Below are 72,089 nucleotides of genomic sequence, written 5' to 3' on the forward strand. Positions count from 1 at the left end.
CTTAGCAAAACTTTTGACCTGTGTCCAGCCAGGATAATCATCATCAGTTATATTAATCTTCGTACAATTATGCACAGATGATTGATACATATCATGTAATACAAATTGCTCAATTTATATATAAAACTGTTTATAACTACATTTAGCTCTTTTCTGTGGACTTTTTTTATGTCCTATCCTATTATATAAAGTAGTAAGCGTTTTTTGTCTGTCCTGAAGGATCTCGCTAACCACTGAACTGATATTGTTCTACTTTACAGTGAAGCTTCTTATAGGTCCTGGGAAGGTTTTAAACTATTTTTGGGATAACCCCTCCCCCCAAAAAATATTTTTTTTATTCTTTTGAAACTCAAATTTAATATGGGATAAGGTCAACTTTTCCCCCTCCTAACTTAAGTGCCCCTAGAGGCTTCTAGTGGGCGTAGCTACTAGTTATATAAAATAGTTAGAATGTCTTGTCTGTGGACTAAGATTTTGGAACTGAATGAGTTATCAACTGTAGCAAAGCTTCACATAGGCCACATATCCCTTCCTCTTTGAATAAGGAGTTTCTAAATGCTAAGAGTGTACCCTCTGGTTCAATAAAAAAGTAGTAAGACTTTTTTTATAAAACTATCTTAGAAATGAATAATATTTTTGGATTGTGCTTTTAACTGATGCAACATATATATCTTAGAGAGATAATCAAAAACTTTGGAAAGGATAAACCTTCCTCAGCCACTAAAATCAATAAAAAACAAAATATACTAATAACATATATATATTTTGAAAAATCTTTTAAAGAGATGTATTTAAATACTTAAAGGTAAGTTTTTGACATTTCTTTTTGATGTGAAAAAAAGATGTTTTCCATAAATCAATAAGACAAAAAATGTTGTCCTGCATTTCAAAATTTTGATTCCCCCTTCACATGGTTTCAATCTTTCACAAACAAATATTTATATTTTGTAATTCACTGTAAAAAAGAGAATATGTTTTTTTCTTCTTCTTTTTACATCTAACATAAATAAATCAATAGTTATTAATTTAAGACTCTCTATAATAGTGGATCCAAACTTTCAAACCTTAGAGAGAACAAATGCTTTGATTGTAAGTAAATCTTTGTTAAAAAGTTTAAGCCCTGTATGATAATGTTTTGCACTTTATTTTGGCAAAGACATTCATTCTTCATTTATTAGCAATTTCATTTGGATCTCAAGTTCACATCTAGCAGATGCAACATAAGTTGCAGGTTTAAGTAGAAAATTTTATATTTAATTTAAATTCATTTTTTACAGTTTTATTCAATATGCCCGCTTTCCCCTTCCTGTATACTGATATCCATTTCCAGGTTTAAAAAGCTGATATTTTGATATTTTGTAATTGAAATATGTCGCATACACACTGTCTCTTTCAACAGTTTAGTTTCTATATATGAAAGTGAATTTAAAAAGATTTTAGGATTTTTAAGTTTGACCATAGTCACATAATTATCTTATTCCTGCACTCAACTGAATTAAAGCAATAAAATATATTAAATTCAGGGATCTTAAAAGATACGACAACTGACTAATAATTAGTGTAATGATGATATACAAAATTACTCCATTTTGTAGATAAATATTGTTGGTTGAAAAGTTTGGACACTTCTAATATATACCAACCAATCAAGATCTAATGAAAGTGCCTAAAGTTTTTCAGTCAACAATTGAGAGAGTACGTTTGTACAGTCCAATATCTCCCTTCTATATAAAATGTTAAATTGTTTTTAACTAATCTGAAACTTTTGAAAGGTTTCTAATAAAAACAAGGATGACAACATCCATAAAAGCGAAGCACTGAAACGGTAGGACAAACGGACATGAACACTTATATAGTGTCAGAACTGAATAATCAAAATATAAATGTATAAGAGTCGAAGCAAAACTGTAAGTAAATTTGTTGAAAACTGCTTTATACAGGATAATGTTCATGGACATACTTACATATTTAGGACTTGATTATAGAGTTGCTTCGCTTACAACATTATACTTTGTTGTCCCAGGAATCAATATACCAAAAATCAGATCAATCGGATGATTAAATCACATAAAAATTTGTTGGTAAAAAAGTAAAAAAATCAACATGTTTAAAATGGACGTACGGACATTTTGGTAATGATTATAGAGTTGCTACGCTTTCTAAATCGTACCTAACTACTACAGGAATCACCATGCAAAATCGATAGGACAATTCTAACATGCCTAAATTAACGAAAAAAGCTATCCGTTACGGACGTACGGACGGAAGGACGGACCAACCCTAATTATAGAAAAGCTTCGCTTTTAAAAACAGACAAACACTAAAACACAATGATCTTAACCCCTTGCACTATTGCAAATATTAAGTATTCTTAAATTGGCCTTTCTCGTCTTATTGCTTATAAGTTTGTTGTTGAAAGGTGTATATATTGTTTGTATAACCAGGAACATGGACATGGACAATTAAAACAAAACAAGTACATGGTCTACCTGGCCTTTGAGTTTGCTAATGCATTGCTACAAGATCTTCCCAATCCCTTACTCCATCCCCTGTCCTCCTACAGGATGAACTAACTGATCAATAAATGACAGGGTAAATAGCAAATTAAATTGACGAAAATTTTCAAATATATCTTAGTTATACAGTAAAAATAATGTCTTTGTAATGTCATCATAAGAATGTAGTAATCATATCATTTTATTGTACATATAACTATATATAATGTCAGCCAGGGCCATTTTTATTATCGCCGACAATTTTCAAATTAATAAATCCATTTAGCTGAAAGTTTAATATTTTTTTATATTATTTGTTACTGTACAACATTGATAGGTATTCTAGGCGTGCATTTTCCGCCTGTCTAATTTCATAACCATCACAATATGGTGCCATGGAGTTAGCAATAAATAAATGTATAATAAAAAGTATAATGCAATGATTATTATTAGTTTAGCTAATCGTTCTACTTTGTATACTAGAAACGGATTCGCCCCTAGTGGTTTTGCATTATAAGGGGTAGAGGATGGCAAAAAAATAACCTAAAACCATCTCAAAACCTAAATCTAAAATTGCCTAAAACCATCCCGGAACTTAACTGAAGCTTTCCTAAAATGGCGCACTCAATCGGTTTAGTATATATCGAGATCTTAAGCTAGAGACAAAAAAAACGTTACTTACTATAGGATGTGTAAACTTTCGACTTTTGGTGGCTTTAAGAAAATAACTTGATAAGAAACTCATTGTTTTTTTTTAATAGTTTCAAATCCGCCAATTAAAAATAAAATAAAAGTAAATTAAGTTTTTACTTTGAGTGACATACGAACATTCCCCTTAAAAGAGTAGCTACGCTATTAACATTTTCTAGTCGTGTATTATTTTAGTGCCATTTACCTGTCCCTCTATCCTTGAAGGTTTACTGTAAGGTATCATCTTACAAGAACCAGAAGAATATTAGGAAAGCAGAGGGTATATTGGTTAGTTGGTACAAGGTACCGCTTTTAAGGGAATGCAATATTTAAATATATATTGAAGACTTTTTATAAAAATATCTACTAAGAATTTAATGGATATTTTGAACATAAAAGATGTTACAGAACATAGTTGCAGTGGCGTGCACAGAGTTTAGCCACCCCCTTAAACCAGGTTGTATCTAACCCCAATAACTTTGATTGGGGGGTTAATACACGCCCCTACACCCCCCTTCTGAACGCCCCTGCATAAATGTGCATAAATGTACTCTTGTTTTTATGAGTGAAATTAGTAAATCTAAGTTAGATTATTAAAGGTAAAAATAAGTTAGCAAAAATTATAGACTCTACATGACATGTGATAGGAACTTGTATGTATTTTATCTATAACTACTGAATTCTAAATTAAGATAGAGTAAGCAGCTTCTTTCTACGCTCTTTCCTTTCTCAGAAGAGGTGTGAAAAAGGAAATAGCTTAAAACCACCCAAACATATTTATGTAGCTCACCTAAAACCCAATCAGTAAATTTCAAAAAATTAATCCAAAATCCAAAAATTGTAGGTTTTACCTAAAAACGGGATACCAAAATTGTTCATATTTTTTCTAGTTATTAATTTTTTAGCGAGCAGGGTATTAAAATATGAAAATATCTGACTAATATGATCCCAATTAAATATTTAAATAGAATAAAAAATCAATAGGATAAACCTCTTATTATAATTTACAATAATGGATAAAGAATATGTGGATATATTGACATGGGAAAAGTTGCCATCAATTTAGGTTGTTAATATTTACTCATTTATTGGTCAGCTGGTTCATCCATTAGGAGCAGAGTGGAGGTGGAAAGGGTGGATCGTTATTATAGCCAGCTGAAAGTATCATTTTATTAGAGTACATGAAAATCTGTTGCAACATCCAGGTAATTATATAACTTTTATTTACAATAGGGAAAATACATACAGGATTAGAATGAACTTTTAATCATATTTAGATTATGATTTCAGGTTTTTTCCTCTAATTAAAATTTACTTTGGATTAAAATTAACTTTTCATGGAAGCAAAGTGAAAATATTTTTTTCTTTTGAGTTAAAACATACAATGTTTTTTTTTATTATCAAAATGTCACCTATGCAATTAATATTACAGCAATAGATAGATAATCCTTTCCAGTATGGCTTCGAACCCGATTAATATCCGCTGGATTACAATCGGCTCTGAGACACACTGAAAAATCATGTTTAGCATCGTATTACAGTAATTTTTTTACTTTAACCTTATAATTTTTCATTTAATATCCACGGAAAGCTGTCTATGATACGATACAATAAATATCAATTCTAGGGCATTGTTTACTGTTGGACACAATTTTGACATCACCGTTAGAGATATTATATTATGTATATGTCAATATTTACCTTTTTTAAAGATATGTTGTATTGTCGTCGTATAACAAAAACCTTATCCTGGATAACCTCTAGACCTTCAAGTCTAATTAGGGTTTATCTTTAAACCAAATCCGGCTAATAAAATGTACAATATCCCTGCAAATCATATAACCTCTGTCTGGAAGTCCTTGTGGGTCAAGACTTTCCACCAACTCTAACTATTTATATCCCTAATCGGACATAGCAGCAATAGGAATTAATTTTACTTATGGGCTATGGGCCAAACCATTAGAATATTTTAAAAATATTTTGTCAAATTTTCTTTTATGATAAAACACATATGATAAAAAATTTAAAGGTAGAAATACGAACGTAAATCTTCAAATAACAGACATTACTGGTTTAGACTCATCAAAAAAAGCAAACTAGCGGCTACACCGCCTAATTCCTTTAGGAAGGCTCGAGGGGAGCATGATGGGATGTCGACCCTACACATAAAAAAATAGTTAAAAACCATCTCTGAACCATAAGACCTTCCCTGTAAAGGAAAAAATTGCTGTAAGGGATCGTCTTTTTCATTTTTTTTTTGGTAAACATATATATTTATTCAACTACCAATTCTCCTATATAATTCATATTGTCTGTAGGTTCCTTATATTCCAATAGATTTGGTTTTTCTCTTAATTTTTTTTGATAAGATATTCAAGGTTCCATTGGAATTCAGCCCACACGGGATTCAACCCACGGAATTCAGCCCAGCGGGATTCAACCCAACAGTATTCAGCCCACACGGGATTCAACCCACGGTATTCAGCCCACACGGGATTCAACCCACGGTATTCAGTCCATACGGGACTCAACCCACGGAATTCAGTCCATATGGGACTCAACCCACGGAATTCAGTCCATACGGGACTCAACCCACGGAATTCAGTCCATATGGGTCTCAACCCACGGAATTCAGTCCACACGGGATTCAACCCATTATATATGTAAAATTACCAGTTTGAAAAAAAATATTTTTTTTAAAAATTTGAGAACAAAATTTTTAGAAATTTTTTTTTAAAAAGTTTATATAATTTTTTTTTATTTTTAGAAATTATTTTATAAAATATGCTTTAAAAAAAAATTTGAGAAAAAAGAATTATTTTCTAAAAATTTGTTTAACAAATTTGAAAAAAAAAATTATTTGTTTTTAAAACTGAGAATTTCATATATATATTGGGTTGAATTTCGTGTGGACTGAATTCTCAGTTTTAAAAACAAATAATTTTTTTTTTCAAAGAAGTTGTATCAACTTTTTTTTTTATAGCTAGCCGGTTCTTTTAGTAAGTAGTAGATGTAAAATTTTTCATAGAATTCAAATATGCAATCGGTTTTTTTGTAGACCTCTTATTTTTTAAGTAATTTAAGTTTTAAAAAAAAATAATTAAGTCGGTTTTAAGGTACTAAAACGCAACAAAATAAAAGAAGAAAATGGTCAGTAAGAACAAAAATAGTAAGATCTTTAATTTGACACCTTACTTTTAAAATTCTGTTGAGTAATTATTGAAAAAATCTATTTTTTTAACCTCGGTATAATAAAAACTTTAGACCTAAATATTTTCTCAAACAGACATAAAAAACATGGGTTCATATATACCATTAGAATCAGAAAAATATTACGAATCCATTGTAAGCAAAATTGAAAAAAATTAAAAAATTAAAAAATTACAGAAATGGCCAATTATTTTTTTTGTTCAGACAACACTATTGTCTTCCCTTTTTTACCCCCTCTTTATCCCCTCTTTACCCCCTTCCCATTTTTATACTCAATTGAAGAATTAAGACGTTGCCTGTACAACATAATATGATATTTTCATATAATTCCTTTTATTGTAGTTTATATACTATATTGTAAACTTTTTTTTTCAATTTTGCTTACAATGGATTCGTAATATTTTTCTGATTCTAATGGTATATATGAACCCATATTTTTTTATTTGTGAAATAATAAAATTAAGTTCAAAGTTTTTATTCTCGTGGGTTTAAAAAAATCGATTTTTTCAATAATTACCTGACAGAATTGAAAAAGTAAGGTGTCAAATTAAAGATCTTACTATTTTTGTTCATAATGACCATTTTCTTTCTTTTTTTTGTTGCATTTTAGTACCTTAAAATCGACTTAATTTTTTTTTTTTTAAACTTAAATTACTTAAAAAATAAGAGGTCTACAAAAAAACCGATTGCATATCTGAATTCTATGAAAAATTTTACATCTACTACTTACTAAAAGAACCGGCTAGCTATAAAAAAAATAGTTGATACACCTTCTTTAAGAAACAAATTTTTAGAAAATAATTTTTTTTTCTCAAAATTTTTTATAAAGCATATTTTATAAAATAATTTCTACAGTAAAAAAAATTTACATAAACTTAAAACTTTTTTTTTTAATTTTCTAAAAATTTAGTTCTCAAATTTAAAAAAAAATATTTTTGCAAACTGGTAATTTTAGATATATAATGGGTTGAATCCCGTGTGGACTGAATTCCGTGGGTTGAGTCCCGTATGGACTGAATTCCGTGGGTTGAGTCCCGTATGGACTGAATTCCGTGGGTTGAGTCCCATGTGGGCTGAATTCCGGGTGGGCTGAATCCCGTGGGTTGAATCCCGTGTGGGCTGAATACCGTTGGGTTGAATCCCGCTGGGCTGAATTCCGTGGGTTGAATCCCGTGTGGACTGAATTCCAATGGAACCGATATTCAATTTATAACCTAAGTTAACTCTAATGAAATTCAACGAACGTAACTTTGGTCGCGCATCTGATAAAGTAGTCCAAAGACATTTAGAGTTTGCGGCAGGTCTTTGCAATTTTTGGCGGATTTTAAGGTGCTATAAAATGATCAAATCACAGTAAAATTAAGGTGTCAGCTAGTATAATAAACTATTGTAACAGAACTTAGAAGAAATGGCCCTAGAAACAATCCTAAGCAAATCTAGGGCGAGATCTTTTTTAAATTGGTTTTATGGTGTAACTTAAACCTGTGTAGTTCAACATACAGAAGCTTAAACACTAAAAAATAAACAAGGACAAGTAAATATTGTTTTGGGGAAAATTTGGCAAAATGCACAAAGAGAGAGAGAGAGAGAGAGAGAGAGAGAGAGAGAGAGAGAGAGAGAGAGAAAGTAAAAAGAGTATAATGAAAGTTAAAAGACATAAAAAGGATAATTTTTAGAAAGAACAAGGTTAGTGGTTAAAGAAAGTGGAAAATTCAATGAGAATCTTCAATTTATTGATTTTAAACGGAAAATGGTAGAAGGAAAAAAAACTAAAAACAATGAATTAATCAATTAAATGTTAACTGTATAAGATTTTCCATTTTTTTCAACTGAAATTTTAGAATATCATATAAATTTATCTTTCCTACTTGAAAATGTATCCAATTAAAATATAAAATTTATATTTGTTAGAACTGTTCTCTAAAACTAAAGTACAAATCAATTTACAATTCAATAAAAAGACATATAAGGAAAATGTATTGAATAAAATGTATTTTTTTTGAGTATTCAGGAAGCTACATACATTTATATTGTTAATATATATAAGTTATTTTTATCTTGTAAATTTATATTCAAGGCGAACATACAACAATTTTCAATATCAAAATAATTCATAGTATCGTATTACAATTTTCTACTTTTATAAGGAAAATAATCATAAAATTAATACCTGCAAACAAAACTGGTTTTATTTATATAAAAGCTGTCGGATCTACTGCAGTTCATGGTAAAATATTGCTGGTAACGAATATTTCCAAAAATCTAGAATTTTAAAGGCTGCTAGCTGCCAAACGGCTGAACGTAAAGATCATGTCCGCACACTATTTTAAGCGGCATAAGAAGTCCTACAAATAATCTGGAATATCCAAGATCCAATGATGAACAGGGAAAGCTTCACTGAAGAAAAAGCGAGTAAAATAGGTCTTTTTCGCGCATTTCTCTGCACTGCGAAATAATTATGCATCATTGATTCATGGCTATTTCAGATTATTTGTAAGCCTCCTTATGCCGCTTAAAATGGTGTGCGGGCATGATCTGTACGTTCAGCAGTTTGGCAGCTAGCAGCCTTTAAAATTCATAGATTTTTGGAAATATTCGTTACCAGCAATATTTTACCGTGAACTACAGTAGATCCAAGCTGTCTACTATACAATGTGATAAATAACTATACTAGAAACAAGAACCTGTAAACTAAATTCTTTGATAAATTTGTGTAAAATTTCATAATGTTCATAATTTTACTTCAATTGCTGATGAAATTGCCAGCCAAATTAACCCTTCCCCACTTAATCCGTGCGACTTTATTCCTGATACAGACAGTGTATTTAAGCTAAGAGAAATAAATATTCATGTTCTTTTTAATTTAGTGAAAAAAATGGAAAATAAAAAGAGCTCTGACATGTTTGGATTATCAAATTGTTTATTAAAACAAATTATAAATAGTATTGCCGTACCTCTTGTTCACATTATTAACCAATCTATTAAAACAGGTCAAATTCCTTCACAATTAAAAATTGCTAAAGTTTTGCCAATTTTTAAATATAGTAACAGCTCTAAAATGGATAAATGTAACCCTGGCAATTATCGTCCAATAAGTTTGCTACCTATTTTTTCAAAATTGTTAGAAAAAATTGTATCTGAACAACTCACAAGATATCTTGAATTTAATCAAATTATCTATGAACATCAATATGGATTTCAAGCAAAAAAATCTACACTACATCCTATGATTCACCTTTTGAATTATCTAGGACAAGCAAAAAATGAAAATTTAATTACTATAGGGGTATTCTGTGATCTTGCTAAATGTTTGATATTGAATATTTAAGGAAAAAAATATCTAGAAGTTTGTTTTTAATCAATAGAGTTAAGCATATATTATGTGAAAAATCCTTAGTAACACTATTCCACTCTTTTATAAATAGCCATTTATTGTATTGCTTGCCAGCATGGAGCTGTGGCTTAGAATCATCTATTAAGCCTTTAGTAGTTCTACAAAAAAAAGCTATTAGAATTATACACAAATCCGCTTATAACAGCCATACGCCACCTTTGTTTAGGAAAATTAATGTTTTGCCTATTAAGGAGCTATCTATTTATACAAAACTACTATTTTTTTATGATTTTATTCGCTGGAGGCTACCAAATTCTTTTGATGGTGTATGGATTAGAAATAATCTAAGAAATCAGAGACAACTAAGAAATTCTAGTGAGTTTTATATTCCAATAGCCAAATTTAAAAAAATTGAAAGGTTTCCATTATTTTCATTTCAAAGACTATGGAATAATTTTTGTCATGAAAAAGATCTTTTAAATGAGAATATTCCTAAAAAAACATTTGCATTAAATCTTAAAGATGAACTTTTTAAATCTATATGTAATATTGAAGAATGTAATGAATGTACTTAAAATATATTGATTTGCCTGGATTTATTAAAAACCTTACTTTATTAATTACAGAAATGGTTTTAAAATTTAAGAAAAATTAGCCTTAAAATTTGTTGTAACCCTTCTTTCCTTCTCTTTTTCCCCTGTCCATTTAATTTTACCTACATTTATTTTGACATTATTATTTCTTATTTTTCTTATTAACTTAATGCCAACCTAAAAAAGGCAATGCAAACATCTCGGATACGCATATTCCTACTTTTAGGGAAGCCTAATCAGTGCCACACATAACATCTAGTGTTAGTCATGCAATTTAAATTTATAAATATTATGAAAAATTGTAAAGTACACCTGGTACTAAGCAGTAGCTTGGTGTACTATTGTATGTACTGCTTCGTAAGACGGGGCGTAATCTGTCACTGAATAAATGTTTTTTATGTTTTTATGTTTTCGTGGTAATGGGTTTCACCTGTACAGTAACCAAAGCATTACCCCACTTAATAAGAATTTCTTGTTTGAACCATTTTATACAGTTTGAACACACTACCAGACAAAAATTGGTCAGTTCGTTTATTCAGTTGGAGAGGGGGGATAGGGTAAAGGGGGTGATTGGGGGGGGGGGGGGTATCGTTATTTTAGACAGCTGTACGAATCACTTTATCAGAGTACATGAAAATCTGGTGCAACATCTAAGTAATAAGTCAGACAAACTTCCACCTACTTAGCATAAAGAAGTGCGATCCTGACTAATATTTGTGTATACATATAGAATGTATCTTTTGGATGATCAAACAATAGAGAAGAAACAAGACCTAGGGCAGAGTTTATTAGGCAATTGAAGAAAGTGGATAAAAATTTATTTTGTACCTTATTCTTGCTGTGCTACTTATAGATACAATTGTCTTTTCTTTTATTATATATTTTACTAGCGGCTTCGCCCCTAGCCTCTAGGGGCTTTGCCACAAGAGGTATAATTACATCTTCTATTACTTACCCAGCAGAACGGATCGCAAATTTTCGCACCTACCCAGCAGAAAAAAATTTTTGCGATTAAATAACGAATTCGCAAAATTCGTAAAAAAAAAAAAAAAAATGGGGGAGGGATTTTTTGTTTTGGGAGGTTGGGGGTGTCCCAACCCCAAAAAAATAACCTAAAACCACCACAGGACCAGTAGTTATATCCCTGAAGAGTAGAATCCGATCGGTTCAGTGGTTACCGAGATCTTAAGCTTCAGACGGACGGACGGACGGACAGACAGACATCAAGCTACTTTGTATTATAGATTACTTGGATGTTACACCAGATTTTTATGTACTCCAATAAAGTGAACCTTGTAGCTAGCTAAAATATTAATACCCCCCATCCACCCCCTTTACTCCTTATATCCTACTGAATGAACAGACCATTAAATGGGATCCATATTAGCATTACAAATTTTTCAATTTCTTTGACTGGGAAAAAGTTAGAGGCAAAAGGGCATTTTTTTAGGTAAAAAATATAAATTCTAGACTCATTAAATGTACCAATAATGAAATAACATAATATACGTGGAAGGAAAAGGTTGTCGTAGATTTAGCTTGCTCGTTTATTGGTCAGTTAATTCATCCAGTAGGAGGGGGAGGGTATGGAGTAAAATTCATGGAGCGTGGAATCATTATTTTAGCCTGCTACAAGTTTTACTTTATTAGAGAACATAAAAATCTGGTGTAAGTACAATATTTCCATTGTACTAATGTAAGTACAATATTTTCATTGTACTAATGTACCCTGTTATAGTACTCTACTTGACTAAACAATGTACCAACATGATTATACTTTATCAGTACACAGTGTTTCATAAATCAATACACATAATATAACCCCATATCCTTATAATAAAGTAAAAGGATGTTTGTCTGTACCGAAGGACATTGCTAACCGCTGAACCGTTATGATTCTTCTTTACAGTGTCGCTTCTCATAGATCCGGGAAGGTTTATAACTATATTGGGGGAAGGTACCACCACCCTCCCGAGAGAAATCACCCAAAAAAATCCCCCCCCCCCAAAAAAAAAAAAATTTACTTCTTCTTTTTAAATCTAAAATTAAAAATTGGGTTATATAATTCAACTCTCCCCACCTCAAGTGCCCCTAGAGGCTTATAGGGGCGTAACAGCTAATACTATAAAATGCATGATAAATAGAACACTTAGTACATGTAGATAAACCAAACATCGGTAGCTACTTATCAAAGTAAGAAGAATACATAGTAGGTGCATATATTACAACATAATATATGCTAATAATATTTCAACTAAGGGAATAGATTGAACTTTTTAGTTTAAAAGATGGATATATTGAGAGAGATAGATAGAGAATTAGAAAGAAAGAATGAAAGCATGAGAAAAGAGAGATGGAAAAAAAGAAAGAGATATAAAGAAGTGCGATATATTATATAAATAATAGATCTATATTATAGAGGTTTATACAAATAACTACCTGCACCTCTTTTCCAAAAACCTTCTTTGTCTGCTAGCATGATGTTTTCACCTACTTAACTGTGTTAATATTCCCGACACTATTAGTTAATTTAATACCAAATTGAGAGTCGGCACAAGGACCTTGGGATGGGGACATACAGTTATTTAATCCCTATCTCCTTTAATGTTTTACTCTAATATACAGTTAAAGAAGAATAACGATTCAAAAATATTTTTGTATGAACACCATAAAGGTAAGAATAATAGAATATGTTTGAGCGGAAACCTTACTAGAGAATAAACAATTAGTTTACATACTGTCAGGGAAGAAGGGAGGGGAAACCTTACCAGAGAATAAACAATTAGTTTACATTTTGTCAGGGAAGAAGGGAGGGGAAACCTTACCAGAGAATAAACAATTAGTTTACATACTGTCAGGGAAGGAGGGAGGGGTAACCTTACCAGAAAATAAATAATTAGTTTACATATTGTCAGGGAAGAAGGGAGTGTAAACCTTACCAGAGAATAAACAATTAGTTTACATACTGTCAGGGAAGAAAGGAGGGGAAACCTTACCATAGAATAAACAATTAGTTTACATATTGTCAGGGAAGAAGGGAGGGGAAACCTTACCAGAGAATAAACAATTAGTTTACATACTGTCAGGGAAGGAGGGAGGGGTAACCTTACCAGAGAATAAACAATTAGTTTACATATTGTCAGGGAAGGAGGGAGAGGAAACCTTACCAGAGAATAAACAATTAGTTTACATACTGTCAGGGAAGAAGGGAGGGGAAACCTTACCAGAGATTAAACAGTTAGTTTACATACTGTCAGGGAAGGAGGGAGGGGAAACCTTACCAGAGATTAAACAATTAGTTTACATACTGTCAGGGAAGAAGGGAGTGTAAACCTTACCAGAGATTAAACAGTTAGTTTACATACTGTCAGGGAAGAAGGGAGGGGAAACCTTACCAGATAATAAACAATTAGTTTACATACTGTCAGGGAAGAAGGGAGGGGAAACCTTACCAGAGATTAAACAATTAGTTTACATACTGTCAGGGAAGAAGGGAGTGGAAACCTTACCAGAGAATAAACAATTAGTTTACATACTGTCAGGGAAGGAGGGAGGAGAAACCTTACCAGATAATAAACAATTAGTTTACATACTGTCAGGGAAGAAGGGAGGAGAAACCTTACCAGATAAAAAACTATTAGTTTACATACTGTCAGGGAAGAAGGGAGAAGAAACCTTACCAGAGAATAAACAATTAGTTTACATACTGTCAGGGAAGAAGGGAGGGGAAAACTTACCAGAGAATAAACAATTAGTTTACATACTGTCAGGGAAGAAGGGAGGGGAAAACTTACCAGAGAATAAACAATTAGTTTACATACTGTCAGGGAAGGAGGGAGGCGAAACCTTACCAGAGAATAAACAATTAGTTTACATACTGTCAGGGAAGGAGGGAGAGGAAACCTTACCAGAGAATAAACAATTAGTTTACATACTGTCAGGGTAGGAGGGAGGGGAAACATTACCAGAGAATAAACAATTAGTTTACATACTGTCAGGGTAGGAGGGAGGGGAAACCTTACCAGAGAATAAACAATTAGTTTAAATACTGACAGAGAAGGACAGGACAATTGCAACAAAATAAATACACTTAAATTATTTCTTTGAAGAATTTTTACAATATTTGCAAACTATTAAAGTAGGAAGGGGCAAAAATAGTCTGAATTCAAAATATTACTACTTTTTTATAGGATAGAGGAAAAATTCCTTTGTCTTTCATTGTACTATATCTTTTTTTTCAAGAAAAGGTCATTTTTACACAATTTTACTACAGTATGCAGGGTGCTACCAGATAATTTTTTAACTATAGTCGAATGAAATCAAAACAGTTTACCAGATATCATCATTAATTACAAAATTTTACAAGGTTTTTTTAAAAGCGAAGCTTTTCTATAATTAGGGTCGGTCCGTCCATCCGTACGTCCGTCCGTCCGTCCGTACGTCCGTCCGAGATAGATAGCTTTTATTCGTTAATTTAGGCATGTTAGAATTGTCCTATCGATTTCAAACTTTGCATGATGATTCCTGTAGTAATTGGGCACGATTTAGAAAGCGTAGCAACTCTATAATCATTACCAGAATGTCCGTACGTCCATTTTAAAAATGTTGATTTTTCTACTTTTTTAACAACAAATTTTTAAGTGTTCTAATTATCCGTTTGATCTGATTTTTGGTATATTGATTCCTGGGACAACAACGAACAATATTATAAGCGAAGCAACTCTATAATCAAGTCCAAAAATGTAAGTATGTCCATAAACATTATCCTGCTTCAAGCAGTTTTTTCAACAAATTTACTTACAATTTTGCGACACATTACAAACTGTCCCAATTTTGTATAACTTTTGCGGAACATGTTCTAGTTACGTCATATTTTTCTTTCCCGAAAAAGAGAAGGGGGGAAGAAAATCTCTTCAAAAGAGATGGGGAAAACCCCCTTTTCTCCCATCTCTTTTTTCTTCCCCCCTTCCCTTTTTTTTCTTTCCCTCTTCCCTTTTTCGGGAAAGAAAAATATGACGTAAATGGGGATGTCATGGCAGGGGGGTGTCCGCCCCACATCTACGCCCACCCCGTGGGATCAGCGCCTGCCGAACCAAAGCTCCAGAAGGAGCAGATGAATTACAGTTCAATGCCAGAGTTCTGCCATCATTTTAATACACTTGACAAGGAAGTATGCTAGCCGGAAGCTGCTTCTGCTATTGCTTTTCATCGCCGGAACCGAGCAGAACCCTGGACCATGGATCTGCCCCAAGTGTTCTAAAAACATCACCCGTGCTCACTACTCAGTTCAATGTTCCAAATGCACCTCCTGGTTTCACCTTAAATGCTCCCCCTTCAAATCCTTACGCGAGAGGAAGGCCCGCCAGCAATGGGAAGGCTCCTGTTGCACTCCCATCCAAACCCCCCCCCCCTCCTTCTCCTACCCCACCTCCTCAAACACAACAGCAACAACACACCAACAACGAACTTGAACTGAACCTATGCCAAATCAACATCAATGGCATCAAGAGCAAGAACACAGAACTGATGCACCTAATGACAACTGAAAACATTCATGTTGCCATGGTGCAAGAGACCAAATTGACAGATAAATCGAAAGATTTTTCAACACCTGGATACACTCTGGTAAGAGAAGATAGGAAGAGAGACAAGGGCGGAGGCCTAGCCTTCCTTGTCAAAGACACCATCCCCTTCCACACCAACAACATCCCCAACAACATCAAAACCCATCAAGATGTTGAACTCCAGAGTATATCCATAGTAGGGATCAAAGAAAACATCACTTTGAACAATGTTTATATCCCTCCAGTATCCAGCTGTCAAAATGGTCCCAATCTTCCACTCCAAGATATCCTCTCCTTTACTGCTGGCAACAAACACACCATCACAGGCGGCGACTTCAACGCCCACCATGCCAACTGGTTCTCCAAAGGAGAGGAGGATGCCAGAGGAAGAAAACTGGCTGACGAGATCTCTGACTCAGACCTAGGTATTCTGAATGAAGACCTAGACACGAGAGTCACCAGCCAGAATCAAAGCTCCCCTGACATCACATTGGCAACACCATCAATACTGCCATATACATCCTGGACAGTGAAATCCAGTCTAAATTCTGACCATCTACCATTAATAATCAAGCTAAAGGCAGACATAAACACCTCCAAGTCTGCCGACAAAGTTTACATTAACTTTGCCAAAGCTGATTGGACTGGTTTCACCTCTTTTGCTGAGAAAAAGTTTTCCAGACTCCCAACCCCCACCTCATCCATCAGGGGAGAGAAGGCATTCAGGAAAATCATGAATGCTGCGGCCAAAAAGTTCATTCCTAAAGGTCGTATTGTTAACGTTCACCACAACATCCCCTCAAGCACCGTCAATAAAATCAATGAACGAGACAGGCTCCGGGTGCAACAACCTGATAGTGAACGTTACCAACTTCTCAACAAGGAAATAAGAAATGAGATCAACGAACACCGAAAATCACAATGGCAAGAACATCTCGAAAAATGTGAAGCAGGATCTCAGAAGTACTGGAAAACAATAAAAGGCATCTGTCAACCTCAAAAAACGCCTACCAATACTGCCATCAAATTCAATGGTAGGATCATCTCAGCAAATGGGAAGATTGTAAACCTTCTCAATCGACAATACACACCATCAGCCCCCAAAAGACCATCAAAACAATTCCGTCAGACCATCAGACACATAAAACGGAAGAAGGCTGACAAGGTGTACAACTATACCCCCCAACAGGTCAAAGAGGCAATTAAAACCTCTAAGAACTCCAAGGCAAGTGGACCTGATGGTATTTCTCCCATCATGCTCAAACACCTTGGAGACAAGGGTATAGAATATCTTGCCACACTCATTAACATCGCCATCAACACATCCATCATTCCATCCATCTGGAAAGTAGGCAAGATCATCCCGCTTCTCAAACCGGGAAAGTCGATTGATGAAGGTAAATCCTATCGGCCGATCTCTCTCCTGTCTCCAGCTGCTAAAATTCTGGAAAAACTCATCCTCCCAGAAGTCTCAGCAGCTGTAGACCTGCAGGATCATCAACATGGCTTCAGAAAGCACAGATCAACAGTGAGCGCTCTTCAGGAAGTTAACCACCACATTGCAAGCAACCTCAACAGGAAGAAACCCTGTCATCGCACCATCCTTGTTGCCATTGACCTCTCCAAAGCATTTGACACTGTTGATCACGAGCTTCTTCTGAAAGATATCCTGCACCTCGAGTTGTCCGACACCCTCATCAAGTTTCTCTGCAGCTACCTCCGAGGCAGACAGCAATATACTGTCTTCCGCAACTGCAAGAGTAAATACAGGGTAGTCAGACAAGGAGTACCTCAGGGAGGAGTGCTGTCACCACTCCTTTTCAACCTCTACATGAGAACCCTACCAGCACCACCCGGTAACATCAAACTAATATCCTATGCTGATGACTGCCAGGTACTCAACTCGGGGCCGACTATTGACAAAATTTGTCATGAAATCAACCCCTACCTTGACCAACTAGTCAACTGGTTCAAGGAACGCAGTCTGGAAATCTCGCCAGAGAAATCCACGGCAACCATCTTCACAACCTTCAGCAATGAAGTAAGCACGACCCTACCCATCATCATCAAGGGCAAAGATGTGCCGACTGTCAAGCACCCTAAGATCCTTGGAGTCACCTTCGACCCGATGCTCAACTTCGGGCAGCACGCCATCGCCACCAAGAAGAACGTGACCCAGCGCAACAACGTGCTGAAGTGCTTGTCAGGGACTGACTGGGGTAAGTCAAAGGAGACGATTGTAAACACTTACAAGGCCATAGGAAGATCAGTTCTAAACTATGGGGCACCGGTTTGGACACCATCTCTGAGCGCAACGAATTGGAGCGAGTTGCAAAGAGCACAGAACAGCGCTCTGAGAGTAGCAACTGGTTGCATCAAACTGACTCAGGTCAGCCACCTTCACCAAGAAACTAACCTTCTCCCGGTGAAGGAACACAATGAAATGCTTACCAACCAGTACCTACTCTCCATGCACCGCCCAATTCATCCCAATCACCACCTGCTGCATAAACCATCCATGCCCAGGAACATGAGGAACACCATCATCAACCACCTCCCTCATGTGGAACCCTACCTCAGAGATGGTCCACCGGTCGAACAGAACTACAAGAAGAGACTAAAGAAGATCCATGACGATGCTCACAGAGACTGCAGAAATAATATTCAGGAAGAAAAAACACTTTCAAGACAGACGAGGAGCACACTACCCCAATTAAGATCAGGATACAGCACTTTTCTGCAGTCAACAATTTCAAGATTCGACACTTCAAAGAGCATACGATGCCCAGATTGTAACATAGCGGACCACACAACAGAGCATCTTTTTAACTGTACTTTCAAACCCACTATCTTATCACCAACTGACCTCTGGACGCAGCCCAAAAAGAGCGCAGAATTTCTTGGAATATTGTAACTAAATTTATCTGCTTCCTGACCTGGCTACAAACAACAACAACATGACGTAAATGGAACTTGTTCCACAAAAGTTATACAAAATTGGGACAGTTTGTAATGTGTCCAATTTTGCTTCGACTCTAATACTTTTAAATTCTGATTATTCAGTTCAGATACCATACAAGTGTTAGTGTCCGTTTGTCCTACCGTTTCAGTGCTTCGCTTTTATGGATGTTGTCATCCTTGTTAAAAAGATAAATTTTTCATTGTTTTTACTTTTTAAAAGCGAATTTTTCTATAATTAGGGTCGGTCCGTACGTCCGTCCGTACGTCCGTCCGTCTGTCCGAGATAGATAGCTTTTATTCGTTAATTTAGGCATGGTAGAATTGTCCTATCGATTTCAAACTTTGCATGATGATTCCTGTAGTAGTTAGGTACGATTTAGAAAGCGTAGCAACTCTATAATCATTACCAGAATGTCCGTACGTCCATTTTAATCATGTTGATTTTTCTAATTTTTTAACAGCTAATTTTTATGTGATCTAATTATCCGTTTGATCTGATTTTTGATATATTGATTCCTGGGACAACAAAGAACAATATTTTAAGCAAAGCAACTCTATAATCAAATCCTAAAAATGTAAGTATGTTCATAAACTCAATAAACATTATCCTGTATCAAGAAGTTTTTCAACAAATTTACTTACAATTTTGCTTCGTTTCTTATACTTTTATATTCTGATAATTCAGTTTAGACACTATACAAACCTCACTGCTACTAGAGGCCTCAAGGGGCGTAGCCGCTAGTATCTATATATTGTATTCCTTAATAATATTAGAATGATAAGTGTATGGTTATCTTACCACAAACAAGATTTGTTCTTGTCAAATAATCAAATAATACAATAGAAATAGACCAATTAGTTATAGATCATCACACAACAGACTAGAGTCTGTTATAAAATGTTTTATGTCGGTCCTAGTCCGGTTTTTAGGAATTTTATATTTGTTAGACAATAACTTAACAAAAACTGAACTTTGTAGTTAAAGATTATCCTTGCCGATCCTTATCATTTATCTTTCGGCTAAAATATTAATTTAAAAAAATGGGTATGTTCAATCTTAGTACCTCTAATGTTATGATAAAGTAAAGAGAAGGGTCACGGAAATGAAAGGATTTTGATTTTTGGTTTTATTAAGAGTATTGCAACATATTGTGTATTATGTCGAATCCCAAAATCTTCGCTATTGGTCTTTTCGAAGCTTAAACATTTTAAGCTATTGCTTCTCTGAAAATAACAACAAAATTGGCTCAAATAGTTCAAACACAGACACTTATAACTTAGATTATAAACTAGTGGCTTCGTCCCTAACCATTAAGGGGTAATAATTATAAGTTTTGTTTTAAGAATATAGCCTTATGCAATCTCATAACTTATATGATGATTCCTAAATGATGCTGAATTTATATGTAAGGTCTTATATTTGAGACTAAATTCTATATATATAGATTTTATATAGAATGATTATATATACTTTATAATATGATTTTATAATAAAAAGGAAAACAAGCAAATTGAATAATTTCATTTGAAACCACTTATATGATTTTTATTTTTGTTTCATCGATTTTTTAAAACAAAATATTTTCCTGTTCTTTAGTTCTAAATATTTCTTAATTGGTTTAAAAAAAAAACAATGATGACCAAATTCAATTTTAGCGAAACAATCAAAATTTAAAAGACTAATATCAGTATGTTTTATGTATGTAAATTATGCTGATACCCAAATTTTCATAAATGCACTCTCTAATTTGTTGGCTTAAAATTTTGGGTACTTTTATCAAATCCTAATTGGTTGTGTCAAACTTACAACATCAGCCCTTTTCACCAATAAATTAATTTACAGTAGGGGTAATTTTTTATCAACAGGGATGCACATCAATTAGCATCCATTGTCCTATCCTTTAAGATTCCTAGTGTTTAAAATTTGTATTCATTCATGTTTCAAGGCTTTATGTAGTTTAAGAGTTGCTACGCTACTAATATCATGATATCATAATATAGATATTTCAATTATTTTCTCTCTAAAATGTGAAGAGTACTTGATGATTACAGAGTTGCTACGCTACTAATATCATGATATCATAATATAGATATTTCAATTATTCTCTCTCTAAAATGTGAAGAGTACTTGATGATTACAGAGTTGCTATGCTACTAATATCATGATATCATAATATAGATATTTCAATTATTCTCTCTCTAAAATGTGAAGTGTACTTCATGATTAAAGAGTTGCTACGCTACTAATATCATGATATCATAATATAGATATTTCAATTATTCTCTCTCTAAAATGTGAAGAGTACTTGATGATTACAGAGTTGCTATGCTACTAATATCATGATATCAAAATATAAATATTTCAATTATTCTCTCTCTAAAATGTGAAGTGTACTTCATAATTACAGAGTTGCTATGCTACTAATATCATGATATCAAAATATAAATATTTCAATTATTCTCTCTCTAAAATGTGAAGAGTACTTCATGATTACAGAGTTGCTACGCTACTAATATCATGATATCATAATATAGATATTTCAATTATTCTCTCTCCAAAATGTGAAGAGTTCTTCATGATTACAGAGTTGCTATGCTACTAATATCATGATATCATAATATAGATATTTCAATTATTCTCTCTCTAACGTGTGAAGAGTGCTTCATGATTACAGAGTTGCTACGCTACTAATATCATGATATCATAATATAGATATTTCAATTATTCTCTCTCTAAAATGTGAAGTGTACTTCATAATTACAGAGTTGCTATGCTACTAATATCATGATATCAAAATATAAATATTTCAATTATTCTCTCTCTAAAATGTGAAGAGTACTTCATGATTACAGAGTTGCTACGCTACTAATATCATGATATCATAATATAGATATTTCAATTATCCTTTCTCTAAAATGTAAAGAGTACTTCATGATTACAGAGTTGCTACGCTACTAATATCATGATATCATAATATAGATATTTCAATTATTCTCTCTCTAAAATGTGAAGAGTACTTGATGATTACAGAGTTGCTACGCTACTAATATCATGATATCATAATATAGATATTTCAATTATTCTCTCTCTAAAATGTGAAGAGTACTTGATGATTACAGAGTTGCTACGCTACTAATATCATGATATCATAATATAGATATTTCAATTATTCTCTCTCTAAAATGTGAAGAGTACTTGATGATTACAGAGTTGCTATGCTACTAATATCATGATATCATAATATAGATATTTCAATTATTCTCTCTCTAAAATGTGAAGTGTACTTCATGATTAAAGAGTTGCTACGCTACTAATATCATGATATCATAATATAGATATTTCAATTATTCTCTCTCTAAAATGTGAAGAGTACTTGATGATTACAGAGTTGCTATGCTACTAATATCATGATATCAAAATATAAATATTTCAATTATTCTCTCTCTAAAATGTGAAGTGTACTTCATAATTACAGAGTTGCTATGCTACTAATATCATGATATCAAAATATAAATATTTCAATTATTCTCTCTCTAAAATGTGAAGAGTACTTCATGATTACAGAGTTGCTACGCTACTAATATCATGATATCATAATATAGATATTTCAATTATTCTCTCTCCAAAATGTGAAGAGTTCTTCATGATTACAGAGTTGCTATGCTACTAATATCATGATATCATAATATAGATATTTCAATTATTCTCTCTCTAACGTGTGAAGAGTGCTTCATGATTACAGAGTTGCTACGCTACTAATATCATGATATCATAATATAGATATTTCAATTATTCTCTCTCTAAAATGTGAAGTGTACTTCATAATTACAGAGTTGCTATGCTACTAATATCATGATATCAAAATATAAATATTTCAATTATTCTCTCTCTAAAATGTGAAGAGTACTTCATGATTACAGAGTTGCTACGCTACTAATATCATGATATCATAATATAGATATTTCAATTATCCTTTCTCTAAAATGTAAAGAGTACTTCATGATTACAGAGTTGCTACGCTACTAATATCATGATATCATAATATAGATATTTCAATTATTCTCTCTCTAACGTGTGAAGAGTACTTCATAATTACAGAGTTGCTACGCTACTATTATCATTATATCATAATATAGATATTTCAATTATTCTCTCTCTATAAAATGTGAAGATTGCTTTATGATTACAGAGTTGCTACGCTACTAATATCATGATATCATAATATTATTTCAATTATTCTCTCTCTAAAATGTGAAGGGCACTTCATGATTACAGAGTTGCTACGCTACAAATATCATGATATCATAATATAGATATTTCAATTATTCTCTCTCTAAAATGTGAAGAGTACTTCATGATTACAGAGTTGCTATGCTACTAATATCATGATATCATAATATAGATATTTCAATTATTCTCTCTCTAAAATGTGAAGGGCACTTCAACGGAGAATCATTTGAGAGACAAACAATAGACATTATCATAGTAGACTAATCTTTATCAGGGTCTCTAATATGACAAAATTTTTTATATTAAAAGGATTACTATAAAAACACTTTGCCCAATAAGAAGTTTCGCCTCAGAGGTTGTTTAACGGTTTCAAGAACCTTTGTTCGGACACAGATAATGACAAACCTACATCCTGTTATTTCATATAATGAAACTTTTTACCAGAGAATTTGCTTATTGGTGTTGAAACTATAATAATTATTTATCTCATCAACAGCTTACCGCGGATATTAAAATGAAAAACAATAAGATTACAACTAGTTTATATTTTTAATTTAATATTGGAGGAAAATTGTTTGTAACACGATGATGTACATGATTTCTCAGTATGGCTAGGAACCGGTTTTAATCCAGCGGTTTTAGTCGGTTTTGAAGCCATGAGGAAATGTTTCTTATATAGCTCAATTGCAATGAAATACCCATGGAAACTAATTCAAGGAAAATCAATTAAATATTGTTTTAAAATTTTTTTGCATTTTTTTTTCACTTTAGAGTGGCGCAGCTACTTTGCAACTAAATTATTCAAAGATACTTTTAGAATTTAGAAAAAAAAAAAAAAAATTCTTATCATTTTATAATGATAAAAACTCTCATAATTAGTGGTATATTCAAAAATAGGGCCAGAATTATAAATTTGAAATCAGAAATTGCTTATATAATTAAAACTCGACTAAAAAAAACCTATTTTACCTTAAAAATCTAAATACTAATAAAGTTATATATATATATCCTATAAGTTAATCTCAGAACCATAGAACATGCATACATAATCGTAACTGATAAACATCATAATTAAATCAAAATTGTTTATACAAAACGACAAATTTTAGTGTTAAAATCGTCTAATAGAATCCATACAATATAAATAAGGTATCACCTAAGAAGCGTTGTAGCTTTTTCGAAACTTTTGAAGCACAAACTATTGAAAGAATCATCATATAATTTTAAAAATTTACATGATTCGTCTGTAATCCTACTATAATAGTGGAAGAACGTCTGTATGTCTGTTTGTACCAAGATATCCATCTTCTAACAATTGTATCGACATTTTTTCTCTTTTATGTCTTGACAGCCGTTTCATTTGCAGTTTGCAAAAATTAAACCTCCCATTATTTTTGTTATTATAAGTGGTAATTTTACTTCCCAGCTGCTTTGGGCTTCGCTAGAAGCATTTAGGTGCAACCGCTTGTTTATCTTATCTAAAATACAAAGTAGGTTGATGTTTGTCTGTCCGTCCGTCTGAAGCTTAAGATCTCGGTAACCACGGAACCGATCGGATTCTACTCTTCAAGGAATATTCCTACTGGTCCTGTGGTGGTTTTAGGGTATTTTCTTGGGGGGTGGGACACCCCCAACCCCCCAAAAATAAAAAAAAATCACCCCCCCCATTTTTTTTTGCAGAACATTTCCTTGGTCCTTTTTTTTGCAGAACATTTCCTTGGTTTTATTTTGCTGAAGATTTTCCTGGTCCTTTTTACGAATTTCGCCTTAATTTTTTTATCACCTCTTGGGGCACAGCCCCTAGAGGCTAGGGGCGAAGCTACTAGTTATATGTATAATGTAGTAATTTTTTTGTCTAAAGCCTAAGATTTTAATAACTACTGAGCCGATTGAGTTCTCCCTATTAGGGAAGCTTTAACTAGGTCCCGAATTGGCTTTAGTCTATTTTATTTTTGTGTTTAAGCCTTGGGATGGTTTTAGGCTATTTTTTTTACTCTTTCCTACCCCAACCAACACAGAGCATCTAAATGCTAGTGCTGCTACCGCTAAATAGCAAAAATGTTCTAAATGTTAGCTGGAACGTTTTCTAACCTAAACTGATAAGTAATACAATAACCATTATACAAATTCATATTTTTATGTCAGGAAATAAAGTAGTTATACTCAGGGTGCCTGGGATAGGTTACTGGATTTTATTTAAGTTTCCTTAAATCGTCATAAAAAATATTTACCAATTATGTGATGAGTTAAATTTAATGTTTTAAAAATTTACTTAAAAATATTACTTTTTACTGACGGATTGTTTTAACCCTTAAGATCTAAAGGAATAAAACACTGGCCGATAAATTAATGTACATCCTCAATGAAGTTACACACAAAAATACCCCTTCTGTAGGTCACAACTAGTAGTTAAAACGTTTTAACACTCAGCTTAATTAACCAACCAAACAAGATTTAATAAAGTACCCGAAGTTGTTAAGCTAACGAGAAGAAAACGTTTGTTTTTAAAAAAATTTATTCGCCTTTTGGAAGAAATCATACAGAATAAATAATTAAAAGGAACATATCTTACATTTAAATGTTATTACAAAACTTTTAGGACTAGAGTAATAAACAGCCCAATGTCTCCTCTCTCCCTGAAAACTACGATCTCCTAAATTAATCAATAATCAGAAATAAATCTGAAAATGTGTATGTAAAGGGTTATGATAGCCAGGGTGGGGGGGGGGGTGTGGGAGGGAATTATTATAATAGATTAATATATAATGGGTTAACAATCCATGACTTGACCAACCCCATGCTTGTCTAATTGACCCCTTTCCCCTGCGGGGATCTTCTCCCTACCAAAAGAATTAAGGATAATGGGATACACTCTTTGGTAAAAATACTAATACTATTTTGATTAGGATGCTTTCCAAAACTTTGATTTTTGAATAATTAATTTCAGGGTCCTGAAATGGAAAACTCAATTGGTTCAGTGGTTGAAAATGTCATAATGCATACACAAAAGGCCTTACTACTTTACATGATGGGACTAAGCATTTAAGTGAAGGAAGGGGTGATAAGTAGACCCTCCACTTGCAATTTTAGTTTTAAAAAGAAAAAGTAAAAAAAATATTTCTATTTTGAGGGTGAAGGAACCCCCTCCTAAAATATTTCCCTAAGACCTATACAAAGAATCACTTTAAATGTGAACCTTATCGCTGCAGCCGTTGCGTGATTTTAAGACTGAGAGACAGACAGACATCCTGTTACTTTTATTTAAAAATAAGATGCAACCATAATAGAAAAATATACCTAACCCTTTTCCCCTATATACTGTGTAACTAAATAAGCGTAACTAGTGCAAAATAGAGATATTGGTTATGGGTCAAATTATTCTGCAACTACATATTGCTAAATAGGGTGTTTCTACATTAACCGACAATAAGTAGCTTTGTCTAGTTGAGTAAAAAAATAACGGGGAAAAGGGTTAAATAACTGTGGATCCTGTGCCGACTTTCAATTGGGTCTTAGAAAATTATCATGGAACAAATTTGAAGCTTTAATGGAGAACTTAATCGGTTAAGTAACATTCGTTTTTCCTAAGCTACAGACAAGAAAACCTTACTACTCTATTTAATACGAGTATTTTTATTGTAGAGATCAAAATTCTTTACATTAAATCTTCGTAACACTAACAGGACATATCAGAGAATAAAAGAAAATCACTATATTTTAAATGTAAATCTAGATTAATGAACTTTTTTTATTTCAAATTAAAGAAATATTTTTTACTTTCATATTTTATTGATATTTATTCAATCTAATACTTTAAAGTATAATTATATGACACATACAAATGACAAAAATTATAACAAATTTTAAAATAACATAATTTCTATAGAATTTAACTAGTTTTAAATGGTGTCTTTAAAAACATTTTTTAACAAAACAGATACAGATTTAATTGATATTTAACTAAATAATATTATCCATTTTTGGATACTTTTTTTACAAAAAAATAAATACCAAAAAAGCTAAAGTTGAGATTCTAAACTTTAATTAAATAAAAAGACACCCTGTTAAAAAAAACAAGAAAAATACATATTCAATAATTATAAAGATTATTAATTATCACAGCTTTTTGAAAAATTATTATTTTTATATCAAGATTATTTTAGTTCTGACTGAATTTTTCATTATTATTTTTGATAAAACAAACATACATAAAACATGAATTAATACCAAAATATGAACCTAGTAGAAGTGTCGGACTAATTATGACGAAAAAAAAATTAGCCAATGAGAGGCCACTATAAATTTTCCGTTGGTCAATAATGGCCTCTCATTGGCTAATTTTTTGTACGTCATAATCAGTCCGACACTATTACTAGATTCCCAAAATATTTCTAAGTTGTTATTAAATTTAAAAACAGTTTGTAAAAAGACTAATTTGCAATCATCATACCCAAGAAAAAATAAAATTACTCCGTCTGTAGATTAAAATTATTGGTTGAAAGGTTTAGACACAAATAGTTCAGTACTAACGACTGAAAATTGAATTAAAGGATTCAAAGTTTTTTAGCCAACAAATAGGATTACATGGATACCAGTGTCATTAAAGTCCAGTGTCCCCTCTCTCCTCGAAAAACTATTTTCTCCCAATTATGTCCTCTTAAATTTTAGCAAATCTTAATTTGCTTTAAGATTTTAAATGTTTATACATTAAAGACAATATTTCATAATAGCAAAATTGTAGTTGATACTATATTATCCTTAATAAATGGTATATTTCCTATAATATAAAGCTTCATTAGTGTCTTAAGGTGGTTTTAAGAGGAGAAAAAATGTCTTAGTTATAGAAAAAAAGATTCCTCTAGTATTTGAAATAAGAGAGTAAATTAGTTTAACTGGAAAATTGAAATGGAATCAAATTTTCCTACTACTTAAATTTAAGCAACACTTATATGTGTAATATCCTGCCCCCATATTCAAATTTTAAATGTTAGTTTGTGTGAGTGACAGGTTGGAATGATGGAGATGGATGGATTTCAGTCGACTGTGTCCATCAGTCCGTCCGGGTGTCCATCCAAAACAATTATATTTATTGCATCATATTATAGACAGCTTTCCGCGGATAATAAAATACAAAATTGTAAGATTAAAACCAGTTTTGTAAGCCACGATGGCCTTAAGGCAAGGGCTCTCAAAAATGGTATTAATTTTATGATTTTTATTTTATTATTTGTGGAAAATTGTCTGTAATACGATGTAATATGATTTTCAGTATGGCTGGGAACCGGTTCTAATACAACTTTTTAAAAAATTTGCTATAATGTAATATTGTCTGTATCGTATAAACACAACGCAAATATCAGGTCAAATATTTAGGCAAATTGTTGGACTAATTTAGATATAATATGTGCTCATTTTTTACCTATAGGCAAGTATTTTTTAATATCTAAAAATAAAACTATTATTTTTTGATGATTACTAGCTAAAAATACGAAATCTACTGTATATATAAATTTACAAAAATCACTAAAAACAGAAAATAAACAGTAATGTATATTTAATTTATTGTTTTTTGTTCCATTATCATTTTAAGTCTATAATCGAGAGTCTTTATTTTTATCTAATCCATTGATCATTTTCTCTATGTTTTTAATATCACTAGCGCTTTCAGCGCGCTCCCCGCTTTGCCGGGACGCACTTGTTGAGTGCGGCGAGGATGAATTGTGTCGCGGTGAGGATGAATTGGGTTGCGGCGAGGCCATCCCGCCTGATTCATTGTCTAAATCTGGTTCACTTTTCACTTGTGAGGGAGAGCATGATGAGAGGGGCGGAGAGACCGGGGGACTAGCTGGCCCACCACAACCCAAAGGACTAGAAGGACTTGCGCCAAGCAATCGGCCCCCGCCAACGCCGAATGGCAGAGAAGCGGCTAGGCTAGAAAATGGCGATGTAGCAGCTGAGCTGCTGATGGGCGGCGGCTGGGGTGAATATGGCGAGTAGCGGCTATGGCTGTTTGAATGATGCTGTTTAGAAAATAGAGGATGCGACGCATAACTGGCGGCTAGTAAACCAGCGGCTGCTGGATGCTGACCGCTAGCCGCCATGGCTAACTGTGCCTGTAACAACATCGGATTGATGGGCGGAGCAGCCAAGCCGCCGCCGCCGGCTCCAGCCGCCAGAATTTGTGTCAGGTACTGCTGGTACAGGCCGGAGTTGAACAAATTTGTATATGGGCTAAGGGTCAAACTCGGCGGGGTTCCAGAAAGCCCGCCGCGCCCGCCAGACAACGGCGAATTCGTCCTGGTATCATCATTTAAAGCTGTAGGAAATCGAAGGCTCGGTTTACTATCCTCATCTTTGCGCATCAAGGACGTGATATCAAAGCCCCTGAATGGCTTGGACTCGAGTTTGGTGGTCGGGGAGTTGGATGTCGGCTTGGAGTCGGTGTCCATTTCGGTGAGAAGGTGGTGGCTCCCCACCTCAGGGGTAGTTGTGGGGCTGTAACCGGTTGAGCCATCTAAAATAAAAAAAACATGATAATTTTTTAATTAGTTAGATAAATAGGAGTTATGGATTGAAAGAAAAATGAATGGATGGATAGAAAATTTGATAGATATAGTTTCTTATAAGTTTTTTTTAGATAGATATATATGGATTAAAGATATATAGTTGCTAAAAATAGTTATCCGATAGAGCAAAAAATGAATCTAAGAAATAGAAGATATTAAGAAAGAAAGTTAAAAGAAAGGAAGAATTGATAGAAAGATAAAAAAAAAGAAAATCCATGAAACCAGTTTTTAATGTGATTAATTCGCAAGACTAAATAAAAAAGCTTTCATGCAATCTTCTTGAAAAATTTAGGCATTAGAGTTTAGAAAGATTTTAAAGTGTAAGAAAAACAACTTTTCTTGAACATAATTCATTGGCATAAGGTTATATGGAAAATTGTTAGTTAAATAGAAGCTTAGAAACTCTTATAAGTTATATCTTTATAAATAACTTAATAAGTTGACTAATATGAAAGCAATGTTTTGCTCTACTAATAATTTGTCTAATATTAGAAAACCTGCTGAAATTTCAATATGATTTCAAGTATTGATAAATTTGTTGATATCATAGTGGTTTACTATTTTGTACTTCTTTTTATTTCTATACTATTGTATTAGGCAGTACGTTTTTTTTCTGTGTTTGAACCATCCCATCCAGTTTTAAATTTTTGGGAGACTTCGCATAGATCCCAAGATTGCTTTATACTATTTCATTTTTAAATATAATTCTTTAAAAGGTTTTAGGCTATTTTACAGCTTTTCAAGGCTCTTCTTTTCTGTGAATGTTATTTAAGGTGGTTGGTTAACCTCCACCTCCCTCCCCCCTTTGATGTACTTTAGAGGCCTCTAGGGGCGTAGCCGCTAGTGTTGTATATTTGATTCAAGTATCAGATGTGAATCCTTTAAGTATTGATAATTTCTGCACGACTAACCAGACACAACAACAAGACAAAAAAGTCCAGGGCTCGGCAGCTGCGCGTCAGCCGCGATTGAGCCTCAAATTTAAACCTATTTTGATACATTGAATTTTTAAAAATGAGGGATTGATATATTTTGGTCTATTTTAGACTTAGAGCTGATTGTAAAATTGTAAAAGGCAAATTTTCCTAGGGCTTACAGGCGGCTGACGCGCGTCTGCCGAGCCCTGCAAAAAAACTAAAGAAGTTGCGCAACAATAACTCTTAATATCTAAATTTTTCAAAAGGCTTAAATTTTCATTTCATGATTGAAGGGTTAGGTAAAGGTTTCAGAATGCCGTAAACAGGCGCCACAAATATCAAGAAGAGATATAATTCATTGAGAAGGTTTTTTCTTCAGAAATTAGATGTATACCTTTTAATTAATGGGTATTTTGTGTAAATGAATTAGAGTATATCTAACTTTTCTTTATTGACCTATTATTGCAGAAATTGTTGTAAAACAATGTAAAATAAATTATTTAGAACCTTTAATAATGTAATCCTTGAAGACTAGCGTGTAAGCTTCCCATTAAATCAAACAATTTTCCTCTAACACAAACTTACATATACACAAACACTAAAAAATTACACAGAAAAACACACACACATACAAACACTAAATTCCCAGAAACACACATAAAAAAGCTCAAATGCACTATACATGAAAAATGATATCTTTAAGTAGCGCAGCAATAACAGTGTAAACAAATCATTAAATAAAAGTAGCAGGGTGTTGTCTGTCTTTGTGTAGCTAATCATCTCGATAACCACTGAACCTATAGGGTTCTCCTTTACAGTGAGGCTTATTATAGGTCCAGGGAAGGTTTATAACTATTTAAGTGGAGGGTAACTCCACCCACCCAATATAATTTTGAAGGATGCTGTGAGTATTGGTGCAAAAAATATGACGTAACAAAAAAAATTAGCCAATGAGAGTCCACTATAAATTTTACAATTGGTCAATAACGGCCTCTCATTGGCTAATTTTTTTTTGTTACGTCATATTTTTTGCACCAATACTCACAGCATCATTTTGAAGCATACTTGTTTCAATTTCTTTTCTAATATCTCTCAATTACCGTCGGACGTACGAAAATAACTTTAGTTATTTAGTAGACGTGCTACTAAAATGAAACCTACAAGAAAATATTACTCATTTCTATTCCATTCTTTCAATTTTGTTTTTCATGGGGGTAGAAATTATCTATTTTAAAAAGCGCCATTCTTCTAGGCTGAAAGTGGAATGTCTATATTTTCTTAGATTCTCTGTTTAGACATTTCAGCAAATAGTAATTAGCTCCTTAATAGCAAATAGAGTATTAGCACTTTTATTGAAAATGCTACAAAGATAAACTTACAGAAATTAGAAGAAAACTTATTATAAAACTTTAGGGACTAGTGTGATAAACAGTTGTCCCCTCTCTCTGTGTGTCAGCTCCTTAATAAATTTTCTCGTATTCATTCGAATTCGGTGGATAGGAACCGGTTCTCATCCATACGAAAAAACTATGTCTAGCACCGAATTATATCCAGCTTTCTGCGAATATAAAAATGTAGAATCATAAGATTAAAACCAGTTTTTTTTAGCCGGTGCCTTCGGGGCTAAAAAAAAACTAGTTTTAATCTTATGATTGTACATTCTATATCCGCGGAAAGCCGTTTATAATACGATGCGAGAAATAACTATTAAAATCTTTGTTGTTTGGAATGAACAGTCCTATTTTGTGGAAGATAAACGGCTCTATTTAGCAGAGGTAAAATTATATTTAACAACTTCACAACTAGAACATTTCGTTAGACATGAAATACATAATAACACAGCATATTTCCAGCCAAAAAAGCCTCATGATGTGCTGCACTATTATTGTAAAAAGCTGCCCAAAGAAACCACGTAATAGGCTTTGTTCTAAGGAGAGATAACTAACAACCATTTTTAACAGAGATTAATTTAAATATTGTTAGGAAATAAAGTTTTTTTTGTTAGAAGCTTAAGATCTCAGGCTTCTCCTAATGGTTTTTACTTTTCAGGTAAGATTTATATATATCTTGGGATGGTTTTGTAATTTTCTTAACCTTCCTTGCCCTTCCCTTGACTACTACAAAATTTGATATAAACAACAGTAAAATGTAATACAGATAATGGTAAGAAATTGTTGTATAGTAAAGTCTCTTAGTTTGTAGAGAACATCAAAATCAAGAATAAAAAATATTATTTCCAATTTAATAAAGTAAGAAAATATTTAGTCTGTGGAATGGTTATTATGCTGTGTATTTTGTAGGGGCCAATTACACCCAAAAACTAGGCGAAAATTACGGCGAGCACACACACGGTAAAATGGTTGGTTGCGGGTGGTCCGCAGCTAGGGCTGATCCAATTTTCTTACATCAATGGATTTATTATTTCTGGATCTTATACCAGATTATCATGTATTAAGTATAACTTATAACTGGCTATTATAATGAACCTTCTACCATCCACCCCCTGGACCCCATCGCCTTCACTCTTACAGGATCGATGAACGAATAAATGATGTCCATGAAAGCAAGCTAAATTGACGACAATTTTTTTCCCTGTCATAATATCCACATATATTATGCATCCATTCTTACATTATTCAACTTATTTATACTTAAAGCTATGAAATAAGCTTTAAAAAATATGAAAAATTCAGTGATCTAAAGGTATAAGACAATGGCCAGTAAATTGATGAACATCCCTAATGATGATACACAAAATTACTCCTTCTGTAGATTACAATTATTGGTTGAAACGTTTGAACACTTCTCCTAATGATTCCCCCAATCAAAAATCACTAAAGTTCCCAAATTGAAAAAGGTTTCAACATTTACCAAATATGTCAAAATAATATCTACTTTATGACTGTTTTAAAAGGTACACCGACAAACGTCCTACCGCGACAAACGTCCTACTACGACAAACGTCCTACGCGACAAACGTCCTAAGCGACAAACGTCCTACTGCGACATCTCTTAAGTAAAACGTCCTAAAAATTTAAAGGTCGAATTTTGTAATGCACGGATGTATCGGGTTCGAAACCATACCATTTGATAGCCAACACAGACTTTGGGAAAACTGTCGGACAGATTTTTAAAATTTAGCCTATGGTTAAAGTTATTCAAAAAATAAATTTCAGTTAAAGATTATTTTCCTGTGTTTTATCGCCATTTTGAATTTTATATTGATAAGTATTCTTACAATTAGAGGATTTTGTCCTTAAATTTGAAAGATTTTTTTTATTTCATAATTTTTGAAAATTTTTAGGACGTTTTACTAAAGAGATGTCGCAGTAGGACGTTTGTCGCGGTAGGACGTTTGTCGCTTAGGACGTTTGTCGCGTAGGACGTTTGTCACATTAGGACGTTTGTCGCGGTAGGACGTTTGTCGGTGTACCTTTTAAAATGTTCATTTTTTATGTAAATTATCCTTAATTTTATTGGTACACCGACAAACGTCCTAATACGACAAACGTCCTAATGCGACAAACGTCCTACGCGACAAACGTCCTAAGCGACAAACGTCCTACCGCGACAAACGTCCTACTGCGACATCTCTTTAGTAAAACGTCCTAAAAATTTTCAAAAATTATGAAATAAAAAAAATCTTCCAAATTTAAGGACAAAATCCTCTAATTGTAAGAATACTTATCAATATAAAATTCAAAATGGCGATAATTAACACAGGAAAATAATCTTTAACTGAAATTTATTTTTTGAATAACTTTAACCATAGGCTAAATTTTAAAAATCTGTCCGACAGTTTTCCCAAAGTCTGTGTTGGCTATCAAATGGTATGGTTTCGAACCCGATACATCCTTGCATTACAAAATTCGACCTTTAAATTTTTAGGACGTTTTACTTAAGAGATGTCGCAGTTGGACGTTTGTCGCTTAGGACGTTTGTCGCGTAGGACGTTTGTCGTAGTAGGACGTTTGTCGCGGTAGGACGTTTGTCGGTGTACCATTTTATTTACTAAAAATTGCAAAAAAATCAGAACATAAAAATAAATTTAAGATGATTATCTTGAGTAAAATTATCTCAAAATGTATGCTTTTAATTAAAAATGAAATATAAGAACAAAATTTTTTTATTTTAATAGAATGTACGTGATTTTTATTTATTTATCTTTTTACTTACTGGTCAGAAATGTTTTTTAAGCTCCTGGAAAATGTTATACCTTTTATTTTAGCATTTTTATTTGTGTGAGGGAGGGGGTGGGGGTCTTATCGCCATTTTTTGTAGATTATTTATACAATGTTTTTTACTAAAAACGTCGTAATTTTAAATTTTCTAGCCATTTTAAAAAAATTTATAATCCTCTATTATAAATATCAAAATTATAAATCTGTTAATGCTTATCTATAATTCTTTCAAGAGTTATTTAAACCATTATAAGCTATAATTTTACAGTTTTTGATAAATATGAGTAAACTTTAAAAGTATTTTTACAATTTTAAATGGTATGGTATTTAAACTAATTAATATACTTCAATTTTAAAGTTTAAATCTACTTTTATTCTGTGAAAAAGATTATATATCTTTCTTATTATCTTTTTTCATTTTCTGTACTTTTATTAAAATGTTTTTTATATGAAATTTAAAAACTTTAAAGAAAAAAGTATTTTATTGGAAAGCAGGGATCTAAAGGGATAGGACAATGGCCGATAAATTGATGTATATCTACAATAATGTTTCACAAAGTTACCACTTTTGTAGATTAAAATCAGTGGTTGAAACGTTTGGACACTCAGCTTAATGTACCAACAAATCAAAAAAAACAAATAGCTCAATGTCCCCTCCCTCTCCCATTGGAAAGGGTAGGGAATAGCCCAAGACTTATATATTAAAATTAAAATAGCCTAAAACCACACTGAGATTGTGCAATCAATTCAGTGGTAAACCAAATATTTATCTAAAGACAAAAAAACCTTACTTTTTTAGATTAAAGAATGTTTTGAATAACTTACTTTCAAGATCAATATTCTCGTCACCGGCCTGACCAACATCTATCTCATCATCATTGTTGTTGTTATTGTGATTGTTGTGGCTGTTGGTAAACCTAGATAGATAGATAGATAGATAGATAGATAGATGGATATATAGAAGAGTGCAGATAGATGTATGGAATGTTAGGTTCATGAATAGATAAATAAATAGATTAATATTTAATTAATAGATAGATATTTGTAATGTTTGAATGATAAATATATAGATAGATGACCTATATAAACAGAGAGAAATAATAGATGATGAATTTGTAAATTCTAAAGGATAGATAGATAAATAAAAGATGTATAGCAAGAATTAAACTAAGATAGAAAGAATTTTAGGTACCTAGATCCATGACTGCTGGATTTATGATCCAGGTGACTTCTGGAGGATGGATAGGACTTCTGATAGGATTGCAGTGGTTCCCCGATATTTCCAAGGTGTTTCCTGAAAGAAAATATTTAGTTATTAAAGTAAAAAAAATATATTTTTGATTTTTAAGTCTTTTTATTCTACCATACAAAAGATTAATATAAATATTTAGATGGTTTGCTTTGAATATTCATTTTCTACGATGTAGTTTTCAATATTTTAAAATAAAATATTAGGCATCTTTAATATAACTTTTAAAGATGGTAAATTAAAAAAAAATCTTACATTGTGATTTACAAATATTATTAGATGTCAATGTTAATTTTCATGTATTAAACATTAATTTTAAAAGAACCTTTTTTATGATTATAGTCTAAATTAATCAATCTTGCTATGTATTTAATTTTATTACTCAAAATTTTAGTTTTATTTTGTATTTCTTTCCCTCTACTAAAAAAACTAATGAAAAATGCTGTTGAAAGACATTTCAGTTGGCTGACTCAAATTTGCACAATGTAATTTATTCCCCTCAAGCAAACTAGAATATGGCCGGTTCTAAAATCATCAACTTTCATAGTAGTTACACAACAATATTAGGCTGGTTATACCTGTATATATACTGTGATTGATATATATTTTAAAGTTTACAGAATCGTTCTGTGTCTGACTTTGGATACCTACAACCAACTTCCTGATACCAGAAAACACAGTGATATGGAATAAAACTAAAATTTCGTATGAAACTTCGATAAAATATCTTCAACGATTTAGCAATGTAAAATGATTATCATTAAACAAAATTATTTTATTTTTCATTTGTTAATCTTTATAGTTAATAATCTTTCATCAAACTACATTTTAAAAATAAAGCTTGAATGTCCTTGTCAAAGACATTTTTGTTTTATCATTAATCACTTATTCCTTGGTCTATTCTAATTATGAAAGGAATAAACTTTCAATTCAGTGAGTTTTGGTGTATGTGTGTGTGTTTCTGTGTAAGTGTGTGTGTGTGGGTCTAAAAGAGAATACAGAATGTAAGACAGTTTAAGTGTAATTTTGTGTCTGTGTGTCTGTGTGTTTTAGTGTAATTTTGTGTGTGTGTGTCTGTGTGTTTTAGTGTATATATATGTGTGTGTGTATGTTTTAGTGTAAGTTTTGAGTGTGTTTGACGGTGTAAAGTCAGCATCAAGTTTGCAGTTTCTTTGATGTGGAAGTTCGCCAGGGAATAAGGACACTGATAAACTAATGGATGTAGAAAATACGTGGATATTATAACAGGGGAAAAATTGACGTCAGTTTATGTTGTTAACATGGATACACTTATTGATCAGTTCTTACATCCATTAGGAGGACAGGGACGGGGTAAAGGAGGTGGATGGGGGATCGTTATTTTAGCAAACTACAAGCTTCTTTTTATTAGAGTACATGATAATCTGGTGTAACATCCAAGTAATTATAAATCCATTACACTGATAAATCTGCAGCATTTGATAAAAGTGGCCGTTGCTGACAAATTATCGAATGCTATTATTTAATCTATGTGATATTTAATTTGATGATATTCCTTTATAATGCTAGTGTAACCTATAATGTTAAAAATGACGAGTTTTGTCTTAATAATGGCAAAAAAGAAAAATGTTATAACTTCTACCTAAATAAAAAACCTGTGAATTTAGTCATGTTTAAAAACTTTTAATTATTGAACATCTACGTACATGTAAACTCGAATAAGGAAGAAAAAGTAAGAAAATAGTGAAAAAATTGCTGTAAAAAGGCACCTAAAACTTTGCCCAACTGCAATAAAAGAATGTAAAACGAGTAAAGTTGGTTTGAAAAATTGGGCTAAATTTGATAAACTTTTGTGTTTAACATTGTTTTATATATTCTGTTGATTTTAGTTAAAATTTGTTTCATTCGATTGAAAGCATGAATATAGTTATGGATAAGACAAATTATGATCAACAAAATTATTAATTACCTTGTATGTTAATGAAATATATTTGTACAAAAGTTTGAAACCAACCAATAAAAAGTACCCAAAGTTTTTGATTTAAAAAAAAGATAATGTGGTTATAAAACTTTGGGTACCAGTTAAAATACGAATGCGAGGATTATTATGTTCAACAGTAGCGCAGCAATAATAAGCTACCAACATTTAAATTTTTTTGTTATAATAAATAAAGCTTTGACAAGTCATATTTGATAAATAAGCTTAGTTAAAATGCCAGAAAACAATATTTTCTGTTTTTTTGTATTGCAAGTAATTTTCTTTATTTTGAATCACCGCCGCTTGTAAAAAAAACACTTTAAAGTTCTCAGTTGAATGATTGAAATAATTATATCTAGTGGTGTATATTTCAATATTTATTTCAACACCTGCTTTACCACAGGGATATAGGGGTAGGGCAATGGGAAATAAAAATAATATGCCCCCCCCCCCTCCCCTATACTTAAAACAATTAAATTCTTTTCAACGTTTAGTGGATCTGCATGTAAAAGGGTAATGGGGAAAATAGCCTTAACCCATCCTAAGGCTTAAACCTAAAAACAAAATAAACTAAAACCATCACAGTTCCTGCATGAACCTTTCTTTAAAAGGAGAACTCAATCAGTTAAGTAGTTAAAGGAATATTAAGCTTCAGACAAACAGTTTATATACCATTAACTTATCCCTGTATCTCTGAGATACGTCCTGTTAATTTTTGAAATTCTTTTGTCTAATTTTTTTTCCTGAATTTTTTGTTGTTAATTTGGAAGATTTATAATTCAAAATTTTTATTCATTAAAATGAATTAATTGTAGTTTTTAATTGGTTTATTGATTTTTATTTCGGAGCGAAGCAATTAAAATACTATAGAACTTGCAGCTACGCCTCTAGAGGCTTTTAAGATGGTAGGGTGAAAGTCGAATTTTTCATAGGGGCGATTTCTCCTGGGAGGGTGAAGGTACCCTACCCCAAAATAGTTATAAACCTTCCCAGGAAGTTGGAACTATGAGAAGCTACTTTGTAAAGGAGAATCGGATCAGTGGTTATTGGTTAATTTTATATAAGGATCTACTTACTTTTTTAGGCCCTTTGCACCTCCCGTGTCTCTAAAGCCTTTGGCAAAGGGGTTGTGGTCAATTTTGAGCTGGGTAACCTTCTCATTCTGGTAAGCCGTCACCGCGATAAACTGACATTCCTGAAAATAGAAATTGTATAGAGTTGGTTCGCTCCTGTTTTTCTTATATCAATTTATCCCTATTTATCTTTCTATCAACCTAGATACATAAAAAGTAGTGGGACAAAGTGTCTCAAAAATTTGCCATGTTACGTCATAAAAATGTGGGAGATGAGAGGAGAAGTGGGAAAGAAAGCCCATAAAAAAGAGGTAGTAGAGTAAGGTAGTAGAAGAATATCTTTATAGTACTACCTATCTATCTGCCTATCTATATATCTATCTATATTATATATCTACCTACCTTGAAAACATAAGTTCTGAAAGTAGAGTAGGGTAGTTGAAGAATATCACTGGCTCTCACCAGATGGAACCTGGGCTGGTACTTGTGCATAGAGTTCAGGATTGTCTAAAAAAAACAATGAAATTTAAAGCATATTTAAACAAAATGTATTCTTTTCTGTATGTCTTTGGTCAATTTCTCAGGCTTTTATTTATATTTCTACATGTGAAATTTGAACAAATTGATTTCAAATCACATTTAATTCTATTAAGCATAATAAATTTGAATTTTTAATCAATAAATTATTTACTAATATTGTTGAATTAATGCCAAATAAAGGCACTATTCCATAAAAATGACTAAAATAACTTCATACAAAATAAAACAATGTCTGTCCGTCTTTCTGTCTGTCTGAAGTTTTTAAAATTGACGTTTGTTTCCCCCCTGAAGGCCAAATAAATCCTGTGCACGCCACTGTTGAGGTTCAACTGATTTTTTGTCATTAATTCAGTTTTGTACTTAATTTTTGACTTCCTACTTTTGCCAGGGAGAAAGGGACAATGGGCTGTTTATTACACTAGTCCTAGAGTTTTATAATAACGGTTTTTTATTCGTTGGCTTAACAACCTTTGGGACTTTTAATATATTTCAGCGTTCAAACGTTTCAGCCACTAATAGTAATCTACAGAGGGGTAACTGTGTGTATCATCATTGGGGAAGTACATCAATTTATCGGCCATTGGATTATCCCTCTAGATCCCTGTACTAGTGGTATTGAAATTGTATGAAAACGGCTAAAACTGCTTTCATACAATTGTGTTGTATAAAAAGTCTCACACTTTTATATTTATTCCAACTTCCCTTCCTTTGTATCATGTCTATAAACGGTTATTATGTGTTTATACACTAAAGTAAAAGAATAGAGGGGTCATTTGCTATATATAACTCTGTCCACAGGGTATTGGGTTTTTTAAATCAGCTCAAAGCGTGGGAAATATAAACACAGCCAAGTCTCTACAAAAGAACAAAAAGCAATTTGCTAGCAGTCGGAAAGGGTCTCCAGTACTTGGGCCAGGTAGTTGTCTGGATTATACAATTATGAAACAAAAATATCATTTTTTTGTTTTAAAAATTGTTAGAAATGTTAAAACTTAACATGGATTATTATAATTAAATAAGTAAAATAATAAAACACAACAAACAAAAAAAGTTTTAACAGGGATCTAAAGGGATAAATTGATGTACATTCCCAATGATGATACACATAAAGTTACCATTTTTGTACATTATAATTAGTGGTTAAAACGTTTAAATACTCTACTTAATGAACCAACTAATTTAAATTTAATAAAAGCCCCCAAAAGTTTTTTAAACCGACGAATAAGAAAACGTTATTATAAAACTTTGGGAACTAATGAAATAAAGAGTCCAATGTCTCCTCCCTGCCTGAGTTGTAAAGTATTGTAATGTAAAGAAAACAATGTGTAAAATAATTATCCTAATTTTTTACGCCCTGCATTTTAAAATAATGCCAAGAAAAAAGAAATAGTTGATTCATGCATAAACAATAATAGTTGTATTACATACAGCTTTTCGCGGATATTAAGTAAAAAATTGTCTGTAATACAATGCTATACATAATTTTTCAGTATGGCTAAGAACAGTTTCTAATCCAACGGATATTAATCGGTTTCACCGTCATACTGAAAAGACAATTATATCTATAAGTAGCACAGCAATAACAAGGTACAGTATTTCAGATGAAAAAAGAACAGTAATCTTCAAATATAAGTGTTTAAGATAGCTTTAGATTTATATTAATGCATGAATTAAAATAGTAGAGAAATAGTTATATTTTGTGTTTCTTGATTAGGGAAATCTACATGATAAAAATAAAACTCATTGTCCCCATATTAAGAAGGAACCAAATCTAAAACCTACTTTCCAAATATAAGCTTGTTTACTAATCCCTTAATCTCTGATAACAATAGAATGTATGATATCTGAATGCCACCTCAATTTTAAAAATCAAATTAAATGCTGCTTCTGAAAACATAAAATACAGCTTTATCACAGTAAGATTTGGGCCTATATGAACCTAAATTTCTACTGTTATATTTGCAGATTTATTAATTGAAAGAAACCACCATAGAGAAAGTATGTAAGTGTGTGTGAGTGATAGTTGGAATGAAAAAAAAAAGTTTTCAATTGTGTGTGAAAGAAGGAGAAATTAATAAGAAAAAGAGAAAAAACTTTTTTAGGGATATAGAAAATATTAATACAGGGATCTGAAGGGATAAGACAATCTACATTCCCAATTATGATTACAAAAATTGCCCTTTCTTTAGACTAAAATTGATGCTGGAAACGTTGGACACTAGTAGTTTGTACCAATCAATTAGGATTTAACTAAGGTACCCAAAGTTTTTATACAATTTAATTGTTTGGAAGTCCTAACCCGTAACGTCTGTTTATGTGTAAAAGCATTTCTCTACCTCTTATCAATAAGAAAAACTGAATAATTTTGAATTTGAACGTCCTTTTGTCGTGCTCTTGTTTTTAATTAAATGAAACACATAACCCTAACAAAAGGTGCATATATTGTCTAATTCAAATAAAATAATAAAAAAACACCTCCTTCCTTTTTCCTGCCCCCCCCCCCCCTTTTGAATTGCAATCCTGTAAAAAAAAAACAATACAAATTTTGCGTTAAACAGGAAACAGTAGATTTTCAACAATTGTTAAATAAAATTTGAATTAAAATCCACAGCAATTAGTAACACCAGCTCATTTACACGTCAAGAGCCAGGTGTCCACATAAATCCGCCAATTTAAAAAAGTAAAATCTGCCAAACATTTAGTAGTTATTTCTCGCATCGTATTATTAACAGCTTTCCGCGGATGTACAATTTTAAGATTAAACCAGTTTTTTAGCCCCGAGATATCGAAGGCACGGGCTAAAAACTGATTTTAACCTTATGATTTTACATTCGTAAAAAACTTGATATAAAACATAATGCTAGACATAATTTTTCATTATGGCTGAGAACCGGCTCTAATCCACTGGATATTAATAGGTTTTTATGTTTACGAATAGAGTTGCAAATTTAAAGAGTTTAAATACAAAATTGTCTGATTTGCAAGGACACCTCATTTACACGTCGCGGTGAGAGGATCGCATGACGAATGCAAAGTGTTTATTCAAATAAGCCACACAAATTTAATCTTTCTTTTAAAGACAAAAGAGTGTTATACAGTAATTATTCTAAAGCTTTTTTAAACATTTGATTTTTATAATTGATGACAAGAGCTTATTTTGATCAATTTGACCTAAGCATCGCATTAGACATTACATTTTACATTCCATAAGCTTTGTAATTATGTATTCAACACCATATTTTCATATTCTCAATAACGATACCCCTTATCCACTCCTTTTACCCTGTTCCTTCCTCTCCTACTAGATGAACGAGCTGACCAATAATAAAGACTATATTAGCAGGCTAAATTGACGACAATTTTTCCCCTGTAAATATATTCACGTATATTCTAGATCAATTTTATAATTGTACTACTTGCTTTATGAAAAATGTTTTTGCATGTTAATTTAAAACAAGAAAAGGTTAAAAACAAGATAGACAAGACGAATATACTTTTCTAACTAACATTCCATTAATAAAATTATTTAATTCGTATGATAACCTTTGGTATCTCATGAAAATTTTACAAGGGAAGTCGGTTCATAAAACGGTTAAAATATCATTTCATTCAATTGTGTTAAAAGATGAATAATAGCAAATTTTTGATTGTTTTTATTTGTGTATGTGTATGAATTATTAAGGTGTTTTGTTTTCCCTTTAAGACCTCGCTAAAGATTAAAGCGATTGAGTTCTCTGTTCTAGAATGGTTTTATGCTATTTTGCTCTTTTTTTATCTTTGTATAAAGAGCCTCAAGAAGCTAGCTACTTCTATAGAACACTTATTATTAATGCTATGTATTATATTATATAGCTGTTTTAATAGTCTCTATGTCTCATTTTTTAAACTTAAAGTTTTATGGCTTAACAAGGCTGGATTTTAACTGTTATATTGAGCAATTAAATAATCCTAAAACCAGGGGTATGTGTTGCAAACAATAAAAGAAGATCAAACACTTTTTAATTGAATACAAGTGAAATTTTAATGTGTTTTTTACAACTTGAAAATCTAGCTTTAGAAAGGGGTAAAAAACATGAAAATCCAAAACATTTTAAAGATTTGAAATTTATTCATGTTTTAGTAAAACACTTCTTTCAAATGTTTTTTTAATGCCCAGGTATCTAAATGGATATTACAATGACAGATAAATTTATGTATATCACCAATGATGATCCACAAAATTACCCCTTCTGTATATTCAGGTATCTTTGTTGAAAATACCTCGTGTGTATCAAGTCTTACCAGGCCATGCTTGTCAGAGAGATTGTTGGTGAGCTTCAGCTTGTGGAAGGAGACAACCTTCTGCATCCATTGCTCTCCTGTTACCATACAATAATTAGTTATAGTCATACTAAAGACGTTAAAAAGGGTAAAAATAGAAACCAATGTTACGTGGGGAAACCTTGGATTTTTAGGGGTAAGACAAAGGCCAATAATTAATGTAAAATTCCAATGAGGTTGAACAAAGTTACCACAACAGTAGATCAAGATTATTGCATAAAAAGCTTGGACAATACAAATCTCAACCAACCATAAGGATTATGAAAGGTATCCACAGTTTTGAGCTAACAAATATGATAATACGTGGTCGTAAAACCTATGACTCAAGTTTAATTTACGCTCAAATGTCCCCGCCATGCTTATATTTTCCATGAAAAAACTACTTGCTTGGAACATTAAGTATTAGTAAACCAAATTGTAACTGAATTTGAAAAATCTGCGAAGCTACTGTATAATTATTATTGTATGCCTGTGGCTGGACTGTCTGTATGAATGTAGAACCGTTTGGGCATCTCAGGGTCTGCCTTGCCTGCAACTATCCACCGACTATTGTGGAATTTATATCTAAAATAAGAAATAATCATTGATTTCCCTAAAATTTACATTTAAATGTTTAATTAATAACAATTTCTTGAAATTCTCTAGGAAAATTTGTCAATTCAACATTCTAGGGTTGGTTCAAAGCTCTTATCTTTTAACAAATTATATGATTTTTTTTATTTTTAAGACAAAAAATGTGGGTTTAGAACCCCCACCAAAAAGTGTTAGAAGGGGGGGGGGGGGTCTCATCCATGTAAATAATAAACCTCTCTTAAAACTTTAATTCTTCTAATATTGATATTTTACATTTACCTCCTCCCTCCACAAAAAAAAGCTTTTAGTTTTATCATATACCTTAGGGCTAATTTAGTTTATTGTTTGTGGATAAAAAGGCAATTAACTGACCCCAAAACAATAATTTTTTTTTACCTGAAATCGTCAGCAGCCACAACGTCCAGAAGCAGGATGTACTTGGCCTTCGGGTTCAGGCCGGACAGACGGAATTTCATCTGCGGGAACATTTGCCTAAATAAATAAAATATTGTTATTGATAAGTTTTGAAAACAATATCATTATCAAATTAGATATTTCATCTGAATGAAAACAATTTACAGTCATGCTTTCTATCGGTCACAAAACAGTTTTTGTAATCTTGTAATATATTCTAACTGGAATCAGTTACAATTTAATATTGTACAATGATATACAAAAAAAATATAATTTGCTTAAGTAATGCCTTAGTATCATATGGGAAAGATATATACCTATAATCTTTGTCTGTCCTGTTCTACTATTTATTTATCAGAATACTTCTTCCTATCCCAGCATATAGAGACAGGAAAATCCAGGAAGTTTATTTAAAAATTTATCTTGCTCCCAAACAAAGCTCTACTCATTAGTGTAGACGAATAAACCCGTCTACAAGGTCAACAAATCACAGTAAAATCACAGCAAAGTAAGAGGCTTACTCAAGCTTAAATATTACTGTTATATTGAGATTATTGTATCTCTATAAATCATAAAAGGGACAGTTAGAGAAAGACAAACTTTCTGACTCTCATTGGTGACTTAAGATTGGACTCTTGGTCAAAAGGAAATTATAAAGAAATTATAGGTATAAAGAAAATCTAAATCATTTTGACGTTCTTAAACAGAAGTCTTGTGATTTCAATTAATTTGCATTATCTAATGATTATGTGATTTGGGCATATAACTCTCATTTTCACTAATCAAGTGGCGTGCAGAAGTAGGTTGTAGGAGGGTGTCAACACCATCCTTATAATTGAAATTTGGAATGCCTGCCTTCCCCTTTTTAAAACCCTGTTGAATCTATGTGCACGCCATTGGTTGAATCATTCTTTTTTTAGAGCTAAAACTACAAAGAAATGTTATGAAGAATGATTTTAAAACAAACTTTAAAGTATTATGTATTAACCCTTCTAATAAGATATCCTAAATGGAAATTTTATAGTGGGCCTTTATCCTAGAAATGTAGTCAAAATGAAATAACAGTGAAAGGGTCAAATTAGTGGAAGCTGTAATTGACACAAAAATTAGAATCATCAATTAAAGAGGGTGGGGTTGAAAGGGGTTCTCTATGGGAAAAGGGTTTGGGGTAACATTAGACCTTTATAGAGTAATCGAATCATTACTAAATGATTCAGGGAAAGGTCAACGTACGATAAATAAATTTTATCTACAGTTCTTTAGTGTGAAATTCTTAAATAGGTATAATGATTTTTTGGGTAGGAGATATAGATTTATATAGCATTGACTTCTCCCTCACTGGCTTGCAATATGATCAATCTAGAATGCACACATCTAATGTATATTCTCATGACGACCAAACAAGACTATTATGGGGGGAGGGGTTGATTATTAGTGTAATTATTTGTCCAGCTATTGTCTGAACATCAACAAGCCACGCCCACCTCCTATTGGCGCATCCCCGCCCATTTTAAGAAAGGTATAAATATTCCTATAAACAAATTTAATAGGAATATTTCATAATTTATTGAATCATTACTAGAATATTGTTAAAGATTAGAGAAGGTTTCTTTCAATGTTGCCTTATTGGTTATTATAGGTAAAAACATGTTAATATAAGGCAGATATGCTTATAAAACTTCATATCATTAACCTTTTACTTATACATTAATTTATTATTTTCATTTAGTCTAGTGTAACTATTATATTACTATTTGTTTTTCATATAAATGCTTGGTATTGCTTCGCTGCTTGTGAATAAAATTTTTCTTGTTTCATTTATGAAAGAGATAAGTAGTAAATTACTTTACTTTATATAATGCTTTTTCCCATAAGATAAAATGAATTCTTTGTACCAAAATAAAATTAAGCTGAGAGTTTTTTCGTTAGTCCCTATTTAAGTTAGGTAGTTTTTCGGTGGATTTCAACTCCTTAAAGATTAATTTTTGATGGTTTATGTCGATTAATCAAGAAGAATATTAATAAAGAGGGCAATTTGCTCGATATATAAGTCAATGTTTTGTCATCATAAAATAGTTTATTAAATACCTTAAAAACACTAGTTACTTTTTAGGTAGTTTTTAAGATACTTTTATAAAGATTTTAACTAACTGGGGTGTAGTTTAAAGAAAAAAGATCTGAGATATTTTGGTGAAAAATCATCAAGTTGAAATAATCCTTTAAAAATCCTTCACATTTTCTATCTATTTAACAAAGGTGGAAGCTTTTTAGCTCAGCAAGATATTGAAACCGGTTTGCAGACAAAACAACATAAAAAATAATCGAATTTTCCTTTATTTTTAATGAATTAAAATTTTTAAAACTCCATAAAAAGCACATGATTATATAATATAATTTTTTATGACAATATACCGTCAGTAATGCAATTTGATTGACTCTCAGAAGGACGTAAGGACATACAACAGTTTGAAAATCCAAGTTTTTAAAAGCAGATTATTGTCTGTTTTTCATAAACACTGTCTAAACCTTTTGTTATACGTATAAAAGTGGTATATTAGGGGATTAAAATATATATACACACTAAAATAGATATATTATTACTGGGATATTACACCAGATTTTCAGATTCTCTAATAAATTGAAACATGCCGCGGGATAAAATAACGATTACCCCATCCACCCCTCTTTTCCATTCCCTTCCCTCCTACAGGATCAACGAATTGACCAATAAACGAATTCCATGCTAGCAAGCTAAATTGACGATAATTTTCCCATGTCATAAAATCCATGCATATTCTACATCCATTCACACTAATATCAGGCTCAAATATTTTCACTTATACAAAAATTTAATCTTTATTTTTTAGATATTTTGATTTTGTATTAAAAATAAGAATAAAAACAGATTTTAAAATAACATCTTCAAATATAATAGCACTATAGGTAGATTATCTGACAAAAATGACTGTCAGATTGTAAACAAACTTGTCCTAATTATATACAGTATCTCCGCTGTTAAAAATTTTCGTCTCGACACAAAAGAAGGTCTGTATTTACGTCTCGCCATGGCTCTATAAAAATGGGCGGAGTAATATCTTCAATTAATTAATATGTTGTTAATTTAGATAGCTTAAATAGCTATTTCAATCCAATTTCTTTCCTTTTGCAAATGCTTAAAATAAATTTGTAAAGCATTAATTTACTTAATATCTCTGTATCAGGGGCTAACAAAACTGGTTTCAACCTTTTAATTTTTCATTTTAATAGCCGTGGAAATCTGTCTATAATACTATGCGATAAATATCTATTGAAATTCTTTCACTTCATTAGTCTAGGTAATTAGGCTCGTAGTTACTCACGTCTGTACAAAAATACTAGAAATGGGCGGAGCCAATTGATGCAAGGACAAGGTAGAAAGTGGGCGGAGTAACGAATATGAGAAAATATTAATCTATGTCATTAGGCTCGTAGTTACTCACGTCTGTACAAAAATACGTCAAATGGGCGGAGTTAATTAATACAAGGACAAGACAGATATAAGAGGCTGGGCGGAGTTACGACTATGAGAAAAATAGGGACATTTATATGAACGAACCCTGATCTGTTTTAGAACATTAAAATAAATTACAGTTTTTCAAAATGTAAAAAGGTATTTTAAAGAAAAAGAAACATAAAGAAGCTAAATTATTGTGTCTTATTTAAAAATCCTTTTGGAAAAAAATAACAAAAAAGGTAAGAAGATAAAAAATGATGCAACACTGCCATAAATATAAAAACAAAACTCTAAAATAATGGTCAAGTATTCTAAAAATTACTTTATTGTGATGAATTCTGGATTCTAGTAGATTTGCTTCTCAAGGGAGAGTAGAAAAGGTAGAAAAATAGCCTAAAACCACCCAAAACACCAATCGGACAAGACATTTTCGAGATCATTTGCTTGATACAATTTTTTTCTAATTCTCAATATACCACTAGTATACCATTTTTCAAAAGGGGATAAATGTTTCGAAAGTAGCTTAAAACTTTCCAATAAGGCTCTACTAAAAATCACAACCCAATCAAATCTATTTATTGAAATACATGTCCCTAAAACCGCTGATAAAAAACACCAAAAGTGGTACTCAAATGTTGGGCAATAATTTTGGTAAAAATCAACGCCAATTGAAATGGCCATAATTTTAGCTAGGTAGCCGCTTTTAGTAGTTTGACTCATAGAGTCAAAATTTTTAGATTGGACAAAGTAACATTTAAGGAAAGTTTATTTGTATTAAAATGGGACAAGAAGCACAGCAATAAAAAGCTATAAGTGTTGGGTAAATTTCTGGAAATCTATTATATAGAGTAGCATGAGTTTTTGTCTGAAACTTAAAAAATCAATGACTACTGAACTGGTTGGGTTCTCTAATTTAGGTAGGCCTCACATAGGTCCCGTGACGGTTTTAGGCTATTATATTTTCAGATCTATATCTTTTGATGGTTTGAAGCTATTTTCTAGCAATTCTGTCACTTAGAATACAGAGGTCCTAGATGCTAAAGGGTGTAATTGCTAGTTAATAAAAAAGATAATGAAGAGAGAAAACAAAATTGTTTGAAAAAATTTGACGTTCATTGTCCATTTTAAACATTAAAAGGCAGAAATAGTAGAGAACATTCTTGAAGCATATTCTTAGGTAATTACTTTTTGGGACTTAAAACAGAGTCGAAGAAAGGTTGATAAAGATCTAAAAAATGTATGGCTAACCCTTGGCTAACCAAAGATAAAAAGGCAGCTTTTAAAACCAACTAAATTCTTTTAGTTACAGTAGGTTTTAGGTCTTTATCTGATTGTTGTTTTGCTGTTATATTTAAAAAATTATCGACTGCAAAAATCCTCCAAGTAAAGCATAGCTGTAAGAATCAGTTAAGTTGTTTTAAAAGTATTAATGCAAAACGGCAATTTTAGAAACCTATTTGTTAAAGATGGCAGTTAAATATAATATAGTAGATTTAGAGAAAACTTTAGAATTACATTAACAATAAGTTAATGAACATATGTATCACTTGATTTCAAATATGTTTGACAGACGGAATAACGGAAACACCCTATTTATAAAGTAGTTGCGCTATTAACCTTTTTTTCTCGGATCGTAAGAACATCTTTAAGATGATCGCGTCGAAAATAAGCTATGCCTTAAACCCCTAAACCAATAAGAAAGGGGTAAACCAATAGGAGGGTGGTGGGGGAGGGGGGGGGGGACGTATATTATTGATCGGTAAATATAGACTCAAACTAATTTTTGTGGCGCCCCCCACCCCCCAGCAAGCCCCTGGAACCATATGGCTACAAGAAAATCTCATTAAAAACCATCAAAGATTATAATCTAAAGAAAAGGAAAGCTTAAAACTACACATATTTAAAACATTAAGAGGTGAAAACTTTTTAAATGGATTAATATTCTAAAAAAATAGGCTAGAACTTGTTAAATAAAGTATTATTATTTATACTTTTGTAAAATTAGCTAAAATTGTATATAAGTTCTAAATTGCTTGATATTACTATATAACATTATCTAATAATGGCCATTCGACTATAATATTATGTTAATATTGAATCAGCCTGAAAGTTTAACAGAATACATTACCCTATTATTTTAATTTAAGATGGTTTATTTTAAAGGAAAGGATAAGAATTAAAACCGGAAATATCTAATTTGTCCCACGGAGGTTTTAAGGGTCAAAGCATTCCTCTAGTTATATTTTTGTACTAATTTCAAATACCAGGTTTTTATAAAATATTCGTTTTTCCGGTTTTACGATTTAAGTTTAATTTCAAAACTATTTATATCAGTAAAAATAATAATTTTTTCATTGATAATAACTGCAGCATGCTATTGTACAATACAATAAAAAATCAAAATATGAAATTTTATTACAGTATAAGGAACATATTGCTATACTAGCGGCTATATTGTAAAGAAGAACCATATCGGTTCAGAAGTGAGCAAGATCCTTTGGTATTGATAGATAGATATCCTGTTACTTTTATATGTGGATTATTTGATTATATTTAAAATACTGAATTAAAACCAAAATAAGGGCAAACACACATATATTTATTTCACTTGTTTATTGTTGAAACCTTTTATTGTATTTAACCACTAATAAAATATTAATAAAGACAATTCAACATTAATCATTCTTTTTACCTCCACCTTTCATTATAATCATTTTTCTTTCAATTAGGTATTTAACTTTTTAACTTTGCAGTAGGAGAGCTTCTCTATAACTAGTGCTACATTGCTTTACGTCCAATCTACTAACAGTGATAGGCATACTTATTAAACATGACTTATTTGGGTTGTATGGTCCTAATTTTTAGCAATTTGAAAGTGTGCTACTCTTTAAAAGAAGTAATATTGGTAGGTTTTTTTTTTATAGATAATGTATGGCTTCGAAACCTCAGGTTTCGAACCAGTTTTCAGTCAAACTAAAAATCAGGTATTGCATCGTATTACTATTATAGACAATTTTACTAAAATACTAAAATAAAAATCATAATAAAATGGTTCTAATCTTAAAATTTTGTATTTTGATATCCGCGGAAAGCTGTCTATAAGACGATGCGATAACTAACTATCCTAGTCTTTGATTATATAATAAAAAATAGGGTATTTTCAAATGAATGTTGCCATCCCTGTTTTAAAGCAAAAAATGATTCATGGTTGTTCCATTTAATTTAGACACTTAAATCTATAATTAATTGCTTAGTTTTAATCAAAATATATTAATCGTTTTTAAAAGCGAAGCTTTTCTATAATTAGGGTCGGTCCGTCCGTCCGTACGTCCGTCCGTCCGTCCGTACGTCCGTCCGAGATAGATAGCTTTTATTCGTTAATTTAGGCATGTTAGAATTGTCCTATCGATTTCAAACTTTGCATGATGATTCCTGTAGTAGTTGGGTACGATTTAGAAAGCGTAGCACCTCTATAATCATTACCAGAATGTCCGTACGTCCATTTTAAACATGTTGATTTTTCTACTTTTTTAACAACAAATTTTCAAGTGTTCTAATTATCCGTTTGATCTGATTTTTGGTATACTGATTCCTGGGACAACAAAGAACAATATTATAAGCGAAGCAACTCTATAATTAAGTCCAAAAATGTAAGTATGTCCATAAACATTATCCTGCTTCAAGTAGTTTTCAACATAATTACCTACAATTTTGCTTCGACTCTTATACTTTTAAATTCTGATTATTCAGTTTAGATACTATACAAGTGTTAATGTCCGTTTGTCCTACCGTTTCAGTGCTTCGCTTTTATGGATGTTGTCATCCTTGTTTTTTTAAATTTTAAAATTTTCTAACTCTAAAAGATTTAAACTATTGAATATATGATAGTTATGATTGGGGCGAACAAAACTGGTTTTAATCTTATAATTATCAGGAAGCTGTCTATAATACATGATGCTATACATGATTTTTCAATATTATCGTTTCATGCTAAGATTATTTTCAAGCCTTGTTCAAATTCATTTTTGCAATAAAATATTTAAAATTTACTAAGCACAAAATATCTTTTTAATGTACCTAAATTTGCTCCAATATTTGTACTTTAGAATATAAGTTTATACTAAAATAATTCATGTACTATAAAAATTAAATAATCTGATATTAGGCTTCAGAGTTTTGCTACATGAACTCTTTAAAGCTAAACTTTAAAAATCTAAATAATAACAATTGAATTTTAAAAAAAGATACTTGGTTATTATAGAACCTAGGATTCGTGGATACTATTAAACCTAGACTGCGTAAATAACTGTAGACTGTAGATTCTGTATAATGTACAATTGTCCGTAAGTACGAATCATTTAAACTACAGTCTTTCAAAGGAGGAAACATATTTTGCTATAAATTTTAAAGCTTTTTTAGCTGCTTTAAAAAAGTAACTCGCTAACTATTGTTGAAGTATTTTTGGTTTTGAAAACAATGGATTTTGCGACTTGTTTTTATCTCATATATGACTCCATAATAGAATTAGAATAATATAGAGTTGTCAAAAATTTATTATAAGGTAGTTTTATCCATGTTTTAATAGATTTTGTTTACATAAAAATCTCAAGTCTTAAAAAAATATCCATATAAAATGAAAAAAAAAAAATTTTAAACGTTTATTTTAGATACTATAGCTCTATTATGTTGTTTTTCATAATATATTCTTAAACATATATATTCTAAATGTAGTAACAAACACACACATACACACACACACACCTCCACACAACACACACACACACACACAGAAAAAAGACAAATCTAAAAGAGGTTCCATTGTGTTTTACAATGATTATTTTTCCAGCAAAAACTTTTGTTTGTTCCTAGTTGTCTTGGGAGAATGATATTAGAGCTAACTTAGAGTATTCTAAAAGGGATATTTTCATATAGAGTGCTCCAATAGGTAATGGAAATACTTAAATTTTTAAACAGAACTACATTTATTGACATAGCGCTTAAGCTATCATATTTTTAAATATCCATCTCTTTAGGTACATTAAAAAAACTCTATGATTGATCTAAATGTAAGTCTAATGTCCCAAAAAAAAAATCTAAATTGACCTCATGTTGGTTTGTTATTTGTCATTCTATTTGTTTTATATTCGTTGTTTTAATGTTTAAATTCATCAAAAACTGTTTTTATTTTTAAACTTGTAAAGTACATCACTGATATTTTGGAGATTAAGCTTCTTTTTTTGTTGGTCTTAATAGAAATAATAGAAGAAAAAAATAAAAGGCATTTCATTAGACAAGTATAATAATATAAATTTTAGAATTTTTTCTGTTTTTTTGGGGACTCTTTACAAATTAAAATATTCTTCTTCTTCTTTTTTATTTGGTAAATTTTCTCTATCTTTGCTTTATCAACAAATCTATATTGTTTATTTGTTATTTTAACTTGAATCTTTTTTCATCGCCCTTTTATTTCCATTTATTCTGTCACCCCTCTATTTCCATTTATTGTGTCACCCCCCTTTATTTTCATTTATTCTGAGTCACCCCTATATTTCCATTTATTGTGTCACCCCTCTATTTCCAGCCAGGCAACTGTGCTTACTAGAAATCTATAATGCTTTTCAACAATCCTATTCAGTTCGTTTAGACCCCCTTTTTCCCTCCTTATAGTAGCGCAGCTACTCTATAAATAAGGTAAATCTGTCCAAATTATTAAGTCATTAAAAATAAGCCTTTTTCTGCAGCTTTTAAAGATATGGATCTGACTTTAATGTAGATTCTCTTAACTAGTGGGTATGTAAAAGTAATTTATAGCTGATAACTCGCTAACAACTGATTTTTAGCCACTTATTTTCCTTTTTTTTATCATTCCTAATGGATTATTATTTCTTGGATCATTCATCAGATTATCATGTACTTTAATAAACTAAAACTTGTGGCTGGCTAAAAAACAAAGCTTTCCCATACAACAAAGTTTTCCTCTCTCCTCTCCTATTGGATGAGAGAACTGACCAAAAATTTATATCCATGTTAGCAACGTAAATTGAATACAAATTTTTCCCTGACAATATATCCACGTAAATTTTATCCAATTATATGAGGAGAGGGGGGGTCCAATTTGAATTATGAAAAAAATTGAGAATATTTGTTGTTCCCAAATGCTAAGAAATCATAAAAAGTGTCGCCAAGTTTTGAAAGGTTTCAAACCAACAACACAGCTTAGGATTAACTAATATGATAAACAAATCATTGAAAGTGCCAGACAACATTATAATAGGTCAATCCTGTTCTTTATGATCTCGCTAAACTTAAGAACAATTTTAGGGAAGCTTCACAGAGGTCCAAGAATAGGTTTAGATTTTAAAATTATTAAAGTCTTGGGATGGCTTTAGGCTATTTTTCTGCCCTTTCGTCTCCCTTTGAATACTAAAATACTAGTATAGATTTATGGTAAAAATGCTCTTAGTTGGATATCATGTTTAAGTTTATTTTAAGATACTGAGCTTTTATCAACAGAATGTTAGTACAACGTCAGCAATGACCACTTCTAGTTATTGACATAGTCTACATAAACCTTTGGAAATGTATAACAACAAAATTATTCTTTGTTTGACAGGAATTAATTTTTTCCATAAAACACTTCCCTATCAGTGAACACAGCCATAACAATCGGATTTTTCAAGCGCCTTACTTTATTTACCAATATCCCCCCCTTACCCCAACCTTCCCTGAAAAAAAAATGCTTTCAAGAATATGAAGTGGGGGGATAACCCCCCACTCCTTCCCCATAGGCTAGCTATCACTTTATTTTTAAACTAAACTTAGATGTTTTCACAAAAAGTCATTTTTTTTTGTAAGATTCTTTATTAATAAATTTTTGCAGGTATCATTTGGCATTTATACTATTCTTAGAACAAAATATTTTGATTTGTTTTTTCTTAACTTGAATAAAAGGAAAAAGTTAATTAAAATTAACTCTTTTTTTAGCTTGTCTTGAAAGAACATTTATAATAAAATTGGTTTTGCACCCCTATGTTAACCCCCTCCTTTGTTTTCTATATTCCCTGTGTCCACTTTATAAACTCAATTGCATTGATTTTCAAATAAAATTGTTTTTAAACAACTTTAGTAGACTTTTCAAGAAAATTCTTACTTGGTGGAATAAAATTACACTGGTACCCAAAGTTTTCAAACCAAGTTAACTAATTCATTGGATTCAAAACTTTGGGTACTTTAATTGCTTTTGGATTGTTTACTTTCAAACGATGAGTGTCCAATTAATATTTCAGTAACTGGGCAAAGTGTCTCAAAAATCAGCCAAGTGAAGTCATAACAATGAGTGATTCTCCATCTCCTTTTTAGGGGTTTTCTTTCCCACTTATACTCTCATCTCCCTCATTTTTATGACGTCACATGGCTGATATTGAGACACTTTGTCCAGTTACAACATTTCATCTATAAAAGGGGTAATTTTATCTATCTTCATTGGAGATGTACACTTATCATTTATTGTCTTATCCCTTAACACCCCTTTAAAAAGACAGACAGAAAACCGGACGGACGAACGAACAGACATTATATAAATATCTATAAGAAGCCTAAAAAATTGAAAATCCAACAACATTTTGGAGTAAAGAAAATTAAAGGGGAGTAGAAATTCTTGGTAAATAAATAATATTTTCACTAGACCTGATGGATAAATAATACAATAGCATGAAATAATAAAAAAATAAATAACAATTTTGAGAAATTTTGCTTCAATTAAGAACCTTTGGAAACAACTATAAGTTACTAATAGAAAAATAGGAATAATAACACATAATGGAACGTTGTTTTATATGATGTAGTTTGCGGATAAGACAATGGTGATAATTTGATGTACATCCCCAATGATAAAACACAAATTACCATTTTTATAGATTAAAATTAGTAGTTGAAACACTCAATTAAATGAACCAACCAATCAAAATTCAATAAAAGTCCCCAAGGTTGTTAAGGCAAAGAATAAGAAAACGCTATTATAATACTTTGGGAACTAGTTTAATAAACAATCCATGTTCCCTCCTTCATAGTGTATTATAAATCGTTTTGTAACTAAAAAATCTGTTTAATCTTAATTTTTCAAAAATCATATTTTATATCAAGAAATCAATAAAAATATTTATATTTATATGAAAAAATAATTTTTACTATTGATTTTTTAATGGTTTTAAAAGAAAGGAAAACCTTTTATAATCACAAGAAAAAAAACTTGAATCTTGTTTATTTAAGTACAAATTTAATATTTTTTTATTCTTATTAAAAAAATCAAACACAGTAATAGTGTCTGACTGATTATGACGTAACAAAAAAAAATAGCCAATGAGAGGCCACTATAAATTTTACCATTGGTCAATAACGGCCTCTCATTGGCTATTTTTTTTACGTCATAATCAGTCAGACACTATTACTGTGTTCAAAAAATCCTCCAATGCTCTAAAATTGGTTTTTTTTTGTACATTTTAAAAATCCTTCTTTAATTAAGCTTATTATTCATAAAATTGCATAGAATAAAACTTTATTTTCTTTATACTAATCAAATCTAAAGAAAAAGTTAGCAGAAATAATAAAAGAAAATATTCCAATAGTAAGTAAGTAAAATGGATATAGGATATATGTGGATATATTGACAGGGAAAAATTTGTCGTTAATTTAGGTTGCTGATATAGACATCATTTATTGGTAATTTCGTTAATCCAGTAGGTGGAGAAGGGGATTAGTTAAAAAGGATTGATATGGTGAATCGTAAATTTAGCCAGCTGCGAGCATTAATTTTTAAGAATACATGAAAATCAGGTAATAAAACTGGTTTTAATATTATACTTGTTTATTTTAATAGCCGCGCAACGCTGTCTATAATACGATGCAATAGATAAGATAACTATTCTTAATAATTGTATTGTCTTTTCTGATCTAAAAAATATCAGTTGCTGATTTGATAAAATATCTGAACTAATGATTTGCATTGATTAAAAATTTTCAAAAGAAAATATAAACTTTAATGTGATCTTTAACCTTTTTAAAGAAGATTTTCCCGCTTAATATTGAGTTACATTAGAGTAATCTTTTTTTCCGATATTTTAAAATAAATAAAGAGGCCGATTCTTAACCAATTTCCCCCCAAAACGGTTGAAAAAACCAAAGGCATAATTTCACAAAAATCATAAATTTTGTAAAGGATGCTGTGAGTATTGGTGCAAAAATTTTGACGTAACAAAAAAAATTAGCCAATGAGAGGCCACTATCACAGCATCTTTGTAAAGGGCAAGAGTATAGAAATGACATAATTTCTATCAAAATATACTGTTGATTAGTTAGAACTAATCGGTCTATTGAGCTGAAACCCCCTACTGTTATCATTCGCTAATAACTTTTCTTTCAGACATCAATTAGTACAATATTCTTTCTTTTTATCAACTTTTTTTCAGTGGCAAAGCAACTCTATGACTTAGTATGTCCGTCTGTCTGTCCATGCGATTATGAGTGAATTAAATTGTAAGAGGCAGGATAAATCATCGCGAAAAAACTTTCAAAAAGTCTAAAAGCAATATTACTTTTGACTTAATTGTTTATTCTTTATGCTATTGGGAAAACGTGATTTACCTGGCTACTATTTGAGATAGAGTGTAGAAATTTTTCAAGTCAATAATTTTGTACTTCGCTACTTGCAAAAGTTATTGCCCTTGTATTTTTTTTTATTAAGAAGTATGTCGTTAAAAAGTATAAAATGTTTAGAAATATTGAAAAGAAATAGTATGAACTTTATGAAAGGAGATATAATTTATAATTTTGAGAACTTTTCTTAAGAAATTTGCCATTTTCATTATTGCAAGATAAAGCAGGGATAAGTTTACAGAAAAAATATTTAACTAGACAATGGCTATAGAATACGTGGATATATTGACAAGGGAAAGATTAGGATGCTATTGTTTAACTCATCTATTGGTCAGTTCGTTCATCCAGTTGAAGGCAAGGGATGGGGTAAAAGGGGTAGATTGGGGGTTTGTTATTTTGCCAGCTGTGAGTGTCCATTTATTAGAGTACATGAAAATCTGGTGTAATATCCAAGTAATAATATATCAATTAACAAGACAGACACAGATTTAATTAGGATTACATGTATTTTTATTGAAGTGAAATTGAACTTAAACACAATCATAACAAAGATATTAAAAATATCAGAAGTGTGATATTAATATAAAGCAGAATGTCTCTGCCTTTTAACAGGTATAGAGTTTTTTACTACAAGATATATTTTTTGTTTTGTTTAGAATACAATTATTTTTACCAAATAAATGTACTTTTTTCTATAAAGGCATTATTTTCAAGAATTGCTTAGATGTTAAGCCTTGTCAAAAAATGAAAAAAATGTCACCGATTTCTATTTATTTAGACTTCTTTTTCCGGATAATTGCAGTAGTGCAGCTACTCAACTTATATCCGTTAGTCTGTATGTCCATTTTTCTTAATTAGGAATTATATTAGACCAATACAAGGTAAAGTAAAATAGTTTATTTTTAGGTATAGAAATAATTTAGCATGCTATTTGCATTTAAAACAAATTATTTCTCGCAATTTCTACTATAAATGTTTTTATTCTTGTTTTGTTATTATTTTTAAGTAAAAGTATTGCACTTTTTTGTCAATACATGTACTGGCTTATTAAAAATCGTTGCACAAAAAAATGGTTTTACCAAAAAAAATCATAAAAAATATTACATTGTAAGGGAGAAAAGCATTTAAATTAATAGTTTATTAATTTTCCGAATCTTCAATAGAAATTGAATGTAACCTATTTTATTGACAAATTTAAAAAGTTTAAAATGCATACCAGATATAGATATATTTAGCTAGTATACGTGGTAATTTTTTAATAATTTTTGTGTAAACACCAAAATAATAGGAAATGAAAAAATTAATCAGTTATACTTCTGATGCAGAAAAATATATCATTAATAAATATTATTTTTAGCTTTTGATTCATTTTATAGATGAAATAATCCTGACAGATGAAATGTTTATATGAACAAAACAACTGTTTTGTCTCCGACCTTTCCGTCAGTTAAAAACATCAGTTTGGATAAGGAATAAAAAATCTTACCTTCCCGTTTTAGTGATGACCATTTCAGTTCCATATTTATGAAACTTCTCCCACAATTCTTTATACTCCAACGTAACTTTCGGATCGTCCTGGACGTTATCGTCTTCGGGCGGCGGCATACGCGGCGGGAAGCCCGGGAAACCCGCCAGTCCCGGCGGAAGGCGGGGATAACCGCCTCCGGCGGCCGAATACGGCGTGCTAAAGCTGTTGGTGGGCCCAAAAATCGCCGCGCCCGGGTTCATCAGGCTTGACAACGAGATGGCGGGATCGGGGCGGGATAGGAACGGGGGAAACGCCATGTTGGAACCGTTAGGCGGAGCACACGGGGACATCATTGGGAAAAACCGCCGTCATATAGGAAATTATAATTAAAAACTAAAAAAAAAATCACTAATATTGTTTTTTTTTATATTATTTACTTCATAATATATTATTTTCGTGTTAAAAACTATTATTTATTATGCTTCACTTTTACACTATAGCATATATACATCACCCATATATGTATATATTATAACTCTATATAGTCCAAATGGTAGAATAATAAATAGAGTTGTCCTGTATTGATTTTAGATACTCGATGTATGTTCTTTCTATCTCTCTATATACTTTAGACTGTAGTAATGTATTTACAAAGTGGCGGCAAATTTTGGCGGCACTTTGCCTCCTCTCAAACGGAGCGGGGGAAGGCGGGGAGTTAGTGTAAAGGGGTTTGGGAGGTTTATAAGGGGTGGGGGTAAATGGGGAAGTGTAAAAAGGATGATATAGAATATAATATCGTGCTAGAAAAGCTCTCATACCATCACACTCTCTCAGTATACATATATACATATACCCACTTCCCCTTGGGTGCAGCCCCCTTTTATATTACACTGTTTGCACCCTTTTGTACTCCCAACACCCATAGTGTAGGAGTATGTGTGCAAATGTGTGTGTGTGTGTGTGTATATGTGTGTGTGTATGTGTGTGTGATTGTATGTGTGCCCCATTATTTCGAATGCCTCTTTTTCTCTCTATATATATAACCAAGGGGGGATGAGGTTAGAAGATTGTTGACACCCCTCGTAGGCACAAAAGGGGGGTGAGAGGCTAAAGGTGCACCCCTTGTCACCCCCTCTAAACATGCTAGCACCCCTCAGCCGCTGAGAATAGCGCGTAAGGCGATAGCTGAACTATTCAGGGTTATATCACTGTTTTTTAAAAATAAATTTGTTAAAAAATTGTTTGTCTCTACTGTATAATTCCCCCTAGAAAACACATTTAACTGTAGTTTACTATCCTCTTAAAGGGTTGATTCAAAAGGGAAGTGGGTCATAAACAAAGAATTCACAAAAAAATATATAAGATTAAAAAACATATTTGTTTTGTAAAGAATATATAGCTTTTCTACAAATTACTATATAAAGTAAGTTGAGTGAGTGTGTGTGTGTTTTAGTGTGTAAAAGAATAAGAGAGTGTGTAAAGGGGAAATGGAAGCATAAAAGTAGTAGAAGGGAGGAGGGGGATTCCAGGCATTTTTAGGTATACAGAGAAAAATGGGGAAGGAAAAATTGGAGGGTAGATTATGTGTGTGTGAGTGTGTGTGTGTGTGTGTAGGTGTGGGTATGTGTGTGTGTGTGTGTGTGTATGTGTGTGTGTGTGTGTGTATCTGCATTTCTGCAATAGATGTATGTATACTATACATAATATATTTTATGCTTATAAATTTATACATACAGGGTTTTTTTAAAGAAAAAAATACCTATTTTTTTTATTTTTTTTAGAGAATATGATATATATCTCTTATGTCTTGTATGAAAGATTTCTGAAATTGCTAGACAGATATGAAATGTACAGAAAGGCTTATTTTGTGCATCAAATTATCCCTTCAGATTTTTAAGGCGTGGGACTTAATATAAAAGTTGCAATTGCTGACGAAATTTATTATTCTAATAGCGTCAAATAGACATCAATTTTAAATCTAAAAAAAATAATAGAATTTTCGGCACTGGTTGTCCATCAAAAGTACAAACAAAATTCACTTTTAGGACACCCTGTAAATAAGATATAATCCTCTATTTATGGGGAAACTCAACAATTTTCATTTTTTTCTTCAAACTTTTCTTTGAAAGTTGAAATGTTAGTTCTTAGAAGAAGTTGTGTGGAAATAAAGGCCAAAAATATCAGGGATCTAAAGGGATAAGGCAGTGGCCGACAAATTGATGTACATTCCCAATAGTTATACACAAAATTACCCCTTCTGTAGATTACAATTACTGGTTAAAACGTTTGCACACTAAACTAAATGATCCTACCAATAAATGTTCAATGGAAGTCCCCAAGGTTGCTAAGCCAACGAATAAGAAAACGTTATTATAAAACTTTGGGGACTTGAATAATAGATAGACCAAAGTCCCCTCCCTCCCTGCAAAAATATGCTTATGTGCATTCAAATAACCTTTAAAGGTTCATTTTTGTCTTATCCGAAAACATTACAAATTTTCAACAAATATTTCTACTTTTTAAAGAAAAAGTTGTTAAAATAAAAACATCCACATTTTGAATATAGCAGAAAAACAGCCGTAAACCATCCTAACCTAATTCGGTTCAGTAGCTATTGAAATATTAAGCTACCGACGAAAGAACCTAACTACTTTGAATAATAGAATTATAATTTTAAAAAGTTTGATAGGTTATTAAAGAACTAGCAACTGCTGCGCTTAAAGTATTAAGGGGGAGAGATGGAGCATAAAATAGACTAAAACCAGCCCAAGAAATTTGTAAAAACTCCCAAAAAGGAGACTCAATCGGTTCAGTGGTTAGCAAGATCATAACGAACAAATATATAACTTACTTCTTAATAAAACAGGATGAAAATACCAATTTAATAAGTTTATTTTTAGTCTTTAATAAACGTAAAGGAATAAATTTTCTTCTATATATATGTAAGGTTAGGTTAAACTAAAAAACTATTTCAAATCATATTATAAAATGCAAATAAAATTAAATCGAGTAATTTCCCTTTTTTGTACTAGAAGAATATAATGGTTCTAACATTATTCATGCCTATATGCTTAACTTTCAGGCCTTTTTATGGCGCTTAATTTTTTCAATATAGAAATTTTAGTTAAGATAAAATTATTGCAAATGATCTTAAAGTTATACTTTCTAAAACATAATTGAAATCCTATCCTAATATATAAAGTAGTAAGGTTTTTTTGTCTAAAGCATACGATTTCAATAAATACTGAACTGATTGCTTTTTCCTTTTTGAGAAAGCTTCACTTAGGTCCTAACTAGGATGGTTTAAGCCTATTTCAGGTTTAGATTATAGTCTTCGGATGGCTTTTTTTATTCCTTTCTCTAAGAATACATAGCCCTGAATGCTAGGGGTGCCACCGCTCGGTTTTCATAATGCGATAATTTTCCAAAAAAATTTCTCCTTATAATAATTGAATGGTCCAAAATAACTGAAATTTGTAAAACTACTAATTATAGAAAATAATTATGGACCATTTTGTCCAAGTAAAACCAACTAACCTAATAATCAATCAACTTTGGGATAAATTAAGCGCCGGGAATAAAACCATTACATCCTTTCATACTAGAGTTTAATAAGAGTTATTTTGATATGTTTTCCAGTATGGCTTCGAAGCCGATTTATATCCGCTGTATTAGAACCGGTTTTCAGCCATACTGAAAAATTGTGTATCGCATAACGTTCTACGAAGTACGAATTAAAATAAAAGTCATAAAATTAATCACTAAATTGAAAAAAATATAACTATCATAAGACAATAGTACAATGGTGGTATCAAAATAGCATTAAATGGTCGATAAAAGTTTCTACTGGTAATATCTTCTATATGAATTTAAGAATTTCAAGAATTTGACTCTTGCCTCAATTTTTCGACAATAAACCTTTCATTTTCGTCTTTCATAAACGAAAAATTCAATGAAATAGGAAGACATATCACAATATTTTCATCATTGATATGCTCTAAAATTTGTATTGTGCTAATAATAGGTCTAAATCTAATCACTCAATTGTTCTTTGTTTAGGATTTATATAGGGTTTGTTACACAATATCTAATATTTATTTTTAAATTTGGTGTGTTCCGCCCCCCCCCCCTCCCGTTACCCCTAAATTTTGGGGGTCCCCTGACCAAAATTTTAGTCCAATTATGCGTCTGTCACCATCTGTCTGTAGGGGTTGTTGTTATAGACTGATTATTTTAGACAGATCCAAAATAATTTTGATATTATTGCGATGTTAAAATACACTTAATTTTTGCCTCTTAATATCAACAGGCTACCAAATTCTAAATTTAAATTAGAAAATTTGTCGTATTTTTACAGTAGCTTTGATAGGTTATTTTAGGTCAGGTGATTGCTACGCAGGGTTAGGCAATTTGCCCCACAGGGTTAGGGCCCCCCGCATGGGCCAGAAGCTACTATGAAAATACAACGAAACGCTCCTCAAAAGGCGATCTCACAAAAAGGAACTATACCTGAAATTTTTTTAAAAAGATGTGTACAACTGATTATTTTTGGACTGATTAGTTATATCAACGTAATTCAAAAGTTATCTATAAAAAATTCTTCAATAACTCCCCTCCTTTCAATAATTTCTTCACTATGCCCTTGAAATATAAAGGATGCCAAAATTAGCCCTCCTAAAATTATCAACAGCAAACCCGTCGGAAATAGACCCCCCCCCCTTATAACGTTCGTTGGGGTGTGTCAACCAGCCCCCCCCCTCAATGTGTATTGCCGTACCATTCAAATATGCTGCAATTTTTTTCAGCCTCAATTTTAATACATAGGTTAATTTTGTATAGCATTGATTTTTGAATATTTTAGACTAAATATTTCTTTTAAATCACAAATATTTTACAAACTTTTTATAATACACTACTTTATAATTTTTTGAAATTTCTCTTGGCAAGGTTCTGCACCCCCTGATACACCCCCAGGCAAAACCCTGTGGACACCAATGATTCAAAGTGAAACTCTTCTATGAATTATTCTATGATGATGGAAGCATATTTTATAAAATATTGTCTGTTTCAATTATGTCATTCAACTTTGCATTTTACACCAAAATCCTTCATTTTGCGAGTGAATATTTAGTAACCCACAACCCCACTAAATTTTTTTCGGGTATAAAAGGGGTACAAATAAAGTAAGTGTGATTAAAAGAAGTTATCATATAAAACACATAATGGTTGGGTTAGGTTAATTAAAGGACAGACAGCTCTGTAGGGTTAAACCTATAAGCAAGGTAGGAAAGATAGTATTTCGAGTGTAGCTTTGAAACAGATTAATATCCGGTGGATTAGAACCGGTTCTCAGCCATACTAAAAAACTATGAATAGCATCGAAAAATATACAGTTTTTTACGAATATAAAAATGTACAATTATAATATATTGTGAGAGGGGAAGGTCCAGTGACCGAAATAAGGGATTCTACTCCTCATATATTCAAATTATTTTCGTCTGTCTGTCTTATTCAAATAATATCAAAAAGAAAAAAAAGATTGATAGATTTTTGCGGCCGTACTTTGCCTTTAACTCTAAAAGCAATATTAGCATTTTGTGTTTATATAAAAAAGGAATTTTACTTATTTGTTTTTAAAACGTAATTTCGCCGAATAAATTATTTACAGAATAATTGAAAATAAAGTTGGTAAAGTGATCCAGTTAAAATAACTTTTGAAGTTTCTAACAAAAATTGATTTTTCCACTCCCTCCAAAAAATGGGGTTTTATTCGATTAATCTGTAAAGTAAATAAACCTCTCCCCCCATTTTGTTCCAGCTTCTATTTTATATCCTATTAATTTACGGGTTTTGATAAATAAAGGATAAAAATAAAGAATACAAAAGACTAAATTATATCTAAAAGCTTTTCTAATAAGTAAAGAAAAAACCTTTAAAAACCTTAATTTTCAAAAGATTTCAAGGTTTATTTTAAGTTGGCGTGCTTTATTTAGGTAAAATAAGGTTCAGTAAAGCCCCTCAGGGTAAAGGACCACAAGAAGGTAGCTATAGATTTTTCCATAAATTAATAAAAGGTTTTAATCCTTCCCCCCCCCCCCCAAAAAAAAAACCCCGAAATATATAGAATGTATTTTATAATTTTTATCCCTTCTTCTTAAATTTAGTGTGTCCACCTGCCCATTATAATACACGTATAGATATTTGAATAAAAATTACTAACCAAAATACAAAATAGAACCACCTTATTAACAAAGACAATACTATTCATAAGTAGCGGAGCAATAGCAAGTTTGTAAGATTTTTTATTTTAATTTTCAATTCAATAAATCGTTGAATATGACCATTATGCAATACATGTCTTTAAAAGGTTAACGAAATTTTAAGCTTTAGACAAAAAAAACTTACTTATTTAAACTATAGGATAGTTTTTTATTTGAAATTAATAACAGATCTACGGAAGGTATGATTATAGAGTATCTTTTCAACCAAACCCCTAAAAAATTATGGTTGGTTACATATGTCAATAATATTACAACATAAAATTATAAATTTGGCATTTTTCTATTAAAAATTATACAATACTAACAAAAGCTGCGAGGAATAGGGACAGTTTCTAAAAAGAAAAATCTTGTTAAAATTTTAGTTAAATCAAGTATTTTATTATTAAATAACGATTGGGCTCCTTATTCGAAGGGGAAGGGTTTGGCAGAAAATGCTCTATATCCATCCCATTACTTAAAAAAAGCAAAATATCCTAAAACTATTCGGGGGACTGTGTGAAGCTTCGATACAATAAAAAATTTAACCAATTATCAAAATCTAAGCTACAGATACAAACATTTTACTACTTTATAATAATAGGATATAATTTTCAGATTGTGATTTTAGACAGTTTTCCATGGATTGTAAAATAAAAATAAAAATATGATTAATTCCAGTTTTCTTGGCTCCGATGGTAGTCATTTTAATGACGTAACATGGCTGATTTTTGAGACACTTTGTCCAGTTACCATTTGTAATAAATCAATAAAAAAAATGTTGTCATATTTTATTTATTTGAAAATCGTTCCGTGTTAAAAATATCAAAAAACGACCTTTTGGCTTGTTTAGCTGTATATTATGTATTGATTAACCGAATATTTCGTGTTTATAATAGATTATAGCCTAACAATTTAACAAAGAAAATTTTCATAATTAAATATAAAAATATCGACTATTATCTCATATAATAGCCATAGCTAAGGATAAAAATAGAATCAAAATCAAGGAGAAAGAAGACATTAGACTGTTTATTTGTTTATTTCACTAGTCCTCAAAGTTTTATGATAAAGTTTTATTTTGTTGATATAACAGTCTTGAGGACTTTTATTGAACTTACCATAAATTGTAATCTGCAGAATGGGTAATTTTGTGTTTTTTCGTTGGGGATGTCTTTTATCTCTTAAGATTTCTGATTATAAAAAACTTTAGATTCAGCTCAGTGGTTGTTTGACATTTGAACTAAACTTATTTTTGTAATAGAAACTTTATATCATTTTAATTGATGCAAAAAAGTACAAAAAATGAAGAATTTAAAAAAAATGTTTTATTAATACTTAAACTTAAAAACTAGCAGTGTTTAAACTTTTCAACCAATTTAAATCTATATATGGGGTAACATTGTTTTTCATGAGTGATAATTTGATTCTAAACCCCCCACTATTTTCATTTTTGAGAAAAGCTGAAACAAAATTAGAATTCTTAACGCTTATTGGCTGTTTATACATTAGCTTAGTGTGAAACTTCACACCTCTAATCCACCCCTCTTTCTTCCCCCCCTCATTACCCCGTCCCCTTTTATAGCTGTAAGTCAAAGCAATGACTCTTACTATTATTGTAAGGAGAGGCTATGATTGGTTGTTTGCCCATAACAGTGTGAATGTTGACGCCTTGTGATTGGTGGAGAGCCGAGGTGTGAAATAACACACCTTCGCTCATACTCACTTCCTATTGGTCAATATTATCTTAGTGTGTGTGTCTTTGAGTGTATTTTTGTAAATACTTATTATTCTTCACATTTATGAGTCTATATTTGCTCAATAATACAAAAATAAATAATTTAAGCTCAGATTAATGATTGAAAGAAATAATTTTACTTAAAATGGCATATAAATTAACCTGATTTTCAGAAAATTTCCTAAGAAAGTCTATTTTATTTCTTTTATGTATACTAGCGGCCTCTAGGGGCACTTGAGGAGAGGAGAGTGGAATTTGATAACGCAATTTCTTTTTTTTCTTTTTTTTTGGAGGGGGGGTGCTCCCCCCCCCCCTAATTTTTAATTTTAGCTAAAGAATAATTTTTTTTTTTGGGGGGGGGTTGGGGGTGCCCCATTCCCAAGAAAATAGTTATAAACCTTCCCGGGACCTATGAGAAGCTACCCTGTTAAGGAAAACCCGATCGGTTCAGTGGTTAGCGAGATCCTTCGGTACAAACAAACACACAAACATCCTGTTACTTTAGTATAAGGATTTTTATAGCAAATATAAAAGCCAAAAAGACAGTATTTTCATTAAAAAACATAATTTTTTTTTTGTAAAAATGCTTCCATCAAAGTCTTTATAGTATTGGCTCACTCAATTAGAATCAGTTATTCAGCCAGTATTATCATATTATTAAACTCATTTAAAAAGGAGGGATAGTACATTGGAAGAATAATTAAACATAATTGATTTAACTGACATTATCCCATCCACCCACTCTGTAGAAACCTCTATGGATCTAAAGGGATAGACAAAATTACCCCTTTTGTAGAATTACAATATTGCTTGACACGTTTGGACACTGCTAGTTTCAATAAAAGTACCCAAAGTTTAACAAATAACAAAGAGTGTTTATAAAACATTGGGTACCAGTTTAATTTCTAGTAGACTATCCCCTCACTCCCTGAGAAACCCCTGTAACTAACAAGATTAAACGGGAGATCAAAATAAATCTTTTTAAATTGAGCCTTAAAAATTGAGTGTTTTCAGCAGGGTTATAGGGATTGGGTAAATCGAACGTTTGATAAATTTTTCTCCTTTAAAGTTTTTTTCATAAAGAAGTTGAAAAATTACAATTTTTGGTTTTAAAAAGTGATAATGGATTTATTATTACTTGGATTTTGTCAGATTATCATGTACTCTAATAAAGTAAAATTTGTTGCTGGCTATCATAAAGATCTCCTCATCTAACTCCTGTACCCCATCCACTCCCCTCCTACTTAATAAACGAACAGACCAATAAGTGATGTCTATATTAGCAACCTACATTGACGACCAATTTACCTTTCTATAATATATTTTTCTTATTATTATTATTTAGGATTTTTTCCATAAAGTGAATAAATCATTTTAACAACAACTACAACCTTTCTATAATATCCACGTATATTTTATATTCAGTAAAGTGTTGTCAATTAATAACTATTTTTTAAAGCAGAATGTTAACATTTGTATTATCTTGATTACGAAGTATAATCCCTGTATCCATGGTGTTTTGATGTATCTAAAACCAGGGATAATTAGATTAATTACATTCAAAGAATAATTAAATTATAAAAATTGTATCAAATTATTAATAGTTATTCATCGCATCATATTAAAATAAAAAAATCAAATTAAAACCTTTTTTTTTATTTCGAAGACCCTGGCTTACAAAACTGGAATTAATTTTTTAAAAATATATATGGAAAATTGTGTACAAGACGATGCTTTACATGATTTTTCAGTATGGCTGAGAACTGTTCTAATCCAACGAGTATTAATCGGTTTCTAAGCCATACTGGAAATTAATTAGATTTTTTTAAAGTAGGAAATATTTTGCCCTTTACAATGAGTATGTCTTAATCTCTTAAGAATTTTTAAATTTGGTATCACAACTATCAGTGATCTTTCTACTTCTATTTTAAAGGGTATTCTTTTAAAACTGCGAAACATTCCCCAAATATTACTTTTGTTTTAAATATTTTTCAGTTTTATCCGAAAAGTTCCAGATAACACAATAGGAAAGTGTTTAATATATTTTCCAGTATTGCTTAAAAACCCAATACTTTCCACTGGATTAGAACCGGTTCTAAGCCATACTGAAAAATCATTTATAGCATCGTAATACAGACAATTTTCCATGAACACTAAAAATAGATTAAGCTCTACTTTTCGGCCCTTTATGCTAACAAAACTGGTTTAAATCTTATATTTTTTATTTCAATATCCACAGAAAGCTGTGTATAATACGATGGGATACATCCTTTCTAATTATAGTAAAATCATCATCCCTTATTGAACGAACATCCTACCACTTTACACAGGGCAACACACTAGTGGATATATAAGACTATTATTAGAATACTAATAATCTAATACTTACTTTCCTAGAATTAGAACTTTTTTATATTCAAAGGGATTTATTTTTAGTGCACTAGTACCAAAAGTTTTTTTAATCACGGTAACTTATAAGTTGACTTAAAAACTTTGAGCCCTTTTATTTTGATTGGTTTATTACAAACGTGTAGTATCCAAACTTTTCAACCAACGAATCTTTAATTTTTAATCTATAAAAAGGGTAATTTTGTTAATCATTATTGGGGATGTATATCTATATAACGTCCATTGTCTTATCCTTAAGATCCACAGTTTTGACACAAGAATTATTTTGCTTTGTTTAGTCTATTGCTATATGTTGTAAGTTAGAAAGGGGGTAGGGTGAAAAAAAAGTATTAAGGGGTCGAAATGGAATAACGGCGATTTCTAAATTTATTACAAAGGTCATTATCACAATACGTTTCAATGCCTATGTCTCAACCATGACACTTTGGTTGAGTTTGACTTCCGAATTAGCGGGAAGTTCTCGAGATCTGTTGGCGAACATACAAACCCCCAATACCAGGAACCATCAAGTTTCAACAGCAGGTTTGAATATAGATTTATTGATGAAATTATTTCAAAGTCCTGAAATTACAAAATCAATTAGTTCATAATTCCAGTTATTTATAACCACGTAATCTTAATTGCTTTTTAAAAATCATTTTTCTCTACGGTTAAGAATCTTTGGAAACTTTGGCTTTAAAGGAAAATTATTTGGTTTAATAAATCATTGTTAAATGCAAAATAAAGGCACATAAAAAATACTAAAACATATATTAATCATTATTAAGTTTCATGTTTAGCTGGCTAAAGCCTTTTTAAAACTACATATAATCGTCCTATACACCATTCTTCTTAATAAAATTAACAAATTCTACCTGAAGTTCTTATGGTTTCAAATCCCTGGTATACTAGGGTCGTTCACGCACTATGAGACCAATGATAGGCCCAATTTTGTTCTCCGAAATCTTCACACACTCATATCTCATTCAAAAGTAAGAAACGTGGCGCATCAACATATATAAACAATCCATGCCGCGTCACTTTATGAAAGGAAAGTCAAAAAAGACGACATTTGCGCTTAATTCTAGGATAATGATAAGGAATTAATTTCGAACTTGATAAACACAAAGCTTCCTCAAAAAGAGGTTAAGACACACCCCCGTTTGAAAGTCAAATTAACTTCCTTAACGAGATTCAAGGTTTTTTTTGCGCTGAGCACTAGCAACATTTCTCACTAAACTCAACTCACCATAATCACATGAGAATGGCCACATCCCGAAAACGTGACAATTTTGCTCCTAACTAAATGAAACCCCGTGAAATGCATACACAATATTATACTCCTCACTAGGACTCATAATACCTCACATTTTAGGATAGAAGGATGGGGAATGGTTTGTACCATACAATATTCCATGCACATGACACTCACAAGATCACATACTCAAATCCTAAAATGGATAATCCTATTAATCATGATGTTGTAAATATAACAACTTATACTAAATAATAATCATTTCATAATCAATAGGTAATAAATCATTATTAATAAATCAATAAGTACCTACGAAATCAGGTTGAAATGTAAACAATAATGGTAAAATAAAACGAAATAAATCTTAGACAAGAAAATTAAGATTTATAGGTACTTAAAATTAAATTTGTTAAGCATCAAAAAGAGTAGTAAGAAAAAATATTTCAAAATCCTTGGGCAGAAAGTTTTTCAAACTTAATGAATAAGAACTGTACTATCTTAATCAACAATAAAACTTTTTAATACTTAAAGAATAGCAAAATAATAATAATATTTTTGTTAGAATTTTCATCAAAATTATGAAAAAAAAATACCAATTTTTCTTTGTAAAAGAAATATGAGACTTTAAATATGAATTTTCAATCATTCCTTGATCTGAATAAAAATGTTTTACTTGATTGAAATTCATATATAATTCAAAAAAATCTGCTAAAAAATACTTGATTTTTTTCTTAGAATAAATATCGAATCACGCAACCTCGACACATTTATTCCTTTTTGGTAAACTTTTCAGGTAAGTTTTATAATGAATTGTACTTTTGAAAAGAAATTAAACTCAATAAAATTAAATTTGAGCATATGAAATAGAATAAAAATTAATCGCATTTCGCTTGATTCTTATTTTAGGCATAAAAATAGGCATATGAAAAATGTGGCTATTTTACTAAAAAAAATCTCAATTTCCATAAAAT

The 72,089-nt window shown here is 31.4% G+C and overlaps 1 protein-coding gene across 1 annotated transcript; it reads right to left on the reverse strand.

The window, feature by feature from the left end:
* Nucleotides 1-28,383: 28,383 nt before the first annotated feature.
* Nucleotides 28,384-60,131, reverse strand: LOC145314947 (uncharacterized). Its single transcript, XM_080155022.1, has 9 exons — nucleotides 59,499-60,131; nucleotides 44,851-44,946; nucleotides 44,351-44,445; nucleotides 43,822-43,919; nucleotides 39,424-39,528; nucleotides 39,025-39,143; nucleotides 35,935-36,036; nucleotides 35,568-35,659; nucleotides 28,384-29,592 (listed from the first exon to the last, which is right to left on the reverse strand). Exons 1-9 carry the CDS (start codon nucleotides 59,831-59,833, stop codon nucleotides 28,670-28,672), a joined length of 1,965 nt encoding a protein of 654 aa, XP_080011148.1. The 5' UTR covers nucleotides 59,834-60,131; the 3' UTR covers nucleotides 28,384-28,669.
* Nucleotides 60,132-72,089: the final 11,958 nt, after the last annotated feature.

This window comes from Acartia tonsa, chromosome 3, assembly GCF_053477335.1.
Source record: "Acartia tonsa isolate MP-2025a chromosome 3, ASM5347733v1, whole genome shotgun sequence".
Taxonomy (NCBI): domain Eukaryota; kingdom Metazoa; phylum Arthropoda; class Copepoda; order Calanoida; family Acartiidae; genus Acartia; species Acartia tonsa.

Excerpts from the sequence above, each read along its gene's own strand:
- LOC145314947 (XM_080155022.1), bottom strand. The coding sequence starts at position 59,833 with ATGATGTCCCCGTGTGCTCCGCCTAACGGTTCCAACATGGCGTTTCCC. Across the intron at positions 43,920-44,350 it reads TACAGACAGTCCAGCCACAG|GAGAGCAATGGATGCAGAAG; the intron begins GCATACAATAAT and ends GTATGGTAACAG. Across the intron at positions 29,593-35,567 it reads CGAGAATATTGATCTTGAAA|ATGGCTCAACCGGTTACAGC; the intron begins GTAAGTTATTCA and ends TTTTTATTTTAG.